This window comes from Passer montanus, unplaced genomic scaffold (genome assembly GCF_014805655.1).
Source record: "Passer montanus isolate IOZ18808 unplaced genomic scaffold, ASM1480565v1 scaffold34, whole genome shotgun sequence".
NCBI lineage: Eukaryota > Metazoa > Chordata > Aves > Passeriformes > Passeridae > Passer > Passer montanus.
In genome coordinates, this window is record NW_024368152.1 from 9,362,300 (window position 1) to 9,434,388 (window position 72,089).

General features: G+C 40.4%; 1 protein-coding gene across 1 annotated transcript; it reads left to right on the forward strand.

Moving 5' to 3' along the window:
- The first annotated feature begins 18,167 nt into the window (after positions 1–18,167).
- TRIB2 (tribbles pseudokinase 2) lies at positions 18,168–38,935 on the forward strand. The gene is made up of 4 exons (XM_039715577.1): positions 18,168–18,278; positions 19,195–19,613; positions 23,604–23,896; positions 36,585–38,935. The coding sequence occupies exons 2-4, from the start codon at positions 19,344–19,346 to the stop codon at positions 37,051–37,053; spliced, it is 1,032 nt and encodes a 343-aa protein (XP_039571511.1). The 5' UTR covers positions 18,168–18,278; positions 19,195–19,343; the 3' UTR covers positions 37,054–38,935.
- The last annotated feature ends 33,154 nt before the right edge of the window (positions 38,936–72,089 follow it).

Below are 72,089 nucleotides of genomic sequence, written 5' to 3' on the forward strand. Positions count from 1 at the left end.
TAGGGGGAAATGGTTTTGTCTGAATAAAACAGGAGAACAGTAGCTGAGAGGCTATGGAATCTTAGAGTTATACACTAAAGCAGTACTGATCTGAAAAATAGAAAAGCTAAAACTTAAGGCATCAGTCTTACAGCTAAATCTGCACCTGTCTAAAGGATGGAACTGGAACTAGAGGTATCATAACACCACTTGTGTCAACATGGAATATTCCTTGCTAGAGTAAGATTCTTCCATTAACAAGATGCACAAAGCAGTTACAGATTTTGCCTCAACACACAGGGCAAACATCTCCTTGTAGGGGCAAAAATGGCACTCAGATGTCTTGTTTATGCTGTTTATATGTGTGAGAAAGTAGCCTATATGGAATACACTCCTTTTGGTACAATTATATCTGGGTCCACAAAACCAGGGGTTGCACCATAGTTTCTTTCTAGAATATTATGAATCAAGCCAATGGACCCTGAACTGGCACTCATGCACTCAGTGTGAGGCCAGATGAACTCTGACACTTAAACAAACAAGGGCTCTTAGGAGATATGTGAGCAAATTCTAGGGCAGTGTCCCAGCTGCACATCCTCTAGCACACAGCAAAGGGGTACAGCTATTTGCAGGGGCTGTTATCTCTTATAAGATGCTGATCCTTTTGTTCGTTCTTTTTCTGAAGATTTTCAAACAAGGATATTACGTCTACTCCAGTGTAAGAGGTTTGATTAGCAGTGCACTGATGACAGCAGTGATTATGGTGGTACAACTAATGCTGACTCTGAAATTGCTTAGATTTGCTGCAAAACCCTGTGCTGCAAAGCTCTACAATCTTCATATCTGGCAGTCTCAATGTTTTGATGAAAGTCAGAGGTGCTTAGAGCTTCTGAGGATCAGGTTTCTCAATGACTTGGGTAATTTGCATTTGAAAACCTTGCTTTGAAAAGTCTGGCCACAACACTCTCTGTTGTACTCTAATGAGACTAGGAAAGGCTTTTTGACTGTCATGCACCACTCTAATGAGTGTATGTGTAAGCTTGTAATTTATTTTTTTCTGGTCTCAAGCGACAAACTAATTGGAACATAGGAAGGTAATTTTTATGGTCCCAACTTTTTGGATGCAGTTACAATTTCCTTCTCTGTACATCACCAACTTTTCGCAATCCCCTTGATAGGACAAGTGTAGAAGATCCATCTTCCACAAGCTGAATTAAAGGTACTTCCATGAGAGTTATGGCCTTGTGGAATATAAACACATAAGCATTCAAATCCCCAAAGCATTCAAATCACAAAGACATTTTGGATCTCTTGAAAAAATTCAGAGAAATAGAAATTTCATAGTTACCATATTGCTAGAAGTGTTTTGAAAACATGAAACTGCAAAGGACAGAGCTACGACGTTAGCTGTCCCCAGTGGGAGTAAGGATGAAATATGAACTCCCTCCTGATTACACAACAGAGCATCCACAAAACAAAACCGAAGTGTCACAATTATTGCAAAAATTTCAGTAGGAGATTGTGTCTTAGTTGATGCTAGAGAATCTATTTGTCAGTTCATTGGCATGGTTTCACTGAGCGGTAGCAAGGGCTGAAATTTTAGTGGAACTCATTTGAAAAGTCTTCCTCTATTTCCTGGTTATTGTTAGAAAATATTTCCATAATTTTGTAAATATGCTAATTTTAAGTCCATTTCTGTGTACAACTTTTTTTGTTACAGATTTCTGTCTCATGAATGTGACAGACCTTGTTTAAGGAATTTAGAGTCTCCTGCATCAGTGTGTGTTCAGAAAATCTCAACTTTTTTCAGTACTCAGGTAGGTTGTCACCCAGTCCCAGGGAAACAGGCACCACACCAGATTTGAGCTCCATCCACGCTGAAGGTATGGCTGAGCTGGCACTCTGGGACTTCTGTTGATGATCCTATCATTACAGGTCTTGTAACATCATTCAGCGGAAACTGTAAAAAAGGCACTTAAAAACCCCTTTAAAAACCTCTTTAAACCCTTCTGAAATACAAGACAATATCTGTGGAGACATTTTCATAATGTTGAGCTTCTGCTCCTATTGGGAGAGACAACCTTTCAGTTTGGAGAAAAGAGAGGACTAGATGGTAGTTCTGGTTTTTTTCAGATCTTCAAAATTCACCTTAAAACCCCAAGTGTACAATTAGGTACTTCTGACTCTTAAGATAAAGTGTCACCTCAATTACTGGTCAAATCTTGCCAGGAAACTATAAAAATTATTTCAAGCCAATTTTAGAAATACTAATTAGAGAAAATAAAAGATAGACCTAGAAGAAGTGGCAATTTAGTGTTTTTGTATATTAGAGTGTTTTCAGATATTTTGCCACTCTGTGTGACTACTGTTCCACAAAAACGAGACATGCTTTACTGTTGAACTGGCCTTAAAGCAGAGAAATTTCCCAGCAGCTGCAAGTTTAACACAGAGGTTGAATTCAAGGTGGCCATTTCTCTGACTTAAATGAAATGGGATGGTGGGTCCCATGACAAGAAGAAAGGCAGTGATCCTACTTCCCTGGGACTCTGAGTGACCACCTAATCCTGAATAAATATAGTCTTGGGATGACAGTGCTTTAAAATCACTGACTTTCATTTGCATACACTTACAGTAAAATAACAAAGGCAGGTTTTTCTAAAGATTAAACTATTATGCTTTGAATACATATTTTCAATTTAAACTGTAATTTTACATATACAATATTTAGGATACTTTATCAAGGAGATTGCAGGGGTTATTGCAATTTCCTCTTCACTTTGCAACTCTTTGGGACAATATTCAACTTAATTAGTTTGATTCAACAGTTAAGATTTTCTGTTAAAGGCTACCTATGCTGCATTACTCAAGAAAGCCTCTCTTCCTTCTATGGCTCTGATTCCCACAAGAGAACCCAAGACACAAACAGCCTCAGACCCTGAAGACACGTAACCATGTCTGTCCTTATCAACATCAATGTGAAGTTACATATGTTAGAAAAATATGTGGATATAGGCCAGGGTAACATTGAGGGACGTTTGCCAGGTCCTAATTGAGCAATAAGGCAGGGTGTAGACTCTGATCCCATGCTTTGGTATGTTGCTAGGCAAAGGGCAAACGCTCTGTACTATCACTCAACAAGGTGCGCTGTCATTGCACAATAACTCCATCCTGTGCACTGGGATGATTATAGAGTGCTATTTTCAGTGTGTAGAAGATACTTTATTTATGTATATTTTATTCTGCTGACAGGCAGAGGAAATAGCTGCTTGGTAAATGCCGTGTTATAGTAAGTGTATGGCCTATTTTTAGCTAGACAATAATGTGAAATGTGCTGTTCTTTACAGGCCACTGTGAGAGTGCGTGGTCTTGCATACAAAAGCTGGATGGGAGACTTGAAAAAGCCAATGCCTTGCTCCTGCTGTGAGCCGTGGGCACACAGAATCCTACTTGTGCTTGAGAGTGAGGAAAGAAGAGTGCCTTGCTACCTCTGAGACTGAAAAGTATACCTATAGCAGAAAATTCACAGCACATTTTGTGAGGAAATACAGATTATGTAAAAAGATAACACTACTCCTTGGAAACAATTTCTCATAAGAAGCAGCATGAAATTGTTTTCAGCTTCACAGTTATCTCGTTTGTTTTGTTAATCCTCACAAAGATTAATAAAAGAATGATGAGACAACAGCAAACTGTAAGCACAGGAAGCGACAACTGCCTAAAGCATCTGGATATGATTATGTAAACACGATGTAATAAGAAAGCTGAGAGATTTAACTTTCAAAATCTCCTTTATTCCCTTCTAAAAAAAATGCCCTTTCAGAATATATACCTTATTCCCCAAGTAGCCTTTCAGTTGTTAAAGCACTGCAATTTTCATTCAAGCACCTTACTACTCATGAGCAATCTATGCTAGATTTGATCTTTTATCCAAACTTTTCCTGGCATATAGTCTGCTATAAAACCCTTTAATTTGAGAGATGTGTGTCATTAAATTTGAAGGGGACATTTTGTGTCTAACTGCTATATGTACTATTTTCCTCCAACTCACTGGTAAATACAATAAATATTTTGAACTTTTAGTACATGGTATAGTTTCTTTATCACTGACACAGTGACCTCTTCTTTAAGGGCATGAAGCTGAACACACTCCACAGTGAGCCAGGCTAGTCACACCCACAGATAACTTTGCTACATGTTAAAATTCCCAAGAGATAAATCTTTTAAGGATACTGTTATATAATAGTTAGCAATTTTAATATTAATTCTACTAGTTTTTAGCTTTTTTCTTCCTTAGTAATTCCTTTTTGTAACAGATGCTAGCTCTGCAGGTTTATTTTTTTAGTCCTTTTGTTCAAAGTAAGGACTTCAAGTTTTATTAACAAATTACCTTAAATCTGTTCTTTGTATAGAATTTATACTAAACTCATTTTGACCTCTTTGTCATTATCTCTTCATAGATAATCATGCAAGAGACATCGAGAAAAATGCAGAGGAAGATAAATACTTCAGTAACTTGAACACTTTATTAAAGCAAGAGAAATATGCGCCTTTACTGTCATTTTATACCTATCTGATAATATAGAATGACAGGAGAGTCCATAAGGGAGAAGTGAAAATGGTTCCTGTTTGACATTTCTAAAACATCCCCTGTAATGTGCAGAAAATCCTGCTTAGCCTCAGTAGCTCTTGGCAGAACGTGGTCACTGCAGAGGCCTCTTAAGCGAGCTTAGGTCTCATATTTTAGCAGTACTAGGGTAGGCCAGGTTGGTTTGTTTCAAAATGAGGCCGAGACAGATGTCTGGCAGGGGTATTTTCAATTCAGTTTGTTGGAGTCTGATAAGGTTATAAACAACAAAAACAGCATTTCCCTTGACCAACAGTTAGTCAAACTTAACATCAGAAAGTCAACTAACTTTTCTCATAATTGTAATAAGGAGCTACTGACTGCCAGACTATTACATTTTTGCCCATAATATAAAGTTATAATAGATAATTACAGATATCAAGATGGGCAGCTCTTTCTTTGAATGAATATTGCCCTTTCATTTTTTTAAAAATTTAGTTAAGATACCAAAAATGTTAAAAATGAGTAGTCATTCATTATATAAAGCAGCAGCTGTGCGGTAGGTGGAGGAACGGTTGCTTTTTCCTACTCCTAAGTAAACACATATACAGCTTCATTTTTTAAATTAATTTTATTTTGATGGCAAAAAAGGGGATCTCTAATGACACAGAATTTCAACTGGTAAATCTTCTTTGCAGTTTTTCTCTTTAATCTTGAAAGCTGATGTAGTTCATTCCAATTGCCCACAGCATCAGCTTTATTCTCTTGAAAGAACTCGCTCTCTTTTTAGTTTTCCTTTAATGTTTTGAGCCCTTACCAGAAATGGTAATCTTCTTAAGGTGTTGGCAGGAGCCACAGAATGCACCAAAACTAAAGCTCATATCTAATGAAGTATCCCATTATCAGGATCACCCAAATTACTCAGGTTTGTCATAAACACAGTATACTCCTTTATATGATTTTGTAGAATTAGAAAGGAAAGAAAACTTGGGGTGTTGATTAGTCAGGTTAGAAAAAGATTATGAAGATCACTCTACCTAAAAAACAACAGTCTTTTTGTTGTTTTGAAATACATTCAAGTTTATTTATTACCACATCTAGCCAGTATATCTGAATTATTTGATTACATGCAGACGTTCTGGTTTTGGATCCCACACCTTATGTTGAGGAACCCATAATTTATAACTAATCTTTTCCCAAACTCCCGTCTTTCTGCAAGCTGGCACTGGATCCTGTGGAGATAGAAACCCTAGGGAAGCTGTGAGATGCTACTGCACATCTTGGTTATAAACTTGCCCTCTGACCATGGCTTTGCAAGCTGAAGCCTTCACATACTGCAAACACACTGTCCAGGCTGAGCCATGGAAACCTGTAGCTGTTACCCTACAATGGGATGGATGGAGCAGAGCATCCCCCAAGAACTGGTCTGGGGATGGCTGGTCTGTCCTGCTGGTCTATCCTGCAGTAAGAGCCCAAAAATCAGGTGTGACTGTCAGCCTCACTGCTGATTTCCCCCTGTGAAAGCCCAGAAAGGGAATGGCTCTGGAAACTCTGAAGCATTTTGATTGTTTTAACACAGATTGGGAGTTGTCGTTGTAGCACCTATTGAAAAAACAGTGGTTTGCATCACAAGAGTGCGATGAGACATAGTGATACTTGAGCTAAGTCACCACCACTTCTCAGCACAGTTCAAGGTGTTGACTGGTCCTGGATAGCTGGCACCCCGTTTAGGGAAAGATCACTTCTTTCACCATCTCCTACAGTAGTGATTATAATCTGCCAGATGAATCTTTCCTTTCCTGGAGTTGAAATCTCTGTCACTGACAGAAGATCGTATTTGGAGGCTCCACTCTTCTGAAATTGGCTTATTCTGGAAGTCTGCCAGTGTCACAGCCTGGCAAAGCAGAGGGATCAGAATTACACTTGGCTATTCACTCGGTCTTGTGAACTGTTGCATCACTACTGCAGGATGTTACAAGCTTTTCAGTTTAAGGGACAGCTCTTTGCTTTAGTCTTAGTATTGTTTTCAATATTTCCACATACCTAAGATTGAGAAAAAATATTCACTTCTCAGGTGTACTGCACTTTGAAAATGTAAAACTTCTCTGTTCAATAACCATTTGACCATCTTAGCTGAAGAAACCAGGGGAAAAATAAAACCAAAACAACATGAAATCCCAGGAAGTAACAGACTGAAGACATACATAGAAAGATTAGATGGCAACAATTATTCATTCATGCCTTGTGAGACAAAACAACTCTACATTCATTTCCTCCCCACACCTCCACTCTTTTCTAAGGGTTCTAAGGTTAACAGAAAGGATTCCTTTCGTACATAAGTTATTTTAAGATCTTGAACAACTTAGAGATCTAACATATTTTTCCATGTGTATAAATAACCCCACCTGTTGCAGTATCATATATATGTGATCATTAAAATAGACACAAGTAAAAAACAGTAGTATACATTTCAATCTAAAAGTGATTCTAGGAACAAAGCAGACATAACTAGCAGGCTTTTCTTCTTTCAAAAAGATAAAGGGGATTCTCCAGTCTGAGGTGGATTTTCCAAAGTCAAAAACCTATCATACGCTCATCAACATTGCAAAAATTACTGGAAATTGAAAAAAAAAAAAGAAATTTTCCTTGACCAAGCTGTTGAAGTTCACAGACGATGTTGTGTCACTGCACATAGTAAGGGTTGCCAAAGTGGTGCCAGGGTTGCATCAAATTTGTTTCAGCTTCACAAATTCATGTGTCCCTTTTTTACTGTTGCATCTGAAACAACCACAGTTCTCCAGGAGTTAACGAAGTGCTTTTCCTTCCTTTTCCAATAGAGATCTGAGACACAAACTGAGAAAGCTCCAAGTTATTTTGTGATAAAGTCAGCACAAAATATGAGAAGACACAGCATCTGTGTCAAACTTTGCAGGCTGTTTCAACTACAGATGAACAGCCATACTGCAGATAAGAAAGAGATCTGAGACTAAGCTTCGTGCAAATTGTTTTCAGTGAGCTACAAATCCATGGTGCAAAGGTGGTTATTTTTAAAGTTATATTTTGGCTTCTTTGTTTGGTGATCATATGACGTTTTCAGCACCTAGAAATCCTTCGCTTATTACAGTGTCTGAATGAAATGTTGTTACTGACGTAACAATTATCTCCTCACCCCATAGCTTTCAAGTTATGACTTAATGTTGAGAAAACTGTGGGCTAAGTGAGTGAAATAACTTCAGTACCTTCAAAGGATGTGGTTAGAATAGTCTGCAGGGGTGGGAAGAGAGTTTTCCTTTGCAGTTGGTAGAGCAGCAACAACAGAATGTCTTTCAATTGCTTCTGTATTGCAGCTCAGGGCTTTTAGCCCCTGTCTGCTGCACCCACACACGATCTGGTACAGACACTTAAAAAGCATATAGCAACCTCTCAGCTCAAGGAGTCCTTTCAAAGCAAGCTTCAGTCACCCAGGGGGCCAGCAATCTGTAGAGGCTGCTTTTTCTATCCCTGAGATGGAGTATCACATTGGCTCTGCTGCACTGGGACCACCCTATGCCCATGGTGGAGAAATAGGATTTGCTTTTCATTAATTCTGTTACTATAAAAAATTCCTGTAGGATATTCTGTAGTTAGAGCACTGAATCATTTCTGAAACTTCCTATTCAAATATTTGTTTTATATGGCAATGGTATTAGTAATGTGCAAGTTTTATGCACTGCTATTTCCTCCCACACCCATTGAAAACTAACAAGAGCCAGCCTGTCAAAATAAGCATGTGAATTATAGATCAGCTATAACATGCTTCAAATAGCCAGTGTTCCAGCCTAGGTGATACTACACAACTCTGCTTTTCCTCTGCAAAACTGCACAGTCTACAATTCACATACACACAAAAAAAAGGCTACAAACTGAATTCTGGAATTATCTCATCTCATTGGAGATACTCAAAACAGGTGCTTAATAAGAGAGAATTTTCACCTACTGTTAATGCAGAGACAGAAAACATTCTTTTAGCTCATCTAGTATTTAAGTTATCCTTAAGGAGAGCCATTGCTGGCTACTGACAGAGCCCAAGGTGACTGATTTCCTCTTAGGTTCTTCAGGTACATACCTCATTTTCAAGAAGAAAAGGTGACAAGGCTACTTCTGAGACCCCAAAAAGTTTGCTGGAAGGCTGAGTTCACTCATTCTAGTCTGGCCTTTTTTCCATAGACTGCATCCCTTTGGAGGTGGGCTCTGGCATTACTCTGTGGCACCAGCTGCTTCCAATACTGAACACCTAATACGTACATTGTCCTGTAGGTAATATTCAAAGTGATCAGGAAGTGGGTGAAAATAATGTGCCTGCAATGTTTGCTCATGTGGGGTAATAAAAAGGAAAACTGAGAAGCTACACAGGGGCCTTATGCTACAGAACATCTGTAATAAAATGGCAGTAGAAATCCAACACTGATAAATGCAAAACAGTTCACAACAGAGAAAATAACCTGAACTGCATGACCCAACAGTGCACTCTGATCATGGAGGGGATACAGAAACACTGGAGTCATTAATACAGCCATAGGCACAGACTGTCACATTCAGCATAGCAATTAGAAGTGATCAGAAATGCAAGTCAGTATCAACAACTATTATAAAGAAATATAGAACAGTGTGCCACTATAAATCCATACAGTTGCTATATCCTGAATATTGAGTAGGTTTCCAGTTCCCCATCCCAAAGGGTATAGCAGAAGCAGAAAAGGAACAGTGAAATGAGATCTTTTACAAAAGGAATTATTAAATAGATGGACATTTTTCAGCTAGGAAAAGAGATGGGATATAATACAGAGCCTAAAAATCATGAATGACAGGGAGAAAGTAAGTGCAGAATTACTGTTTGCTGCTTCTTCTAACACAGTAACAAAGGGGTATCAAATGAAATTAGGAGGTTTAAATGACACAAGTTCAAACAAAGAGTTACTTCTTCATATATACAATTAAGTTATGGAATCCTGGCCACAGGATGCTGCAGTTGCTAAGAGCACATCAGGGCTCAAAAGCAAATCAGAAGGATTTGCTGTAGAGAAATCCACTGATGGCCATCAAATAGAAATGAACTGCTACTGGTTCAGCAAGCAAAGGGGCTGCAAATCACTGGGAGAGGAGTCAGAGAGACCACTCTGAGGCTGTGCCATTATGTGCTTGCACTGTTCTTGTCCTCTACCATGGACATTTACTGTTGCCCTGTGTGTGAGAGGAGACACAGTGAGATGGACGACTGTTCTGACTTTGTAAAGTCATTTTATGGTTTTAGTGTCCCTACAAAACTCCTATGCTTGATGAGAAGAAAAGCTCATTTTAAGTAAGATTATATATCTTTTTTGTCTGGTCAATGTCATCACTTAAGTAAATGGAGGGTAAAAAAATGCTCATGGAAATCCAAACAGGAAGCACTTTGCAAACAAAGAGGTACAGGCTGGTGCCTGCAGAGCTGCTACTCTTCATGCTCCATGGGACCTGGAAAAGGGACTTCTGCTACATTCAGCCAGAAGGACAATTACATTATTTTTTTTTTTTCCTCTCCAGATAGGAGCAGACCTGATGCTTATCATTTGAAGACTGTGACACACCTGGGCAGCAGCAGCACAGAACTGCCAGAATCATGACAGTAACTCTTTCTGGCTAATGTTCTGATGATAGCCAGGCAAGCACTCCAGGAAAACTCTCAGATTTTCGTGCTCTCACGGACTTCAGTCTTCAGTGCCAGCAGGATGGTTACACTGAAAGTGTAGCATGAAGCAAGGCTTTGTTCCAAACAACACAGAACTGGCTCATCCAACCAGCCCTACCTCTGGGTGTAGGGTGACCTTCACGATTAGCCTTTTAAAAGCCTTTCACTATATATGGCACTTTCAGTCTTGGCAAGATAAATCTGAAGGGGGAGCAAAGGGATGTCTCATGATGCAAGTACTAAGGCATTCTTGGATTTTCAAGAAAAAATACACAAAACAACTTCCTGACTCAAAGAGAGCTGTATCTGGCATGGGAAACTTCTGCATTAGACCTCATCCCGACAGGGAAGTATTAATCACAAAATTTAGAGTTTGTTTAGGTGGAAGTCATAATGACTTTGTTGCAACGACTTTGCTTTCTGTGTTTTTAAAATGCATTTTATGTTTTACATGCAAGCAGGATGAAGTCCTAACCAGCAAAATTTATATCACTGTCCTGATAGATCCTGTTCTACAAAACTCAAAAAAAAAAAAGAGATGTATCAGCCAGCCTGGAGGATAAAATTTAAACCAACAAAAATGTGAATAATAATTTACAGCAACTCAGAAAAAATTAATTAGATCTTCAGAAAGCCACAACTGAGAAAGATGCACACACTGGCTAAAACCAGTCATCTGAGGAAGGACTGGAAGAAAGTTAATATTTTGCCAATACTTCTGTAGACAAAACAGGGCAACCAGGTAATTATAGGCCTGTCAGTTTGATGTCTATTCCAGGCAGAGTGATGCAGTTGCTGATAGGAAAGTCAATTAATAAAGTATTAAAACAGTGCAATTTAATTAATGGCAATCAACACAGATTAATGGAAGAAAGATCTTATCAAATTAATGTGCTATTTTTATAAGACTACAAATTTGGTGGATAAAAGGAATTGTGGTAATATTTTATACTTTGACTTCAGATGCATTTGCCATAACTGCATCACTATGAGTGATTCTGATGGAAATCAGAACTAACATGATGAACTCACCAAAACAACTAACCTGTTTTAAAGCTGGCTAGCATGGGATCCAACACCTGAACCTAAAGTGGGGCTCAGAGAGTGGGTTCTGCAGGCACTGCTTATCAGCCCTGTGTTAATGATGATTCCAGCAATACAGAAGGAAGCAGTGCCTTTGCTTTATTACTACTTTTCAAGGAACCAAAATTTGGAAGTGGGCAGGAGCGGACAATGAGTTTTTGTCATTGTTCGAGGAGCAGGTGCAAAAGAAATACCAGGTGTTTCTATGTCACCCAACATAAAGAACCTATTTAAGAACAAGTACCTCAGGCCTTACTTCACATAAGAATTTTTCTTTGGGAAGCTGAGACTGAAGAACGAATTGTGGGTCCTGATAGACCCCCAGCTGAGCCCCAGAGCCCTCTAAAATCATGTTGCCAGGAAGGCCTGTGCAATCTTTTTCGGTGTGCAGAGATCATATCCATCAAAGGGCAGTACAGGGCTTCTGTTACTTCTCCATTTGACATTGTAGCAGGTTGACCCTTGTATCAATAAAAGCGTTGGAATAATGTTGGTCCTGATATCAGTAGCTCAGGAGGGATGCTGGCAAATTGGAGGTAGTTCAGAGAAGAACCACAAGAATATGAATAAAAAAATTGGCAGTAAAATGGAATGACTCCACAGGGTAAGTCTATTTAGGCTTAGTATATCAAAGCAAAGGCTAAGGAGTAACTTGATTATGGTTTGTAAGTTTTGTAAGTTCTTTCATGTGCAACAGACACTGCCTAATAGGGGAGTTTTTGCTCTGTTACAAGTCCAATGGAAACCTGAAGACACATAATTTTTGTTACATTAAGGATAGGCAACTACTGCAAACATTTACTATTTTCTGTGCTAAAGCTGGATGTCTTTTCTATCTAGTCCTTCTCAAGTCCTCCTCTTGTTCAATTGGAATCAATTCCAGGTAAGTTAATTAGTCATGCTGAAGAGTCAGAAATTGTCTTGAGGTGGTTTACACCTTTTATATCTGTGAATACAGCTATAACATACATTTTTAAGTAAATAAAAAATATGTTTCTCAGTGAAGAATAGGATACAAATTTAGCTGATGGGAGTGCACATCAAGAGGGGCTTTGTGAATGATGGGGGTGATGTTTCTCTCTAGCTCTGCTTTGGGAGCCTGCTTATTTTTCAGTGCTACCCAAAAATCTGGCAAGACAAAGGATTACAATGAGGTTTTGGAGAACAGCTCCTTGAAGCACATCCAGTTGTCATGTTTCCATCTCACATTCGCCTCCACCAGCATCATGCTGATGGGTGCAATTGAGGAAGCAAAACCTGCTTTAGAGGGATTTGGTTCAGGTCATGCAATTGTCTGTAAAACAACTCCCAAAGAAAACCTCAAGTGAAAAATGAGTGTTATACATTCCTAAAAGAAAAGAGACCTCAATGGAAACTGGTGGGATTGTGTTCAATCTTAAAAGGTTAGGAATAAAAAAAAGGAAAAGTCACAGCATTTCATATTTTCTCTCGTCTATAAGGGTTTCCCTGGGATGTGCAAACACAGCACTTTTCTTCCTGATCTTACACCCATGCTTATACTCTACTCTCCTGGCCCATTACAAAAGAAATAAAAAGAAATAAGCCCCACCCCCCTTTTTCTTCTCAGCAATACCAGTGTAACTTCAAATGTGGAAAATATAAAAGAAATTGTACTTACATCTGAGCAATGAGGGAGTGTTTTTCCTCAGGTTATTTCATAAAGCTAAAGGAGAGGGATGTTCAGAAGAGAATTCCACTATGTAAGATTGATTTAAATTAGCAAGGGATAGGATTGATATGGATATACATAACACAACCACTTTTTAATTTCTGGGAATGCTGCCATCTGTGAATAATGAGAGTTAGTGGTAACAGAGAAATGTAAGGTCTAGCTGTGGGAGCCAACAGCCCACAGCCTTGACAGTCAGATTTGGAGGGCAGTGTTGTGATTTAGAAGGTCAATTTCGTTTTGCTAATGCTGAAACCCATCAGCAACGCATTCAACATACATATGGAGACTTGTAAATTACTGGGAATGATTATGCTGGGAACATACTGTGGTCATAGCCATAGCTAGGACCTGGGGATGTAACACTATGGCTTGGAAATACATAATATTTAAGTGAGATCCACAACCAGAGAGAAAGATCACTGACTCTTGAGCTGAGGACTTTGCTTCCTGGGCAGAATATTCTTTCATACACGGAAATTTTTTTCTGAGGACAACAAAGACACTTTTTGGGTCCCATATTAACAAACATATAACGATAAACCTGAAAGAACTTTCGTTAATTGCTTTTTTCTTTGCAATTAATGTACAATATAGCAAGAAGGCAGCTCGCAGAAATGCTGGACTTGCTTCTCTCTACCTCATTAATTATACTTTAGAGGGTTTTTAAAATTTTTTTATTGCATTGTAGTTAGTTGTAAATCTTGCACTGAGTTATTCAGCAACACCTTTTCTTTTTGTTGTCTGCATGAAGAATGAAGCCTAAGGCTTGATTCTGATTGCAGATATGGCACACAGGTATTTATCTTTACATACTTTATTGTATCCTTATTTCACACACACATATGCCCCACACATGCAGTTCATGCAAATGGGTATATTTCCTGTCAAGTTACCTCTTGACAGCAGTTCATTAAAAAAAAAAAAAATTGGATGCACATACCAAAAGTCAAAATCACAAGATTTTTTAAAGAAGAGATGCTTGTCTCATGTCTTTGAATTGCCTTTTTAATGTATGGTGAAAAGACTTGTCCCTTTGCTGTCCCATGATTTATCACTTTCCTTAGCCTTCCTTACTAACATACTAGAGTTATAGCATAAATGATAAGTAAAAACAATTACAAAAAATAGAAAAAACATGTTCAAATTGGCATAGGGATCTAGCCTTGACAACTGATGGGGAGGTATTTTCAAGCATATTTTGAGCTAGCTACTTGGATTAATTTTGCTGAAATAAGACTGTCTTCTCACTATGACAGTTCTCAGCACTTAATAGCTGTTTAATGTTCCCAGTAGGCTCAGCTCTGCACATTGTAAATCAGCAAAAAAATAAAATTAGGGTCTTTCTTTTACCACTTCAAAAATTATTATCCTTTTTGCTCTAGCTTGTGTTTGTACACTGATAATATATTTTCTGTAAAGGGACAAGGAGCAGACTGACCTGGAAAAGGAAGTCTTTTAAATGTAGGACTGTCTTTGATCACTCACAAGACTTGTACTCTGATCTAAGCTCATTGACATCAATGGAAGAAAGACTGCTATTGGCTTGGAGGGAGGGTTGGCTCCTGTCCACACAGAGTCCATATTTGCAAAAGCAGATGTTAAAAGATAAAACAGACTGAAAATCAGAGTTACAGAAAAATATGCTTTTATTTTCACAAGGTCAGATTTATGACACATTTTTCATTTAACATTTTTTTTCAGTCTCTGAAACAGGAAACTCCAATTTCTACACCTGTTTTTGCTGTTTACCTGCTGATAAACCTTGGATACAGAATAGGGGAGAGTCTGATGGATGATTTCCATAGCATGAAAATAAGGCCTTCTCCATAGACTCTTCTGGGACACTTAAGAATAGGAAAAATGCTCCAGGGAGAACATCACACACACACCCTCACCTCCCCCTTTCCCCCCTTCCACTCCTGCAGCTGCACTTCCTGCAGAAAGAGCAATTCCAGAGCAAGAACTCAGCACTACTGGACAATATCATCAAAGAAGTAGATAATTGTATGATCTGTTTTAAAGATAAAGAAACTTCTAATTGGATTGTCTCTTTTGGTGACAGTTTCCAGGCAAGGTAGATCAGCACAATGAAGTCCACAAGAGCAACAGTTGGTCAGTAAGCAGTCCTAAAAGGAATCCTTCCTAACTAACTTCATTCTGAAGTGTCTTCAGAAAGATCATGGGGAGATATGTTAATTTTCTCATATGCCAATCTGCTGGCTACTTCTTTGGTAGGTACCATTGATTCACCAACTGTTTTATCATACATACTCAGAAAATTTCTCTCATTCAATTGAATGAGAAAATACAATCAAACAATATAGGCCACTACCAACACAGTTTACTTCAAACAGGAGTTTCTAAGAGTTATGACATTTAAACTTGGACCAGCCAATGGCATCCCCTTAGCCCTGACATTCTGGCTGATGTGCTTCAAGTTAGATCTCTCCCATTTGGCTAAGCACGACGGCTATGGGAGGCTGGATGCAGTTAGGCAAAGCTTCAATGCTGACTTGGTTTTCAGACTTTGATCTGACTTTTATGATCTCATTCATTTTCTAATCTCACATGTTATATGTTGATCTTCCTCTACAACTTCAGTTGACTGACACAGACTGAAACAATGGGCACAGAATTATGTACACCTAATGTCTCTATGAGGCAGATAAAGGGGTTTTCTAAGCACATTCAGAGCTTATTACTTTAATACTGGACTGAAATTGCAGTATCTTCACTAGCATAACTGAGAGCAAAAGCAAAGTTTATAAAGTATTAGGTCTGGGGAGGGATTCCACAGCAAAGGGAGTAAAATAATTAAAATATTCTGAAAGAGTAAAACTCATTTGATAGATAGGTAACTGTGTCATTACACACTGTATGTATCCTTCTATGCCTTACAGTGTAGATTTAATTCAGAGCTCAAAATTTATAATCTCTTCATTCCAAACTTGAATATGGAATCCCTTCTTCAGATTTAGATCCCAATTATGATACAATCAGGAGTTTCCAACCAGGGGCTTAGGATGAATTAGACTTTTCATCCCTTCCTCCTTTCACTCCTTTCTCCTTAGAGGCTCTGGGTAGCCTTTCCAGAGTTGCTAGGGACTGTGGCTCCTGCTGATGCTGGGTAACTAAGAAAGTTAAACAGAAAACATTTATTTACAGAACAAAGGTTGATGCAAGAGCCTAGGTCTTTGTCATAGTCAGAAGGAGTATGCAGGGGGAGAGGAAGGGAGAAATTGTGTAAAAAGCCATCTACTAAGAAAAGAATGTTTGATTTGGATCACAGGATGTGATACTGGAGAATGTATTGCATAACTTTATGGCTTGTCCTTATTTGCAATGATTCAGTATCCGGCACTGCTCATCTCATTTCTAAAAATGGTATTGAAAAGTTACAAACTATTCAGAGGTGATGGGAATAAGTGAGGAAAGGCAGGAAAACCACCTTTTCTTTTTACAGCAAATAGCAAACACCAAGTCTGCAGGTCGTCCTACGGGTTGTTGCACATCACTGCATCTGTGCCCTTCCTCACTACCCAAGTGGCATTTACGAGGTTAAATCTCTGTTGCCAGAAGCTCATCTTCTCTATGCCAAATTTAAAATCATGACAACCGTTTTCTCATGGTATTTATCTTATAAGTGTAAAACAGGGCACTTACAGCTCCTAGTGACAAGATAAGAGGCAGGTGCAATGCTGTAGAGAGCCATTTCCAAATGGCTCCGCTGTCAAGACTGGACTCTGGCTGCAGCACCCCTACCCTCTTTGGAGCCCTGTTCTCCACCTCAAAGCAGACACCTCTGGGACTCACTCCTCCGTTGGTTATTTCATTACTGTCATACTCACTCCTTTCTACCCCTTGAAAACAGGCATCACCCAAACTTGCAGGTGTTCACCCCAAAACAACCCTTCTCCCATTTCTGATCCTCCCCTGTGCTGATGTGGGGAAAGGACACTCAAGACACAGACAGCCCCTTGGCACTACCCTGGAAAGGCTGAGCTCTGGGACAGAGCTGTGCTCTTCTCACAGACCTGTTCTTATTGTTAGCTTGTATACTTCCCCCCCCTCCCCCCCCTTTTTGGGGGGCAGGAGGGGACTGGGGGAAGAGGTTTGAGTATTTGGTTTGGTTTGGGCTTATTTTTTGGTCGTTGTTTCAAAGAAAATCACCACCAACAACCAGGTAGGAGTACATATCAGGCTCATTAGGAGTTCAGGGAACTGCTCATCAAATTTCAATATATAGCTAAACTCCTGTTATTTAAACAAAAGAGACGGATTAAAAAAAAAAAAAAAGGACAAAAAACTAAAAAAAAACCAAAACCCAAATAAAACAAAGCAACAACAAAAAACCCCAAACAAAAAGACAAAACAAAACAAAACAAAAAAAAAAACGAGACAGATTTTTAAAAAAGGGACAAAAAAACCCCCTAAAAAACCAAAATAAAACAAAGCAACAACAACAAAAAACCCCAAACAAAAAGACAAAACAAAACAAAAAAAAAACCCACACCAAACCGACAGCCCGCAGTGGTGCTGGGCGGAGACAGACCGACCTCATTCATGGCTTTCTCTGTGAAAAGGTTTACGTTTTCCCCCTGTCTTCCCTTCCCCCGCACTCCCTCCTCCCCTCCGTTTTAATTTTGGGACGGATTAAGACAAGTCTGGAGTCGGTAGAACTCCTCCCACCCGGCAGCACCAGGGTACGAGCGCCTGTGCTCCCCTAAGCATGCGGAGCCCCGCGGTGCCCGGAAAAAGCCGATTGCTTCATTGAGAAAAAAACCGGCCAGCACACGAGATACCGCATCAGCCCCCGCGCCCGGCAGCGGAGCGGACTCTGCTTTTAGGGCAGCTTAAGCCACTACCATTATTACTGTTATTATTTCATTTGATATTAAAATTAATACCAACATCTCGACCCCAGCCGCAAGGGCAATCCCCGGAAAGGCTGGACCTGCCGGAGCTCTGTCAGCAGGGGAGCCGCGGTCAGCATCGCACTGCTGCACAGCGCCGTGGACACACCGGGATACACCGGCATACCCCGGCATACTCCCGGGGCCCCGAGCCGGCGGACCGCCCCCGAGCCCCCGGCGCGGCTCGGCAGGGCTGCGGAAGGACGTCTCACCTTGTTTACCCCGAGCGCGGCCGAGCGGGGCGGGCGGCGGCGGCGGGGCAGTCGGGCTGCGCGCTGGGCACCGTGCGGGCGTGCGGCGGCCGGCAGCGAGCACGGAGGCAGCCAGCGTCCCCGCCACGTAAGTAGTTACTGATACGCCGGGTGCCTCGGTGGAGGGGAGCGGCGCGGCTACCCTCTCCTCCCCATGTTCCATCCCCAAGAGAAAAAAAAAGATCGCACTGCTGCACAGCGCCGTGGACACACCGGGATACACCGGCATACACCGGCATACTCCCGGGGCCCCGAGCCGGCGGACCGCCCCCGAGCCCCCGGCGCGGCTCGGCAGGGCTGCGGAAGGACGTCTCACCTTGTTTCCCCCGAGCGCGGCCGGAAAGCCGTCAAACAAAATTTGCTCTCTGCATTTATTTTTTAAGCGAGTCTGTTTAATTACCCCTCATGGCCTTTCGCTTATCGCCCTCCCAGCCCCTGCGCTAAGAACTCGGCCCCTTCTCGCCGCGCCGGTTTTTCTTTTCTTTGTGCGTGAACTCCATTAAACGCGGCGAAGGCAGCGAGCCCCGCTCACAAATCCGCTGTGCAGGGGGAGCGTGGGAGCGCTCTCTATTCTCTGGTTGCACTTTTTGTTCTGTCGCGACAACGACAGCCCGTTCCTTTCCGCCAGCGCGGAGCGGTGCGCGCTGCCCCGCGCTCCGCCGCGCTCCCGTGGTGCCGGTGCGGCTCTCCCCAGCCGCCCGCCGCGGTCCCGCTCCTTTGTCGGCCCAAGTTAAATGCTCCCTCGCTGTTTCGCGGGGCATTCTCGGAGCGCCCCGGGCGCTAGCGGCGAGGCTCCCGCGCCATCTACAGCCGAGCCGCGGCAGCGCGGCGCTGCCGGGCCGTAGGGGAGCGGAAGGACGGTCCCGCTGCGCACACCGCGTTACCGACCTTTTGTTGCCGCCCGCGCTGCGCGCCCCGCGGGAGCGGCGGCCGCCCACCGCTGCGCGCCCGGCCGGCGGCGGGAACAAAGGGCCGCGGGCTGAGCGCTCTCTCCCTGTGCCCAGGACGCGGCGCTGAGGCTGGTCGCCCGCCGCCGCCGCGCTCCCGCTCCCGCCCCCCCCGCCACACAAAGGCAGCCGCAGCTGGACGGGCGAGGGACCGCGCTCCACGCCAGGGCTCCGGTGCAGCGTCTCGGCTGGTCTTCTCCATACTCATGAACATACAAAGGTCAACCCCTATCACGATAGCACGATATGGGAGACCGCGGAATAAAACCCAGGATTTTGAAGAGCTCTCGTCCATACGGTCCATCGAGCCAAGCCAGAGTTTTAGCCCGAATCTAGGCTCGCCGAGCCCGCCGGAGACCCCGAACTTGTCGCATTGCGTTTCTTGCATCGGGAAATACTTATTGTTGGAGCCTCTCGAGGGAGACCACGTTTTCCGAGCCGTACATCTGCACAGCGGCGAGGAGCTGGTTTGCAAGGTAATGCCTCTCCTTGTTCTCCCCCTCCCCCGGTTCTCCCCTGTCGCGCCTGGGTTTCCCGTGTCTTGCAGGAGGGCGAGCATGGCCGTGTACCTCACTTACTGAATGTTGGAGAAACAAAAGGCAGGGAGACAGGATTATGGGCGAATCCTGTAACTTTTCCCTCTCTCCACACAATGGCCACGTTATAGCGGTGGCCCGGAGCCAGGTCTGCCTTCTATTGGCAGGGGGATATTGTTCTGGAAAGAGCCGTTTTTGAAGTAGGTTTTAACATGAGTTCAGACCAGGAGAAAACCTCATCTTCCCCACACTCACTTTTCAAAATGGAGTAGGGAATCCCCTGCTAATTTTAAGGTGTTGGGACCTGCTGCCTTCCTCGATTTTTACTGCCCCCAATTCTGTGCTTTGGCTACGGAAGAGGATGGAGAAGCGGGGGACCTGGGGGCAGATTGCCATCAGCTTTATCTTAAAAGCGATTTAAAAAAAAAGAAGAACCACATCTAATTAATCAGCCTGAGCTCCCTCACGGTGGAGGTTGTTTGCAAACAGCATCCTCCCCCACTGCCCAACTGAGCAAGAATAAAACCTGCACACCTACGGTTTTTAGAAGTGCAGACAGAATAGCTATCCCACTCTTTGTAGCCTGCCGGCTTTTCTCTGCCTCCTCCCAATTTGCTCCTACTATTAAAAGGTGAGCTGTGGGAAAAAGAAATCCGCATGCGTGCACCTCTGTGGAGGGGTGTTTTTCTCTTTTTGAGCTGAGGGAATATTATCCTTTGTTCCCAAATTGTGATTCTTATTGTCTGTAATGAAACAGACTTATGTCCAGCAAACTGAAGCAGTACCCAGTAGTAGTTTTTATAACTACATAGCAAATTGCAACCTTCCAGCACATGCTGCAGTGTTTGTATTATTCCCAAAACACAGAATTAATGCCATTTGGCAAATTTCTAGATGGAAAAGTAAATGTATTATAGCTTACTAGTGTTCCAGGGATTAATAATAGTGTTGCTGACTGTTTCATACTTTCTCATACTCGATTCATAAAAAGTTATGGACTAGGCTGTAGCAGAGAAGTGAGAATAATTGCTCCTCCTTGCTATTTGTGAAGATTGGAGTTCAGAGGGCAATTTAAATATGCTTACTGATTGAGTTATAAAACCTGATGTTAAGGCAGCCTAGGACTTCATGTGATTATTTAGAGAAAAAAAGGCCCATGGCTTTGCTAAGAACTAATATTGCATGCTGAACTGGATGCTTTGTTACTAAACTGAAACAGAACATGAGAATTTCGAGAATGAAAGCCCAGCTCGATGCAGTAGTACAGTGCTGCACTCTAGGACATTGGCATCTTTTCATGAAATAAACAGATCTCACAAAGCTGCTGCTCTGCATGAAATTCTAGGTGAACTTGCATAGCAAGTAGTAAAGCGGGGGCTATGCGCTTCTTTGTTTCCTGTTTGGTTTGCAGGACTAAGGCACTGTTGATAACAGTATGAACAGTATAACTGCAGCTCACAAAGACTGGGCCGTTTTTTTTTTCCCCCTTCCATTTAAGCTGTATGTTTTTAAGCTGATCCTGACATTTGAATAGTATCAGTTTTTCCATATGTGCGAGGCACTACTAGCTGTGCTCCAAGAACACGATCTTAGCCTGGCTTGCTAGTTTCTGAGTATGCAGTTGTCAGTCCTGAACTCGGCTTAATTTAATGTGTGCTTTAAAATGCCTGCAGTATCATGACAACTATTTGTCAAGTAGCCTTCCGGCAAAGAGAGGTGCTCTCTGGTATCTTACTGAAGATGCTCTTGGAGATTGCTTGCAGAAACGCTGGGCTGGATAACAGACACATACTGATGATTCTCAAGATTCATTTGGCTGCACCCACCGACTGTACAGATGCCGTTATTTGCTTCAGGGCTCTGTGGCATCCAAACAATGGTAACTTCTCACTTCTAATTCCCAGCGAGACCTAAATCAAACTGCAGCTTATTGGACATTTGCTGAATTGAGGCCAGGGATCTTAAAAGCTGGGATACAAAGAAGCCCTTGATAGAAGGTGTTTGACACTGTAGCAGTATGATAGTGCTTCCTATCTACCCCCGTTCAAACACAGTACCGGCACATATCCAGGGCTACTTATTTAAACATAATCTGAGAACCACAAAATGTAACTAATTTACATTATGATAATCTGGTTTAGGAGAGAATTCTGGAAATATGTCTTTTCACATGAAGGGTTTGAGCTACATGAATATTCCTGCTTAAATTTTATTTTATAGCAGCTGCTTTGTAGAAGAGCCATTCACTTATAATGTAGTAGTTATGAGTTTTGAGATCCAAATGTCAATGAATTCTCCTCTGGAATGAATTGCACACCAGGGATTTTAGCAACACCCCCTCCCCGCCCTGGTTCTGCTTCCCTGGTGCACCATGTCACCAGAATGCCTCCGTGCTAATCCTCCCCCCGTAAAATGTGCTGGCTCTGTTTGGCAGTCTGCCTTTAAGGTTGTTTTTCCCTGTGCTGGGGTAAGGCAGTGCAGGTATGAAGTGACAGGAAAAGGAGGTCTGTGAGGATGGGGTGTCCCATTTTCTTGGGATTTGGGTCCTCTTCTGTGGAAGGAGTTTATTAGGATTGTGCTCTGAAGCATTAAACAATGCAGGTTTTGAAGCCTCAGGTAAATTTTGACTGAACTGTATCTTTCTCACTCTAATTTTTAAAGGTTTATAAAGCTTTAGAGAAAACAGGAAGATATTTGCTTCTCAGAGAGGGTACAAATGCCTACTATCAGAATCCAAATGCTAGAATACAGAAAAGAAGAAAACAATTGCAGTTTAAAGCAGTGGTTAGAGAACTAGACCAGTTCTTCATTTTTATATTTCATTTGAAGGATACATGACTACCTTAAATTCTTTTTGCTAAAGTAACAAAACACCAGTAAGTTACATATTAATCAAATTTTTATGCTGGTGGAAATGCTAATACTTGCTTTGCAGTCCTCTGCAGCAAGTATAATTAAAAAATAAAAATCACTCCTATCAATACTTTGCTCAGTCTCTTTTAGCACACTGACTTTTGTTGTTCTCAATGAAGTCTTTCATTTTCTTGTAATGTGGTCTTTTCTCAATTGACTCAAATACTGATTCATTCGTCATCACTAGATTATAGTAACTTTTTATATTTGGGTTTCCCAGCAGCTTTTTTAGTTCTTACAGCTCATTCATAAGATCAGTGATAACATACTTAGTAGTAAAGGGACACTTTGCTTTTAATGGAGCACTTGATTGAAATGCAGAGAGTTCAGGGTGGTTTTGTCTTTGCCTTTTGAAGGGTGTTTGTCTGTGCTCCAACAGGCAGAGCTATTTCCCGGGTTGTCCTTCTGATCTTATAAACAGCCATTGTGGAACTGAGACTTGGAAAGTGAAAGTGACTTTGCTGTTTTTCAGAGATGAAAGAAAGGCAGGAAGTAAATAGGAATAGCAATAGATGATACTTTAAGCCTGAAAATCCTTAAGGCTTTAATGGGTTAATAAAATCAAAAGAGCCAGGCATGTGTATCAGGGTGGATTTAATGTGACAGCTTCTCTCAATAGAAAGCTACTGGCTGTATTTTTTATGAGTTTATTTAGATGGAAAATAGAAAAGAAAAAGCTTCCTTCTGAGTACTGCCCTTATACATCACTGGTCTTCACAGCTTAATTTAGATTGCATTCTGGATTTGATCAGGTGCTAGCTAATGTAGCTACGCTTGCTACTAGTTTTGAAGACTAGCCTTTCCTGTCAAGGTTACATGTCTTCTTTGTGGGGTTGTACAGTCTGCTTTGTCTTGTCCTCAGTGCTATGAGTTTGTGACATCCTGTTTACATTGGTGCAGCTTTCAGCAGTGACATAAATTGTACTTGGAGATGGTTTTTTTAGCAGAATCAGATGCACCATGACTTCACTGTCCTTCATGTCACTAACCCTGGCTTTACTGTCATTGTTCCTGCAGGTGTTTGATATTGGCTGCTACCAGGAGTTATTAGCACCATGTTTTTGTCTGCCTGCGCATAAAAATATCAACCAAATTACTGAAATAATTCTTGGGGAGACAAAAGCGTATGTGTTCTTTGAAAGGAGCTATGGGGACATGCATTCGTTTGTTCGTACCTGCAAGAAGCTTAAAGAAGAGGAGGCAGCCAAACTCTTCTATCAAATAGCTTCTGCTGTTGCACACTGCCATGATGGTGGACTGGTACTGCGAGATCTCAAGCTGCGGAAGTTTATTTTTAAGGATGAAGAAAGGTAAGTCTCCCTCGTTATGGCTGGGGGTGCCTGAGGTCAGATAGTTGAAGTTGGAGGATATTGTAGCCTTTGTTTGTAGTACACTTTATTTTCCTCTGCAACCTCATCGTAGGTTTTTATTTTATCTTCTGGCTTGGGTTTTGGAATAAAGTAAGTATAGAGAGCTGTTTGCATCAGTGCTTGGCCTCTGCATCTCCACCTAGAGGAGTTTTCTCATTCCTAGTGGGGAGACATCTGCAGGAAAGCTCTGAAAGGGTGTCTGGGGTAACAGTTGCATTATCATAAAGGCTGCTGGTGTTAAAAGAGGACGTTAAAGAGGATTGGGAACTGAAATGGCTCGTTCCAGTGAGGAGGTGTAAAGAGGAAGAGCAGTGAAGTATTTTCTGTAGGACTGTTCTGAGGACATCTTGTTTTCCATGCTGGGAGGGTCTGGAGGCTGCCTGTATGAGTATTATGCGGTCACTAATCGTACTAAGACTGAAACTGCCTTGCCCTGGGGCTGCTTGTTTGTAGTATCAGCTGTTATAGTACTTGGGGAACTACTGGGGTTTTTTTTTGTTTGTTTTTTTTTAATGATATCTCCTCCCTAGACACTCTCCTGTGTAAATGATATGGGGAAGGAGTATGGGAAGACAGGGAAAGAAATAGCACTGGATGCTCTGGATATGATGTTGAAGTGCTCTTTCTGATGTGGAGCAATACTATTGTACCTGTGGAAATTTCCTCTTTCCTTGTCTTTACCAGTCTTCTTTGTCTTGAATAATGAATTTATTTGCAACTTCCACGTAAGGTATCAGAGCAATAAATACTGTCAGAATAATGTCAGGCTTTCACAGAGTGATTAAATTGGAAGATGACCATTAAAAAAATCCAAACATATAAATGGGAGCAGAACCTGCCTTTGTGGTTCTTCTGGTCTTAGTAGAGAATGGGGAGATGTTTTGCCTTTTTAATTGAATGCTAAAAATTGTCTGAAAACTTGCTCAAACTGCTGCAGAGTGAAATGGTTGTTCTGGAGAGCTTTGCAGTGCATATCAATTCTGTTTGGGGGAATTACAAGCAATAGCCAAATTCTCTATGTTCTCCACAGGCTCAGGAAGTTGGTGATCTAAAAATCTGAAAAAACTAATACACAATTCATTCAGGAAAGAAAAGTTCCTGGTCTTAAAATAAAAATGACATCATAAAGATGACAATCTATCCCGTTTAAATATTCTCTACTTTTATTTTATTGCAAGCTAAGTTTTCCAAATAAGCTTCTCCTTTTAATCTATTTACAGACTGAAAAATAAGATATATTTTCACTTCTTAATTCAGTTCAGATGATTGTCTGCAAAGTATTTTTCTACTGCAGCCCCAAGGTCTGATTCCTTGATAAAAAAGCATAAAATTAAACGAGCTTAATGTCCATTTATAGAGAAATGCAGAGCAGGTAGATATAAACTGCACTTCCACAACTTTCACTCCCAGCTTAATAACTAAGTACCATTCTAGAACCTCTGATGCAGATAAGAAGGAAACTTGTGCAAAATAGTTGAGAGAGGGATGTAGCTGATAACATCCTAATGTTTAAGTGGATTTTTTTTCCTGGGGGTATATCTAAACATGTGTGGTTTTGCATGATGAGCAGAGCTTGGAAGAGCTCCTCCAAGGGAAGGCAGCATGAGCTCAGAGCAGTGCAGTGGGAGCAGACGTAGGCCTGTGCTGAATGCTCTTGAACTCCTACCCTGCTGCTTACTAGGAACTGAGTGCAACATAGGAGGCACAGGGCCAAATCCTTCAGCCACCCAAGAAAAGTGGTGTGTACTGTAATAGCAGCGTTGGCTTTTATGAATGTTTTTAACTTAGCTGTTGTCTGCAAAATGACACTGTTACTCAGTTTTGAGCATTGTCTTCTAATTATACAATAATTCACTTTAAAGGTCAAATAGGACTTGCTGGTTATTTTTAAGATAATCATAATGCGGTTTTCTTCTGGATGTAATGTTGGTTTGTAAGTAGGAAGGTATTGTAATCCTCTCTCTCCTAAATAAACAGAGATGAAATAATGTGAGATAGAAATAGAACCAAACAGCAGTGACTGCCTTTTTTCACATCCTCTGATCATCATACTGTAATCAGTCATCACTTTCAATCTCCTGCTATATTTAGAAATGAAAAATCTTCCTGGTCCTCCTGAGTTCACAGAGGTGTTGGTGTGTTGCTTGCACCCCTCTGAGCTCCCATGTGTCTGAGGCTGCTGCTGAGGGTGCCTGTGTGCTGAGCAGTGCTTGAGGAGCTGCCATAAGCAGCCATGCCCGGCAGATGGGTGCTGCACCATCCCTTGCTCTCTGGTGCTCATAATGAACCAAAGAGGGAGAGAAGAGATAAGAATGATGTTTTGAGAAATGTGTGTGAACTCTGCTGCTGTGTGTCACCTGCTCTTCAGTGCAGCTCTTTCTTAGCAGTTCTTTTCCTATTTCTTCAAGGCTGTTTTTTCTGCAGTTCATTTTAAGTACCTACCCCTTTGGAACTTCCTCTTCCTGGAGACTCTCATGGCCTTAATTTTGGTAGAAGAAAAGATGTGAAATCCAGCATGCAGGCAATACATGAATGGAAAACTTGGTGCTTTTATTTTTTTTAAAGTAAGATACTTGTCTGCTGTTAGCTGAGAGCTGCCAGACTGGAGGAGCCAGAAGGAATGTGAAGGTTATATGGAAGTAGTTGTTTAAAAAAGAAAATCAATTTTAAAGCATTTCTTACTACATCATCTTTCATTGATCCTAATGAGATCCTGGTAGTTCAGTAGAAAAACAGAGCTCCTGAAGTTTTGCAGGTGGTGCATACAGTGTTGAAACTCTTCTACTCCATTTCCATTATCTAAATTACAGCTGGAATTTGCAAAGATTTGGGCTCCTGATCTAGCAGCACCACAACTGCTCTTAGCTTCAACTTGATGTCCCCACCAAAAATGTGTGTTATTTGGATGTTGCAAATCACAGTGCCTTGGGATGTTTCTAATGAACTGGGAGGTAAGAAGGTGGAATAAAGTGTTGTTGTAGGCTGGTAGCACTGAGCATTTTGTAGGGGTCCTAATGGTACTAGAGGTGTTCTCCTTAATGTGGTAAATCTATGAGACTCTGATCATGTCTTACACTATTACATGTGTGTAAATATATTAGCACTTAAAATGAAACTCAGAATTCCACTGTGGAAACAAAAAAAATTGTCTGTTTCAAGGTAATTTATAGTTTATTTAAATCCTGAACTGTAGGAAGTTTGAAGATAGGGTAAATTGCATTCCATAAAAATGATGTGTGCTGTTGCTACATGAGTGTTTTGTTTTGTATAAAAGGTAGTGCAGTTGTGTTTTTAGGGGGAGGTGTCTGTAGATCATTGGTAAACTATAAATGAAATAGCCAGTCTTGTAGTATTGAAATTTCAGAGTTAAACTCCATAAACCTGCAGCTGATTTTGATGAAGCAGAAGTTCTAAGACATTACAGCATGGCTGGAAATGTTTTGTAAGACTGGGTTAGCAAGCAGCAGCACATCTATTAAATGATTGTAGTGGCTTCCAGGATACTGAAAATATGGAAAACAACACTGACTTGCCAGGCTGAGTCTCAACAGACTTTCTAAAGTACCTCTAAGATACTTGAACACTTCAAAAACTGTGTCTTGACACTTCAGAATGAAACTTGAATCCAAAACAGTGAATGACCTATGATAAAACCTGTGTTCTTGTATGTTTTCTCCTTCCATCAGTGTTGTTAAATCTTTTTTGTCCTGGGTATGAAGCCAGGTTGGTATTGATGTGGTGAGCCTCTTGCTTTTGAGTATTTTATCTTGTCATGGTACTTACTGTTTTCCATGTACAGCTTGTCCTCATAGTAGGCCCTTGGGCAGAACAACCGTGCCCTTCTCCTAGCTGGTGTCCCATAATGATGCTGCAGAACAGGCAGGTTTTTTTTGGGTTGTGCTAAAAATAGTGCCATACACAGTATATAGCTAATAAAGCAGTTCATCAGTCTGATACATAGCAGATGCTTTGAGAAAGAGCCATCTGAAAGATCTCAGAATTAAATGAAGCATTTCTGTGTTGGTTGTTTCAATGGTTTGCTTAATACAAGAACATTTCTGCTGTCAGGGAATTATTAATTTCTTTAGTGCATTTTTAAGCCTTTAATTATATTAAAATATTAGCTGTCGTAATATTTGAAGCTTAAAGACCTTGTACATTCATCATACTTGTTGAAGGGAAAATTAAAATAATTTTGGTATTTAGATATTGTAATTTTCCTCTATTCTTTGAGTAAATATGAGGCAGGTGGGATTCAATAAAAATAAACAGGATTTGACACTTTTTGCTCTATGCCAGGGGAATGCAGCCAGTGCAATACACTAATTTAGAAAGCCTGAGTTAACATAACGTATTTACTTGGTGCTCTTAGAATATTTTTTCCTCTTTAATTTCTCAGCTTTGAGAGGATGATGCTTTAACATGACCTAGTTATGTTGTTTCGAATCCTCATGATAGAAACCTGATTCCACAAAAAAATACAAATGCATATACCAACCTTTCTGCGTGTAGACCTTTAATTTTCTTATAGTTAGTAATAAGCTTTTCTCCCCAGCATTTGTCAGATTATAATGTGGTGCAGCTTTTTCATCAATGTGTTAGAATTTGCTGTTACCCTTACAATTCCATAGAGAACATGTAAGTTAATGCTTTCCCTTATCCTAAAAAGAGAGTCCTAAAGTGGGAGAAAATCAAACAAAATGGGAGTGCTCTTAAAATACTCGAAGATTTAGAAATAAAAACAGTCTTCATCTGTTTTGTCATTTAAGCATTTTGCACTACCCTGAATGGGGCCACAGGACCAAAGAGCACAAGTTCTTCAATAGGGGAGATTCACAGGTCAGATTTCAAACCAGAAATTATTATTCTTAGAATACGGGAGGAAGGTGAATTTCTTTCCTGGGAGTAACACTGAATTTGTTTTGTGTTTGGTGCCCTTCCCAGCAGGAGGGAAGAGGGAGGCTGGCTGCAGGTGGTGAATGTCACAGCCACCCTGTGAGGTTCATAAATCTCCCCCTGAGGGCATAGATAGTCATACAGGTTAATTGTTGTGCCAAAGGTTATAAATTAATGCAAAAGCCAAGGAAGATTTGGCTGCTGTTTGGCCCTGGGATGATGATGGGAACTCAAATGGACCTTGAGTCAGCTCAAGGCCTTCCAGTGAGACCAGGAGTGTCAAGAGCCTTTGCTCTTGTACCCAGCGCTGGAGTTTGTGGGAGGTTTTACCCCTGGACTATCTGTGCTGCATAGCAGGGCCTTGTCTTCTTCACTCTCCCTGTTCAGGCAGGGTGCTGTGGTATGTGTTGGCTGTCATGTCAGTCATGGGTGGTGCCTCTCCTGAGATGCTCATCATGGGATTGATCTCTGACAAAATGTGCCTTGTAGTCCCTGGGAGTAGGCGTGTCTTAGGACATCTCAAATTCACTTCAACAGCTGGTCCTTTTGAAGACTTGAAAACCTCCATCCATGGACTTACTGCAGAATGGTCCATGTTGAATTTTGAGTGGAGGCTGAGGGTATCTGGATGTCTCTGCTGGGGGTGAGTGAGAGAGGGAGGCAGGAGCCCAACGAGCCACAGCTGCAGTGGATTATCAGAGTGAAATTCTTCTGCTGCCTTCTCTTTTAATTGTCCTTATTATCACACTGGGAGATTACTTCGGGCTTGGGAGGGAGAGGAAAGGTGGGGATTGTAAAGAGGAGCCAACCTGGGCATATTTAGTCTTGAGCACCTGCTTTTTTGCTAGATGTGTATTGCTTGGAGAGAGGATTGCAGACATCTAAGCAATAGGTTTTCAGTAAGGTTGTGAAATAATGGCATGGCCTTAGAGATGTTGAGCACCCATTGTAGGCTCAGAAAGTGCAGGGCTACTTTCACAACATGCAGTTATGTTAAAAAAAGAATTGTGGTCTTCTTTCCCTGTGGAGCTTCATCATGCATTGTATCAAAAGATCTAGAAAAGATGGGAAATAGAGCATATGGTTGGCAGCACAGCCTTTTAAAACTGATCTTCAATGTGATCTAACAAGATAAAAGTGAGGTGGTGAAGTAGCTGCCCTAAGTCAGATTCTTATAAAAAATGTATTGGTCAGGGTATTGTAACCGAGCTCCTCTGTGGAGGGGTCTGCAATGGGTTTCGCAGCCTGCACCCCAGCACATGCATCACTGCCTACCAGCTCTCTGGGGAGCATGTTTTGTCTTCAGGCAATGAGGGCTTGGAAGAAACAAAGTATACAGGACAGGCTGTTCCCAGCAATCATATTTGAGTGTTGTAAAACTGAGGTCTTTGGGACACCAGTCATTCCTGGAGGTGAGTCAGAGCATTTGGAAATGGAATTCTGTAGGGAAAAAACCCAGACCAGCTTAAAACAAGTTAAAAGCTCTAAGTTGCTGGATACTGCATGCCAGAGGGGTGCAGGCAAGGCTGACTGTGCTGTTAGCATCCCTGCAGAGGAAGGGTGGGGGAGATGTAATTTTTAGAGGCTTCCTTATTGTGCGGAAGTACGAGTGAAGGAATCTTCCCTTAGGAACAGGGTTCATCCTGTAAACCTGTACTGCCTGAAAGTCCCGGTTGTCTTTTGAAACATATCCTTGAGCCTGTTTCATTATGCAAGAGACTGTCTAACAGCCTTTGTGCAGAGTTTGTTTTTTTTCTTCTCTGAAATTGTGTAGGATGTTGTGTGGTGAATACCCATGCTCTGTGCTGTTAACGATTGGAAAGGGATCTATTGATGAAAGGAGCAGGATTTAAACTGATGGCATAACATTTCCCCCTGCTCCTGTGTGCCTCTCTGCCCCCAAGGAGATTGGGTAGTTGTGAGTTCAGAACGAGTCTTTTCACCAAAGCTGCAAATCATCTGCCGGGGCTTTCATTACCGCCTTCCCTGTCTCACTGGCTCCCTGATGAAGAATGCCTACTTCTGCATTATTTAGGAGAGATTCCCTTGGTTAAAAAAAAAAAAAAATCGATTAGCAAAAGATAACTGCTCCCAATGTTGAGCTTCCCTTTTATTATTTTTTTTTGCCTCCTTGTGCCTCTAATTGCATGCATGCTTTTCTCATCATTATGACGAGGTGTGGGCAACTGACCTCGATTAAATGACCTGTAAATTATTGGCCACCTAGGAGCAATCCCTGGTCCACTGGGCAGTCAATGGCTTGAATGCCTTTACTTAGGGAAAGACTTTCCTGGTCTCAGTCAGAATAATATTGAAATGTGAGATAACATTGCTTGGTTGCTTTTAGCCTTTTGCTGTTGGAGGAATATTGTGAAGCACCTTTTGAAATTGCCAATTTTTATTTATCTGCATTTGTATTTAAAAAAATGGTAATTAAGATGGCAAAGATGTTTGTTTCCTGATCTCCAGTCTGCTGCATAGAATGTGTAAATCTGGATTTTTTAATTTTACCCAGACTAAGTAACAATTGGATGGTGTATCTGGAGTGTCCATGGCAGGATGTCTCCTTCAGTCTCTTCCAAAAGCAGCTGATTTGGCTGTCATACGGGGAGTGTTGCTGTGCAAAAATTGTGGTCTGCAGTTAGTGTTCCCAAGATAGGAAGGTTGGCTCAGCTGTTGCTCAGGTATTATTTCTCATACAGATGGCTTTGGGGACAGACTAGAGGCAACTGCTTTCATTGATTCAGGTGCAGGCTCCTTTACTACTGACTGCTTATTCACTGCAGTCTTACTGACTGCTTATTCACACTCAGACTATCACTTGTTATCTCTGCTTTAAATGTTAAAGATTTTTTTGCTCCTGTCTTATGAGTTTAGAGCCCTCTGAATAATTCAGCTGATTTTGATATGGAAATTGTTTGCTTTTGGAAAGCAAGTGTGAATGTTGGATTCTTATGTCCTGGTTTCGGTGTCAAAAAGCAGGGTAGATTTGCTGGTAGTCCCAAAGTGCTGCAGGGAAGAATAATGTGAATCTGTTGGAAAAAAAAGTGTGGGATGTGCAACAAAGGCAGAGGTGAGTGCTCCGAAGGTTGCATCGGAGAACCTTCTGGAAGACGTTTAATTGATTATGTTTTGTTACATTACTGAAGAGCAAAGTCTGAATGCAGTCAAGTAATGAATGGCATATTGATAAGAAACTCAGAGTGGTATTGTTTTTCATGGGTTTCCCTGACGGTTTCTATGGGGACAAAGACGCATTTCCCGTCCGAGTGCTGCTGCTGCCCTCTGATTGCACTTCTGTGGTTTCATTCACCAGTAATGGGAAAGCATTCATAGGCAGAATAGCTTCCCCTTTTTAAATAGCCATGATTCAGAGTTGTATTTTTTTTCATGCATTAAACTAATGCAGTGTTTTATCAATGATCTGATAGATGCATAATGCTCTTTTTCCAAGTGCTTATTTGGGGTCTGCATTAAAACTTGAAATTATGTATTGTAATTACGTAAGCGTTGGCAAAAGTCTTTGTTTCCCTGCAGAGTATGTGTACAAAGTGATTCTCATCCGGCTGTGGCAGTAGCTTACATTTGAACTTCGGGGATTAATTTTGTTGCAACTGTTTGTCAAGCTCAAATGCTGGTGCTTTTGGAAAACTTTTTTCTCTTGTGGGGATCCCTTGTGAGGATCCTTTTTCTCTTGTGGGGACTGATGTGAGTTAATTATTTAGAGAATGAGAGGCTTTTAGAGAACTATTTTTATTTCTCCTTTTTCTTCTCTGTGATGGGAAGCACTTCAAAGTTAATTGTGATTTCACACCTTCATGTTTGGTTTTTTCTGTTCTTTTTTTTTTTTGTCCTTAACAAATGTCAAATTTTGGGTTACCCAATTAATCTGCAGTTGGATGCACTCCCCACCCTTTTCTGTGGAGGTTCTGTGTTCTCAGAATCGACTTGTAGTTTTCAGGGTCTGTTTGTTGTTGTTGGCTTTTATTCCTGTTCATGGCTATTTGATTTCAGTGCTTTCTGAGAAGAGGCATGTGAGGGATAGAGATTGCTTCTCATTCAGCATGTCTCTGCATTTCTCTGTATTTAGACTTTGACTCCCCTTTTTCCCATTCCCCTCCATACTCCCTGCCTGCTTTCCCAACCCAAAAACCAAACCCTAAAACCTCACTGGATTGCAGAAAACAGAGCTCTTTTAGCCAATGCCTGAAATGCAGAGTAAGGGAAGACCAGCAGAGCTGGAAGTTGGTTTCTCACAGAGATGGGGTGCTGTGCACTGGGAAATAGCAGCTTCTGAGCCAGGCTGCTGCTTTTTGATTGCCTGAAAAGACGTGAAATGACTGTTAAAAGGGGTCTGAGAGCTGCTGTGTACACACACCTGTGCAGTACCCAGTGGAAGCCCTGCACAGACTGTGTTCCATTTGTGAGGCTGAGGCAGGTGAAATCATCTGTCACTGAAAATGGGCTGCAGTGGGTCTGCCCAGCCCCAGTTCTGGCTGGTGGTGAGGGGTGCTGGCAGAGCCACCTTCTGAGCTCTTCCTATTTCCAGCTGTGTCAAGTCAGACAGCCCTTCCCATCCTCCAGTGCTCTCATTGCTGCACAGATGGAAACTCTGTGTTGTCATCTACTGCAAAGACACCAGACTTTACAGATGAAACTGGGACACCCAGGTTTTGCCGGGGTGTACCTGGGAGAGGAGAAAGCCGTGCTGAGGCCATGCAGCTGGCAGCGTGTGCTCGGGGGATGCAGGGCCTGCAGGCTGCCAGGGAAATGCATGCCCGGTGCTGCGGGAGCACTGCCTGCTTGCGGAGGAGCCATTTCACCACTTGCACCTTGCACACAAGGGACTCTCTGGCTGAGGGTTTGGGGCTGACCAGGAGGAAGAGGACTGAAGGTTGTGTTTTTGTTTAATTTGGGACCTTTTGTTTCCTCAAAGCCTGTCAGCTCAGCAGGATGAAAAACCTGGCTTGAGTGTTTTCATTTGCCCACAGCTTACAGAGGCACAGGCAGATAAGGGCCAGCTGTTGTTCCATTTGCTTGCTTAAACAAAACCCGCTGTTTCGTGTGGAGGCTGCAGCACCTTGCAAGGAAAGCAAGATGGGGGGATATGGCCTTTGTGTGCTGCTTCTGTTTTATTATCAAGAAATGATTTCTTCTCTTGGAAAATAATAAGAGTTTTTGACACACCTTGCAGTCTGTTCTCTGTGGTTTTGTACTGTGTCTGTTGTAGGAAATGAGAGATTAGGGAATGCCAATAATTTTATGTAATGTAAAAGCTTCTTATTGAACTGTTTTTCTAAAAGTCTTCGGCAACTCCCAGAAATGTAAAATAGGATAGGAAAGTAAACAACATTTCCCTGTGTTGTTGACACTGGGATGGCAGACAAGTTTGTGTGGGGGTGAATTCCCTCCTGGAAGCTGTTTATAAATAGCCTGCTCTGCCCCACTCCCTGTGTGTGTGTTCTGCTTCTGTTAGTTAGCAGGAGTGAGTCGATGCTTTCCTGTCTGGCAGTTCAGTGACTTAATGCATGTTTGAGTATCTGGCCCCACTGTTTTATTGCTACACATGCTTTTCTATGGAAAAACTGAGGTGGGCAATGCAAATGGAACCACAACTCATGTCCCTGCCTTCCCTTTCATTTCCTCTTCTCTGTTCTCTCCCCTCTTTGGCATGTTTTTTTCCTCTGGGCGTTTCTCCTTGCTTCTCTTCCTATGCTGTGCAGGTGCAGGAATGTCTCAAAGCTGTGCACTGTGAAAGGACTCTCCTCAAGTTGTGGACCCTCTGCTTTGTGTACAAAGGGAAATTTCTGTGGTCTTGGTAATTGTAGTTAAGGTTTTCCTTGCAGCCCCTTTCCTGTGTGGTGCATTGCTGCTGTAAAGTATTGTTTGAGTGCTAATGAGGGGGTTGTCCATGGCCAGAAGTACTGTTAGGATGGCAGTGGTAATTAATGAGGAAGCAGGTGTATTGAGCAATGCCCATCAGCACCAAACTGGAGGAGCAAACACTAGCCTGTTTCAGGAGAGAAGGAGCTGCCCTTACACACTGTGCTTGGGAGCCAGGTATTTGGAATTCTGTATTTATGACTTCCTCATTTGGGGCATGTTGCCAGAGGGGCTTTCACCTCTGCTAGTAAACGTATTTAGCTGTTGAAAAGGTCCAAGTGTCATGAAAGTTTATGGCACAGTTGCCTCTGGAGTACTCCATGGAGTAAAATGCTCTTCTGTTGGTTCAAAAAAGATAGGGCTGAGCTGCCCTGGAACTAAGTCTAAGCCAAAGCTGGCCCAGATGTCTTTCGCAGCTCAAGCTCAATCAGTGTTGTCTTCAGTAAACATTTAAGAAACAAGGCTCTCCTTGTCTATTTTAATGCCTGTTAAATTACGTGGTTTAGTCAAGAGACGCAAGTTCTGCCTTCTGGGATGAAGTCCAGTCCCTGCCTGTGAATGTCTGTGGTATGAGAGCAGGTCCATGACACAGGACTAAGAGTGATGGTAACAGACCTGTGGGGTTGAGGGATGAGGGCACTAAAACTCAAAGTTAATTTATGACTTGAAAAATTGTTGAAAAGAAAATCTGCACTACTGCTAGGTCTCTCTGCCATCCCAAGGCACTGGACAAGTGTTGCACTGTGGAGACTGTTCTCAAAACCACCCTTTGCTGGGAAATAGTGTAAAGGGTACGTGGTAGTAATCCTTTGGATGCCTCCAACAGGGACAGATTTTTAAATATAGATACAAAGCCTAGCAGTGAGAAAGGAAAGAAAGGTTATGTTCATCTAGTGCTATGACAAGCAGCTTTGCATCAGTTTTTTCCTGCTCCTGTGTGATATCCATAAGGGAAGAAAATTCTCTTGCAGAGATAATTACTGCAGCACAATGACAAGTTCACAGTGCTTTGCAGGCAGCAGGAGTTTGCAATCTAGATAAGGCATTCCTGTCATCTCTGCAAGTCCTTTACCAGCTTTTCTGTTCATTCCGGTGCGAGGAGCTCCTCCGGCTCAGCTGGGTAGATAAGCTTGCTGTTAATCTTGGCCTTCAGCTCACCTGATCTCCCTTTGCCCAAAATTATTCTTCTGTTTGGGAAGACTGAAATCTGTTAAAAGTGCTCTTTCTTAATTTGCTTTAAAATTGCTGGGGTAAAGGAAAATGTTCGTTGGTCGGAGGGATCATTAAGGGTCAGAGTGACCATTCTAGTACTGTTAAACCTTGTGAAATTACAGGTGTACAGAGTGGCTTTGCCAGCATGAAGGTCTCAAAACAACCTTTTGTAGTTAGGACTGGGTTTGCACTTGAGCATGAATCCTACATGGGTAGGTTAGAGTGCATCCAGCTCAGAAGAGGTCTTGAAGTTTATGTCCCCCTTTGGGAATCATGTCTATGTAAAATTAACCAAAAGCATGAATATGGCAGTTCCTTTTTTCTCTTTAAGAGAACTTATGAGCGAGTTATTATTTAAACTTATTAATGAGTTTACTGGACATGACTGTTTGAAATTTGGTAGCTATATGTGTGGCAGTATTCCCTATATGTATTTCATATCTCTAACCAGTATGGAAGAGACAATATCAATTTATCTGTAATGACTGCTGTGAGTGGGATTTTAAACTGATGCACTTCTGCAGTTGTCAAATTTTGTAGAGTATGGCTATTATAACCATACAATTGCAACAACCAGAATTTATGTTTGATGTTTGCTTACCTTGATGGTGTGTTTTGTTTCTTTTCTCCCCCCCAGGACTCGAGTGAAATTGGAAAGCCTAGAAGATGCTTATATTTTAAGAGGAAATGATGACTCTCTTTCTGATAAGCATGGATGCCCAGCCTATGTGAGTCCAGAGATCTTGAACACAAATGGCAGCTACTCTGGCAAAGCAGCGGACGTATGGAGTCTAGGTGTCATGCTTTACACCATGCTCGTTGGACGCTATCCTTTCCATGACATTGAGCCTAGTTCCCTCTTCAGCAAGATCCGTCGTGGGCAGTTTAACATTCCAGAAACTCTATCCCCTAAGGCAAAATGCCTCATACGTAGCATACTGCGTCGAGAGCCATCAGAAAGGCTGACTTCACAGGAAATTCTGGACCATCCATGGTTTTCTACAGATTTTAATGTATCGAATTCAGGATATGGTGCTAAGGAAGTATCAGATCAGCTGGTGCCTGATGTCAACATGGAAGAAGACTTGGACCCATTCTTTAACTGAGCACAAAGACTGGTGTTCAGAAGGTACACAACCTGGAGATGGACACATGAAGGAGCCCTTCCTGACCGCGTTCAATCACATCCTGCATCAGCCTAGCTTGGTAGCAAAAGACACTCAGAGGTCCTCAGATTGAGAAGGAACCTCCACAAGGAGCTAATATAACAAATGTAGCATGGGGACAGATTGGGGGGGCGGGGGGAGCTTGCTATCAGGTTAGATTGATTTGGAGGAGAAAAGGCAGCATGGAGCAATTGTAGCTTCACCTTTTTGGAGCCAAGGAGACTGCACATGCCAATTCTGGTGCAGCTGTATCACTCCTGTTTCTGTTCCATTAAAAACAGTGGTAACTCACAACAAATAGAAACTTTTTTGCCTCAGCTCACATCTTGGCATCGCACTGTTAGATATTTAACTTCAGCCATTATTCAGGGAAAATACAATTGGCTAACTTTTTTTAATCAGATGTCTAATAATTAATGGGATTAATACAAGAAAAAATTAGGTGCACAAAGACGGACATGAAAAGTGGGTGCTAAAAAAAAGCAAAATTTCAGTTCATGTCTCTTGATAGCTATTTTCAAGTCGTTTCTTCTAAATAAACTACTTAATATTCTTGTCAGGAAATGACATTTTAATGCGTTGTTCCCTTAAGGGGAAGTAACTGTCATTTAACAGGCTGTTCTGTTTTGTGTCAAATGGTTTGTTGCAGGAAGCTATTATAACTCGAACTTTCAACTGCGTTACTGCTATAATAGGAGAAAAAAAGAAAAGAATAAAACTGTATAATTTTTTTTAAAGATATGAGATACTGGCTTCCATATCTGCCATGCTGCACGTATATGATTAGCAAGGGCAGAAAGCCCTTAATGGTGTCTTCATCTGAGAACCAATCTCTTCTTTACTGACTAGCCCATATGTAAATAGAGGGCTCTTTATTATTGAGGAAGAGTATTGTGGGTTTTTTCTTTTAATTCCTTTAAACTTGGGAAAAGAATTGTTTGATTTTCATTTTTGTTTATGTCCAGACTAAGAAATAAGAGGGTATTAATAAGCTGAACATTTATATTACAGATATTCCTCTTGAAACATACACAGTAATATGCACCTTTTGTATTGTCAAGACTTATTCTATTTATTGAAGAAAATGTCACAGTAGTGATGTATTAAGCCAGTACTTCAATTACGGGTTGACTTGGGATGACATGTTACATGCTGTAGTTAACACACTTCTTTTCTGTTCAGGTATTTCTGTCCCTAAATAACTTTTTATTTAGCTTCTTTTTTTTTTTTTCTAGATAGCTTTATTTGATTTAGACTGGCAAATGTTTTTATTACGGCTTTTATATTGCTGTATGATATTGAAATCTCTTGGCATAAATATTTGTGTTTCCAGTACCTCAGTTGTTCTGATATTACTGCCTGTATACGTTTTGTGAAGTGGTCATGTTTTTTGGGTAGGTACATGTGGACTCTGTAGTATGTAAATGTTACTTGAATTTGTGCTTAATTATAGTATGTGGCATGTGCGTACAGCTACTTGGCATTTGACGTATGGATGCTATTTGCCTGCCTTGCAGGAAAGTTATGGTCCCACTCTCAAGAGGATGTTTCACAGTTCTTTATCAAGAGACAAAGCTAGCTGCAGCTGACCTGCCTTGGTTCTATTTTGGTAACTAAGAATATAAAGGAGTAATGTTTTTACACTCTGAAGATGGTGCTGTGTCAAGAAGGACTTTTTTTTTATTTTATAAGTACCTTATAGGAGGAAAGATTGGTGATGTGCATGGTGGGGTTTTACTGCCTCTGGTGCTTTGTCATGTATTTGGTTTAATGTTTTTGTCCTAATCTCTTCAATAAATAAAATTGTGCATATTTAACTAAACTTCAGTGGTGAACAGTGTTCTTACTGAATGTCTGAGGTGCTGCAAGAGTTTGCTCTGTTAGGATTATTCAGCTGGTATTTTTTGTGTTGCTGACAAGCTCTTGCCTAGTCCCATAAGCTGAGAAAACTTAGCACTTATATTTATTTACAAGGTAACACTGTAAGCCTTTTCATCAAAAATTTTACCATTTGCTATGAATAAAACTGGCTTTTATTTTCTTTTCTTTTGGCTTGTCCCTGCGTCTTACCAAGCCCATTTACCTTTTTCAAGAAGGATATTGAAATGTGGTGAGAACTTTAGTGCTGGGAGACCCTTTGATGAAGAGAGGTACCAAAGTGGAGTGAGCTGGTATTTGCACTTCCCGAAACCCTGGAGCAATGTGCATCTTGCATTTGTACGTCTGTTCCAGAAAGGATGGTTCTGAATTAGCATCTCCTAATTTAATGTATTCTCTTTAAGGCCAGATTCTGTTTGTTTTTCAGTTTATTAATTAACAGATGCAGGTAGTGACATATATAAGAGCATGTAGGGTAATAAGATGCTTTGAGAATGTGAGGCAGGATAGATGAATCCTGGTCTATTAAGAAAAGACAGTTTGAACTGGGCTTTTGATTTAACAGCCACACTGCAGGCTGTTTTCAGCACCTCTGTAGTTTCAAAAAGCTATAGGTGGTTGACAGTCACCCCTAAAGAAACCCCCCAGTCTCAAAAGTCCCCATTGCAAAATAAAGATTATTGCACTAAAACTGCTAGCACAGGGTTTACTGTCAGCCTGGCTGACTTGGAACTACATGATTTCTTCCTAGGTAATTCTTGGCATGTGTTTCAGTTGGTAGATTGAGAATTAAAACTCGATTATAGCACTCACCAGAAATGTTATTAACATGTAGAAACATTTGAAGATCAGTTTTTAAATGATCTGTATGCCTGCAGCCAAAGTTTAAATTACTTGAAATTCTTTCAAATCAAACTCCCACAATAAATGTGCTTTATAGAAAAAAAACAGATTGTAATCAGTCATAGAGAGAAGGGGAGCACTGAGGATTTCCCTCTCCCCCACTAAAACTTATGTGAACAGCTTCTGTTCTGTTTGGGTGGAAGTAGTTAGACCTTATTTTCCAGCAACCTGCACGTTTGCTTTTTCACTGCCAGTAATTATACAAAAAATGCAGCTGACTAATGATTGCTCGTTTGCAGTGAATTTTTTATTTGAGGATAAAGCTGCAGAGGAATCCTTTGGCAGCTGAAGTCAGTTTTATAAAATGCTGATGGGGTGTCTTTTTTTTGGAGCTTCCTTGTTCCTAAAGCTAAACCCAAGAGGGGGATTTGTGATTCTGATTTCCTTTTTTTTTTTTTATTACTGCTTCATGGGCACTGCTAGTTGAGTACACAGGTATAGCGCTGCTTGCTGCAGAAATGCTTGACACAGCTTTCTTAAGAAGTGCTGCTCCACCCTCAGTTTGGGTAGCAACTGCAGTGGGATTTGGGATATTGCTGAGCAGACTGTCACGCAGTCTTAGCTGTCTCTCAGTCCTGGGGAAAAGGATGACCAAATGTGCAGGGTGAAAAGCCATGTCTGCAAACAAAACTATAAAACCATTACACAGAATATGACCCATGGCAGACTTCGGAAGCTCTCCAGCCCTTCCTTCACTACCTCTCCCTAATGTAAAAAAAAAAAAAGAAAAAAGTTGTACTTCTTTTTTATTACAATATATGTATTCTGTTGGTGCAGCACTCTGTGTGATTCAGGCTACGGGCTTTTCTTCAGGACTGCACAAACAAGAGACAATTATTCCTTTGGCACCATGATATCATATAACCTGATTCCTTAGTCTTGCTGAGGTGTGCATGTGTTATGGAGATAAACAAGTCAATTAAAAATGCATTCTCTTGTAGATGAAACAACCTTGGTAAACTTGTGTTTCTAGAAAGAAAAAAATAAACTAAAAAAGCCTAGCCCAAGACTGTTGAATCCCAAACTCTGCTTTCCTGGCAATTGGAGAGGAAGGGCATGAAACTTGATGCCAAAGAAAAATTCTTAAGAAGGGAAAAAAATTAATACTCTTCATCCTGAAATGATTGTGTAGAAATTTGGAAATGTATGAGTGAGCTCTGTGACTAATAGCATAATGAATACCAAAAGAATTAGTAATAATCAGTTCTTTATTCTTTAAGTTTTGGCTAAGATTTCTATGAAAAACTTGCTAATTTAATAAGTGACAGTCCAGCTAACAACTAACTTGTAACTTTCCTATTCTTTCAGTAGAAGCAAATGTTCAAAATTGGTAACATGATGAGACAAATTGAAATCAAAGTGTAAGTAAAATGGGGTATAAATGACCTGTAGTAATATGGTGTAATTCCCCTGGAACAGGAGAAACTGCTGAGGAAAATTTCTAAAGAAAACCAAAACAAGAAATCAAAAGACCCCTTAAATCAGGCAGGTTCTGCCACTGTCTCTTGTATTTCCCAAGGTTCTTGACACATGTGTTCTTGGTACCACTTTCTGTGCCTCCATTTTGCCTTTTTTGACATCTGAATTAAATTGCTATTAGCGTGAAATTTTGATCCTCTAGAAATGCCTCGCCAGAGGCCTCTAAACAAGTTTGAAACTCTAGGCTGTATTTAACTTGTAAATTGTTATGTATATTGGTGAGTGTGTGCAAATATGTGGAAAAATACATTTACAGTGATGGTAGTGTAAATTCTGAGAAATGAATTTGATATTATTTGCACTGATGTAAATGAGTGGAATCCATCTCTTAAGGGCCTCACTACTGTGCTGAGAGGTGTCATTTATTTTTTATATAACTCAAATTTGTTTAGACTCCTCTTAAAAACTGGCTGAGTACAGGAGTGGATCCCATTGTTCTGATTCTCTTGCTTCCTTCACCCAGCAGGGCAAAAAGGAAATAATCTTGGTGTGGCAGCTTTTGCAAAGTAGTAAGGTTAGCTGCTGCTCTGCTTATTTCTGCTCAGGAGGTTAAAGCATTGCAAAGCTGGTGCTGACATCATTCCAAGCACACAAAAAGCTGACGTCAGTTGCACAGTCTATTGCAAGGTGTTTATCTCCATCTGATTAGGCTGGCAAAACGTGTACTGGGAAAGCAGCACACAAAGAAGGAAACTATTTGTCCCTGCTTCCCACTTGCCCTGACATCAGAATCAGTCTTGGAAAGACTGAAACATGTTGATAAGGTTTCTGAGAAAATCTGTGGTGCTGCCATTGGGCTGGACTGTTTCCCATCTAAATCACTAAGAATGAGCGTTACGCACACAATTTATTGCAGGTGCATTTTGGGCAGCCCCTCCTTGCAGGGGAGTCCAGGTCTGAACTTCTGGCCTTCCCAAAGTGACAAAATAAGAAAGGATGCTATGACATTCCTGCCTGGTCATCTAAGTGTGGGTCATTGGTCATCAGAGAATTGCTGCTGGCTGGCTGGTGGGAGGCTGCTGGCTCTGCCCACTGCCCTGCCTGCAGCCCCTACCTCACCAGCGGCCTCATCTGCTGACCCTGCAGAACGTGTCAGTACCAGCTGCTGCCATGGCAGGCCAAGCCACATTGCCTCTGTTTCCCCCACCTGCAGGAGAATGTGCTGGAGATGTGGAGTAAAGCAGCAGAACACAACTATCTTCCTTCATCTGTGACCAAATGTGCCCTTACAAACAGAGACTTCCACCTGTAACTGCAAATCACTGAATAAATTGAGTTGGAAGGGACCCACAAGGATCGCCGAGTCCAATGCCTGGCCCTCCACAGCACTGTCCCCAAGAGGCACACCATGTGCTTGAGAGCACTGTCCTAACACTTCTTGAGCTCTGCCAGGCTGGTGCTGTGACCACTTCCCTGGTGAGCCTGTTCCAGTGCCCAACCACTCTCGGGGTGAAGAACCTTTTCCAAATATCCAACCCAAACTTACCCTGGCACAACTTCAGGCCATTCCCTCAGGTCCTGTCACTGTCACCACAGAGCAGAGATCAGTGCCTGCCCCTCCTCTTCCCCTCACAAGGAAGCAATGAGGCCTCCCCTCAGCCTCCTCCAGAAGAGACCAAGAGGAGCACCTAGCAAAACACGGTCTGTGGATCAAGCCAAATTCTTCAAGGTATGGGGCAGAGCAGGCTAAGTATCTGATTTCTACTCATGCTGAGACCTGACTCTTTATAAATTCCACATGGGTTCATTGTTTCTCTCGTAACAGGGTGTGGCTAAAATTTGATCTAATTCAGTCCCTGCAAATAAGGAAAAAAAATAGACTGAATTAGAATTAGTCAAAATTAGAATATGATAGGTTGGAAAAGATGTCAAATTTCATGCACTTGAGGTTTAATTTTAAAAGCTCTATATCAGCCTGCAAGAAGAGGAGAGTTCTGGCTTACGGGTCATTAATGGGCATTTTATTCCTTCATATTGTGTTGATTTCTACTTCCTTCTATGTGTGATCACCACAACAGCAGTTTATTGGTAATTTCTACGTGTTTTTAATTGCTAATTTTAGTTTTCACATTAGCAAGAAACATGTCTGATCCACACAAACAGCCTTTAGAGCTACTCTAAGATGGAATGTAGCTGTGGGTAAAAATTGAAGTTCTTCTGGGTACTGAGTTTCTGACAGGACTCCAGCTGCATTAGGGTAAAAGGATTTTACTACACACAAACTTTTTATTAGAATAAACGTTGCTTAAAAAATTACATAACGTGCCTACTCTCCTTGGTAGCTCAAATCAAGGCCAATCAAATCAAGATGCTCAAGATGAGTAAGTACATGCATATTTTACTGTTGTTACTTTTTAGAAACTCTCTAATTCAGTCAAAGGAACGTATTTTGGAAGAGCAATAGCTTGATTACAACAGAGAATTCATGGCAGAGAACAAAAAAATTTTTTTTTTTCCTATTCAATTTGATGAGAAATGTTGACAAATCCATTTTCTTGGTACTGTGTAGATTATCGAGTCTCTGCCTTGTCTGAGGAGCTGCTAACATGAATAACCAGTGATCTCATGTAACCTCAGGACAGCAGTCAGATTTGTCAGAAAGTTCGCAATGTGCTGTCTGTAATTTAAAAAAGGAACATCAGCAACATGAAATGTATGATTCAGAGAAATCCAGTGACATTTTGCTATTGTCTGCGGCTGATAAAGCTGGAGTAGTCAACGTTGCCTGATTTCATGCCTGCTGATTGATCAGGCCATGAGGATAACCCACATTTTACTGCAGGATGACATTTTTCCTAGATAAATTTAGCTTTGTGTAGAAAACAAGGACAAGGTCAAGGTTGCATTTATATCCTCAGAGCACAGGAGATGCAGGGTGATTGTGCCCTTCCTCCTTTATTTTCTCCACCTTACGAGTGGTCTTTGTGCATAGGTAAGTGTAGGGAAGATAATGCCCTTTGCCCCTTTTGTAGTAGCAACATTACTGATCTGTTCCAGAATAATACTCACACCAACCTGTCAAAGGGCCAGGTGGTATTTTGAGCTCTACTTATTTGCCATTTGAACAAGGTGGAGGGGTGTACCTTAGTTTTTCCATCAAGCATGCTGGGACTGTACAACTGATTTTGAAAAATGACATGATTTAACAAGTTCTGTTCCTTCTTGCACAGTACATTTTCAACATCATCACAATTTTCTGTAGTTAGTAATTTTTGGGGAAATTAAGTTTTTAGGTTTCAGATAGTCGTGCATATAAGTAAGTCTGAAAGATAAAAACTGTAGCAAATACAGGGTATTTTATGCAAGCAATCATAGACTTCTGGTAATCTGTTTTCTAAAATTGCAGAACAAAAATGAAAATCCTGTGGTGATTCTCTTTAAACAGTTTTATCTTCTGGCTCTTTTCACCCTGCCAATACACTTTGCTTTTATCTAGGACAACTGCAATTGTAAGTGACACTTGCTACCATGGGGTTTATGCTGCCAGGTCACTCAGAGTGCATTTGGAGGCCACCATGGTGAGCATACCATAGAAGTAAGGGAGAAATGTATGTGTTGTGTGTTATATCCAAAGGTTACCACAGAAACACCAGACTTTTCTAAAGGGTAGAAGGCTTCTCATCTTACTTCTAATAGTAGATGGGGTTAAGAGATTCTGAATGTTGCTGCTCCCATCCATAAGTAATATTTCTAACATTGTAGCTGTTGGATGCCAATTGTTCAGAGAAGTGGAAAGAAGTGACTAAACTGCATTTTTCTATACTTTGCAACTTTTTGACATCATCAATTTACTGTGTGCTCCAGTCAGCTGAATCAATAACAGATACAATCCCCAGAGACCTGGGAAAGACCTGCTTTCACGAGGTTAGTAGATAGGCTTCGTTGTCTGGGGTGGAATCATCCTGCTCTTGCTGCAGAACTAGACCAAAGACTCTGATATTTAGGGCAGTTTTAAAGCTTGTTCCAAGATTATTTTCACAAGAAAAGGTTACCCTGTCAGAGCACAGCAGGGGAGATTGACCGCACTTCTGAAGTCAGTATCGTCAAGCCCAAGCTTTGTTCTGCCTCAGCTCTTAAATCAAGTTCCTCGCAGAGGGGCAGAGAAAAGAAACCCACTGCCAGCTTTACATGTAACAGGGAGGACAAAGACAAGATTCAGACTATCTAATACTATTGAAGCTGGAAGTAATGGGCTTACACAAGTGGAATTTGGGGGTAGGATTTGTCCAGCTAAATGTTGACAACTATATTTCTCTCTGCTGACTATAAAAGGAGCTCAGCATGACCAGCTCAGGCATAGATGTCTCGATTTATATGGGAGTAATCCTTCCTTGCTTGCCAGAGCCCCATTTGTTTGCATACACAGAAAAGTCTTGTTCCCTTTGAGATACACCAGGTATCCAAGACATCTGCACAAGACTTACAGATGAGAGACAGAAGCTATGGAAGAAGAACCTCTTGTGAATAGAAAGATGGAGATGTGATGGGGTACCCTCAGGCATCTCAAATGGCAGTCAGTAGACACAGCTGTATGGACATTTATGTAGAGTGGTCCAGAAGACTTTAAAAACCTAACATTTTTATAAACTCAATCCTCAGAACAGGAATCTCTTGTTAGCTTGAGAGTTTCCTAGGTGTTAGCCCTTGGGTATTTAAAAAAATGTAAATACATGTATAATTTATATGGGAAAATGCTTTCCTTCCTTCTTTGGAAATGGTCACATGTGAAAACAAGTTTGCAAATGTTATTGGCCCAGAAGGGTTTCAGGCCAAAGGAGCCTGACCCTTCTATAACATGTGAGAAAATGCTCAGCCATGGATACACATGGCTGCTTTAATCTTTCTATGTCTAGCAGTCGTTGGACAAAATGCAGAAATAAACCCAAATGCAGAGAGAGCATAAATCAGCATCATAAAAAATAGTAATGATGAATGTTGATACATCAAGATGTACTGGGAGACTGAATAAAAGATCAAGAGCAAATGCATTTATTTACTTTTTATAGCATGTCACTATTTTATTTTCCTCTTGTTACCTCTCCATGTAGGATGTGCTACATAGAGCAGACTTAACCACCTGTTCAGTAGGGAAATTAAATGCTTTAGAAAAGCATTTTCCATTTCTTTCCTTTAGTGTCCACCAGTGGATGTTCTCTCCAGCCCCAGAAGCAGCTGGTGTAACTCAAATAGCTCATTAAAAGTGCCTTGTGATCCTTTCTGTTGTGTACATGGCACTGTAACCTGTTTGCTCTTGGACTTTGTCCTCTAACAACTTCCCTCAAAAACAAGTTGCTTTTTATTTGGGAGGGAGATTTGAGTGTTGTCAGAGAGGAAGATTTAAATTGGGCACAGCATCATAAACACAACACTTGCAAATCTCTCTGGTTTTTAAAAAGGCAGTAGGAAAATGAGTTCCTAACATTTGCTAGAACTTCTTCAGACAAGGGTGTTCATTAAACAATGTTAATGTTTTTCTTCTCTTAAAAGCCAAGCTATGGTATGAGGCAGCCTTGTGTTTAGCAGTTGCTCACTGACTAAAAATCCTATGGCAACCAATAAATGGAAGCCAAAAAATGTTGCAATATTATTTTAGAGGACTCGTCTGCTTATTTTTACAGTTAGCCTTGCATAACCTTCTACATTTTTGGACTCTGCCTTATGTAGAATATTTCTTAAAGTTTCCATTTATTTCAATTGTGCACTGCACATTAGGAAAACTCCTAAAAGAATTAGAAAAAATGAGTCACAAACACTTTTCCTTTATGATGTTATCCTGCCCTTCTAGAACCCATTTATGTACTGCCCTTGCTTACATAATATTTATTTGGTGTTACAGTTTTACTAAGCATCTTACACTAATTTCATTAATATGCAAAGCAAAAATAAAAACAGTGTCATGATGGTAGCTAGAAATGTGTTTGTTTCCTGGGATTTAAAGGACACCACAAATGATATCTGGCTTCCAGCTGAAGACCAGAACTGGATTTCCAGCTTGAGTAATCACATACCTATCTCAAGAACGTGTAGGGTTTGAGATGGTCATTTTGGGGTTTTTTTTCAGGGTGGTTGTGGAGATGCATCTTTATAAGCAATGAAAAGCAGTGTAATGTTAGGTTTAAAATTATGCCTGAAAAAATCCATTCAGTATCAGTGCAACTCAAGTGTTTGGTGCACACACATCTCTGTGTTGCCCTGGCACAGCTAACCATACCAGCAGAATATCAAAGACTACATCTGTAAGATTTGGCCTTGATACATACAGTGCCCTAGAAATTGTATATTTCACTCTCTCCTCCCACAAAAATAGCCTCAAAATCCCTGCAGCCTTTTCCTCTGTGGCCAGCAGTGTCGCAGTACATGAATTCCTTCAAGCTGGCTCTCTATAGGTTGACTGGTTCATGCCTGATGTTGCAACCCCATCACCCATGACAAATTACACATGCAACTCTTGCAAAATTGTCTTCTGAATAAATAAAGGCTTGGAACTTTATCCCTGTCTTTCTTCAGCAAACAGGATCTTAGGCAGGATGGAAATGAACAGGTTTGTGTGCTGGCATGTGAGCATGAGGCTGTGTGTGCACCTGCATAAATGAGCAGTCCTGAATGGGAGAGGGGGTGGGCATACACCATTCTGCTTCTGTGCACCAAACTGAGTGAGAAGCTGAAACAGGAAATTATGACATCTTCCTCAGCTGCTTCAGAGCAACATAGCTTATCTCTCCAGCAAGAGGAGCTGGGAAAGGTTTGGTGCTTTTGTAAGCTGGAGATTTCCAACAAGCAGTGCTGGCAGCTGGAAAGGGAGGGAGCTGATGGGAGGTGACAGCATCCTGGCCTTCACCTTTTCAGGAAATCCTTGTCCATACAGATACACAGGTTTTGTAATTGAAAATTTGTGTCACCTTGTGCATATATAGAAGAATTACAGGGAAAGCAACCAGTTCAGTTTTTAGAGTCTTTAAATACCCACAGGTAGGTTTCGGCACACAGAGCTTTAGGTTTCTGCAGAAACAATGTCTCAGTTCCTGGCATTTCATGGAAACTGAGTCTGCCCAGCCTGTGGAGCCCAGAGAGTGATTTATGTCATCCCAATGCAGACACTGATATTTTATCAAATTAGTGGTGCCCTACACCCATTGCCTGAGACCTATTTAGTTTTTAAAACAGTAACCAAAACATGTAGCTCAGATATAGAAGGCGAAGTTGTCGTCACCAGAAATCAGGAGAGCTGCATCCTACTTTTAGCCTGACACAAAGGCTAAGAAAACAAATGTAATAATTTACATTCCCATTGGTTTCCATGGGCCTTGAACAAGGACATTAAAAGTAAGAAAGAAGCATGTGTGCAAACAGATATTTTGTACATTCAAAAGTATGCATTTAAAGATAATAAGGTAAAATATATCTATTCATATGCTAATCCTATTAAAATGTAAACTTAGATTGCAAGTTCTCTGGAAACAGGAGGTTTTTTTCTCTATGTTTGTATATAGCAGCATAATAAAGTCTGGATATGTCTAGGTCCTTCTGACTACTGAAGTAAAACTGATATATTAGAATGGTTGAATAGTTTTAGGATCAAGTACAATATGTCCTATCTTATGAGATCAGCAGCCTCCTGGTATTCTTCAGACAAGGCCTCTGCTCTTTTCTAATTGAATTCTCTGTGGATTTTTTTGCACAAATTTTATCTATGAACTTTAGCTGCAACTGACCTAATATTGCAAAACCCATTTCTCACAGAACCTAAGCAGGTTTTAACCCAGCTTTTGAAAGGAAAGCAAAATATAATAATCTACTTCAGCAACTGGACTCGGAAAACAATCTATTAAGGGCAATTTTCCTTCCATTGTATTTCTCTGATGAAAGGTCACATAAAAATCTCTTAAACTGAGATTTAGATGCTCCCTGTTTGTCATTTTAGATGCTCCCTGTATACCTTGGAAGATCAGTTCAAGAAAAAAATATACAATATGTTTTCTGAAGGCTTTCTTTAAAGCAATTAGATTTTTAGTTATATCAAGCAGTGCATTACATGCTGTATAACTACTTCAGAGTAAGCAATCATATCATATTTATGAGATAGAAAAGAGATAGAAGTTTGAAGTTTAAAAGTTTAAATTTACAGGTTTGATAAGCATGCTGTACTGGTTTATAAAACCAAACTCAGTGAGTCAGTGTCAACAGTGATCCTTTCTGTTCTGCACTGAAATTTTGTACAGTCCTGTTTGGTTTATCACTATTGTTCATTTTATGAATATATTTATTCATGTATGCTCATTCCTGACAAGTAGTTTGCCAGGACAATACTGCTGGGAACAAGGCTTTTGTGTTGATAGTCATAGCCTTGAACTTCTCTTAGGACAGTGCCACTCTAGTGAGCTGCCCACATTGATCCATCTACAATGTCTGGACCTGATTTCAAGTGCTCCAGAGCAAGATTTCTCTCTTCAAGGCTCCTCAGGCTGCAGTCAGTCTGCAAAGCCTCTGTTTGGTGTTCCAAAGCATCTTCTTACCTGAAGCCAGCACTGGCAGACCCAGGTGGGTACCACTGTGTGAAGGGATGTGGAGTTTAGGAGAGTCCTAAGAGGAGATGCTGCAGCTTGGTTTTGCTACACACCGCCAACCCAGCCTTCAGATGGTTTCACACAAAAGGAGTGCTGCAAGGGTAAACTCAGTACCTTCTTGAGGTGGAGGTATGATGCCCCCTTGTTTATAACCTAGTATGGTGTTTCTTACAAAAGGAAATGCTGTTGTAAAGGAATATTGTTGCAAATTATGTGTACTTAGTGCTTGCTGGAGGTTATTGCAACACAGATTTACTGATCTATTAATTATGGTAGGTTAATTATAACAAATCCCTCTTCCTTACTCAGAATGAACAGCCTTCATGAAGGGCAGGTTGTGAAATGGGAAGAGAAAGATTAATTTATTTTTTAAAAAGAGTGAAATTAGACAAAGAGTGGAATGCAGAACACTCGCTCATCCCTTCTCACATCTGGATACATTCCACGGTTCCTTTTTTTGTTGCTACTGTCACTAGTCCCACCTCCCATTGCAATGCATAATCCCCAGTCAATGCATTCAAGTATTTCCTACATTCACACAGCCATCTTTCCAGCTTGTTCTGTAGTGCTTTCTCCTCTCATATTTTAACAAATGTTTTGTAGTTTTAGGGGTTTTTTTAAGACCTCATCTTCTGGAGTGTTTTCTTCTGTCCCTGATTTAAATTCTGTATTTACATCTCTTATGATTGTACAGTAAAACTAAAATGACAGAAGTGCAATAAAGTATTTTCAGATGTGTTTTTTTTTTAAAGTTCAGAGTTTTTAAAAACCTGTGTGTGTTTTGGAGGCCTGACTTGTTTGTTATTTTTGGTGCTGAAGTTGAACCAAACTACAAAAGCCAAGACATGTTGTAAGCACAGCTCTAACTACTGTGTTGTAATTTTATTTCATTCAGCTGCTGAGGGCTTATATGGCCACTGAAAGGAATGCAGTCCTGGCTGAGTACTTTTCCAGTGAAAAAATGTTAATTTGTTCCATGCCATCACCATTTTCTTGTGTACCTATGTTCAAAGTCAACTTTCACTGATCACCCCAGGTAAGATACAAAAGGAGAGAGGAAGAAACTGAATTTATGTGTAATTTCTAGACTTCTCAGAAATTATATTCTTTAAGAGCAGTGAATTTTAAAAGTTTTGTCATTTTTTGGTTTTTATAATATACATAATTGTTTTGCAACTCAGTATTCCTCTGCAAAATATCTCAAATGTCAGAAATAAAATATAATAAAAATAATGCACATTATCAGAGAAACTGATAAAATAGTAAAACACTTAGATGGCCATTTCACACCAGCAACTATCAGGAGTAATGCTGTTTTGATTCCATTTTTGACCTATGACATGTTGTAGGCAGTTTACAAGTTCCAGACTTGTGTTCAGAAATAACTGTCTGAAGCTGAGTTTCAATATACAAAAAGTATTTTGTATCATTATTTATTTTTATTAAGTAGGTATTTTAAAAATATATAACATCTATCTAAATATTGCCTATAATTAATACCATATGATATATATATAATATTAAAATTATGTAGTGTAATAAAATAGATATCTGTATGAGTGTAATTTGAACATATTTACATCTTTACATCTATGCATTTATATATAGACAAAACCAAAGGCCACTCTGTGATGTCTTCTGTTTAGCTAGGTAAGGAACAAGCTCTCATGCTGCATGACAAAGACCTATTTTATCAGTCTGCTCTGTCATTCCTTTCATATAAACAGGGCTAAGCAGAACCACTAGTGACAAAGGAGCAGGTTGCAGATGCCTCATTGCACAGATTTTGCTTTCATTCTGAGGAGCTTCTAGGGCAGAATGACTCAGGTGGCTGAGGGTACCAATGCCTACAGGAAATAGGAAAAATTTAGGTGGAAGGAATGCAGCAAACTGATTGAAAGAACTCAAATCTCCATAGTCATCCAGTGTCTTCCTGATCTGAATCTAATTTTGCCCTTCCCTTCCCTTCCCTTCCCTTCCCTTCCCTTCCCTTCCCTTCCCTTCCCCACATTTGCTCCCTTTGGACTTCCCCCTGTCCTGTGAATGGTGTTGAGGCTCCTGAATCATGAATTGAGGAGTGCAGTGATCTGATGAAATAAATTATTGTTAGAGAAAAAACTCTATTGTACAGTTTCTCCCCTTCAAAATCCACAGTCTGAAAGGGAAATATCCCCTCTTCCATTCCCCACGTTTGGAGAGTCACAGAAACTGAAAAGAGTGGTCAATTTTAGATTTTCGTAATTGCCCCAAGGCAGCTGAGACTTTAAGCTGTAGCACAACCACTATCCCCAACTCTTATTACATTCAATCACACTTGAATACACTGTAGCAGAATTTAATTTAGATTTTGTAAGATTTGGCCTTTTGAAATCAGCATAAATTATAATGTTCCAGTCAATAGTTTGTCCAACAGACAGCAAGTCACTTGATTTTGCTTTAGTATGTCTCAATCTGTTAAACAATAGGGCTTTTTTTGCTGAAGTGGGACTGGTGTGCATTCAGTAAGAATAAGCTCATTCTAACAGCTTTTCTTTGCTTTTCTGTTTTAGAGAGAGAGAATTTGTAAATACACTGTATTAAATAATGTTTGGTAGCAACATCCTGTTAACCATGCTGATAAAAGAAGAATTGACCCAAGCTACTCAACCTCAGTCTAATGAGATCAAAAGACATCAGGTAATTTTAGCTTGTTTGTCTGGGGTGGGTTTTTCTGTAGCTTTTTTTTTTTTCCCCCACCCCTATTTAATTGTTTTGGGCTTTTTCCCCCCAAGAACATCTGAAAACAGGACTGTGAAATGCTGTAGGACAGGGAATTCTTTCATCATTTTTCTAGCTAAGAATGAACCAGAAATCCCACAAGAAGGATTCTTTTGATCTTTTCTGGACAATATAATTATGTGCTAACTTCTCTATGTGGTTAACTGAATAGGATATTGCTAATTACTAATCACCATCAGGAAAGGGATTAAATAGGAAACCATACATATCCAAGATACTTTCCAGGTGGAGGAAGAGGTTTGCTGACTTTAACCTTTTGTGTATTGATTTTCTCAGTCTTGTTTCTCTTCACTATCTTGCAGACCAGACACTGTAAGGAGCTGAAGGAGAGACTGTCTTTGGCACAAAGCTCCTTCTTAAACCAGCATCAAAATATCCCAACCATTTCAGATTAAAATGAGACTGATTCCTCTATTTTTGGGATTATTGCTCATTGTTTACCATTTTGGGGTTCACATACTGTGCTATTACAATCAGAAAAATTAATTTGCTACCATAAGCTTGAGGTGTATGTTCTGATTTTTACTCCTTGTTATTTCTAACCAGCTAGTTATTTTCTGAGAACAGTTTTCATTGAATATCACAAGCATATTATTCAAACATTCATCAGTACTGAGAAAAACTAAGCCTAGGTTCTACATAGATTTCTTAAAAACTCTGTGGTAGGAATTTTGGACCAGCTAAAGAGAATCAAAGCCCAGGCACTCTCCTCATTGGGACCAGATTTCCATTTTGCATGTTCTATAGGGACACTGAATTATTTTTCTTTCTGATTTCTAAATTAAAATCTAAAGAATTTAAAAAACTTTAAAAATGTTTACACAGTGATGTACATCAGTAATGTACACAGTAAGTTCAAAAGTAATGACCATCTGCTCTCTCAGGATTTGGCTCCTTGTTGAGCAAGATGATAGGAATTAACCTTTTAGGTACTTTTTCAGGGAAAAAGAAAAAAAAAGGCTGATTTTTTTTCCCCTTGCTGTCTTTCTGCCTGGATGCTGTATCTAATTCCCTTTGAATCCTGGGTTATGGATGTAGGGGGGCGGGGGGGGTTTGGTGTTTGTGTCTTTCTGTCTTCGGGATACCATTCTCTTTAGTGGATACTGGGATATTTCATATTCAGTTTCAGTTTTGCTTTCATTTTGGAGTCATCTTGCACTGTTAATTATTCCCATTTGGCAAAAGCTGAATCTCTGCAAACCAGAACCTTGGGTCTGGAATTTCTGTGGTCTCTGACAGTGGGGTTTTTTTGGTTTGTCCTGGTGGGCTTTTCTTTTGGTGTTTTTTTTGTTTGTTTGTTTGTTTGTTTGTTTGGGTTTTTTTCTTTGCTTAAACAGTGGGGGGTTTTTTTGTTTGTTTTGGTGGGCTTTTCTTTTGGTGTTTTTTTGTTTGTTTGTTTGTTTGGGGTTTTTTCTTTGCTTAGCTTTGTTACTTGTTTGGGTTGTTGTTGTTGTTTTGGTTTTCTTTCTTTTTAGAGAAGAAGAATGGGTAAAAGAATAGTCCTGTTTTTTCCTCTCATTTCTGAAGGGAAATTAAATAACAGCCATGGCTCTACATTATAGCCTTCCTTTCTGCTTAGCTTTAATTTTAGTCATCTTTTGCTGGTTCCTGTTATACCCAGTTCCTGAACTCTCAATACAATAAATGTTATTGTTCATGGGGAGAATGAGTTGCATAAATGTCAAGTCATCAACAATCAGCTGGCCAGTTGCCTGAAGCCTTTTTTGTTTTCTTCATGGGACATAACTACAAGCACTTATTCATACAAATGAGTGTTACACACCTAAGTAGGCCTATTGACAGTAGTGGTGAATTGAAGGTAGGAAAAAACCCAAGGTTGTGCAACGTCTTTTAGATCTACACCAAAGTCCTACTTGTCACAAATCATTAGCTGATGGCATAAATTCACTTGCTTTTGGCAACGTATGCACCCCTACACAATTTTTATTGTTTTAAAAGGCAGATAGAAGAAATCAAATTCAGAAGTAGCAAATTGTTTTGCAAGTAATTTCAAAAGCAAGGGATGATGTGTTTAGGACAAAGATAGAGGCTTTTGATGTGTTTAATAAAAATATAAAATTGCTTCTGTCTCATGCTATTAAAATCTCATTGAGTATTGATTTCACTGAAAGAACATACTAGTACAGAGAGATTTTTGTCTTACTTGATATACCAAACTCTTAAGTTCAAGACTGGGGAAGACAGACATGACAAATTTGACAATGACACCATCTAAAGAGGAGGAAAGAAGCTGAAAAGTAAAAACTAGTTATTAGAGAGCAATATAATGAAAAAGAACATTATACTTGCAGTAGCAGGAACAGGAATTAATATTAAAAGAAGAAACCCATAGAAATATACAATATGTTTCAAGCAAACATTCAGATAGTCTCAAAATCAAGCTAAAAAGGGAGAAACCGACTTTGAACTTGCTTAATGTAGAAGTTTCAGCCAATAATTATTTATTGTAATTCAACAAGATCATATCAGGGCACCATCAGCTTGAAATGACTGGTATCTGAGAAAGGGTCATGTGCAGACTTCTGAATTTACTGTCATGAAGGTCTTCTGCCACTCCCACAGCAGTCACTACATGGCATGCTCCCTCACCTTGTTTAATAAGCAGTATGTTTCCTTTCTCCTCACCTAATATGAGTTCTTCTGGGCTGCAGGGTCCCTTTCTGGGGCCACCAAGCAAAACCTGTGCTCCTCACTTAAGGTGGGTTTCAGTTACTTAAGCACAGGTGTCTAGCACTGCTTGAGCCACCTTGGGCTGGCCTGCCCAACCTCCAGCTGCTGGTTGAGAGAACGAAGGTGTTCTCTATGACCTCTCACAGCAGCATCTTTTGCCTCTTGGGTGTTATTAAGATACTTGCTTAGGTCTCTGTCAGTGTTTTACATGTGAGCTTGGTATCTGGGTTACCAGTGAAGTTCAAAGAGCTGCTCATCCTGTTCTAGTCACCTCCATATGGTCCCGGAGCTGCCTCACAAATCCTGTTGACATCTTCAGCTTTACTTCTCAGCAGTTTATAGCCCCCCACCTCAGCCCCACAGCCGTGCCCCCAGGCTCCTCAGCTCAGCAGCAAGCACCCACCCATCACCCCCGGTACCCTGCAGGGTCTCTCTGTTCCAGCCCAGTGCAGCTAGAGTGCTGGTGTTGACTAACAGCTTGGCTAGTGTCAGTGGCAGTCCTCTAGCTCACTGGGGAAGGAGGAGGATCTGCTGCTGAAAGGAAGCTAATTGTTCTTTCTGTTAGAGTCCACCCAAATTTGTACAGAGGACACCACAGATGGACAGGAAAGTAGCTCATGCAGGAATTTTCTCTTCTCTAATACCCATTCAATAATTCTGCCTTTCTGTTGTAGGTTTGGAATCCCTCATCTGCAATTTGTGAGTTAATTATATTGGTGGCAACATGAAGGGTCTGTTCAGTAACTGCAACTATGTAAACTTTGAACAGACTATTTGTTTCCCAAAAGTTAATTTAACATTTCATCTTCTTGTCTGGTTGTGTTGCTTTGGTGTCTTAAAAAAAAAATAAATTCTTCTTTTTTCTTCTCCTTGCTGCTGGAGCTGGTAGTAACATCTCATAGAGGGGATTCTTTTCTCCTTTACATCCTCTTTCAAGGTGAATTTTAATAATATCTCATGTGCTACAACAATCGTAGTATTTTTAGTATTTTGTAAAGTGTCCATTTTTTTAATTAAGAAACCTCCACAACAACCGATCAGGAAATCCATATTCATTTTTTTTCCACAGTGGAAACTGTGAATTATTTATAACAGTAGTTTGATTATATTAAAAAGCACAATCCCAAGTCTGCAGTACATTACTGGCTCCATTCCTTGCCTAAAACAGGCGTGTTTATATTTTTCCTCAGTAAATATGTGATAATTAAATGCAAATAGACCATATTTTTCAAATGAATTCCCAACCCTGGAAACTTGGATGATGATAATCTTGCCTAATAAATGCACAACTGCAAGTGAAATCAAAGTTTACTGAAGCAGAACATTCTTAGCAGTCAGTAGCAGCCATCATTTAGTGAAAAAAATATACAGGATTAATATAGACACATCATTGAAAAATGGATAGCCCAAAGGTACTTTATAATTATGGAATATACCTAAGTATTAATTGAAAACACTGTGCACTCTTTATGGGATGTTCTCAGCTAATCCATTCCTTTAAATTATTAGGCTATATTGAAGTCATGCCTAAGGCTGTCATCAGCTCTCTTGCAAGTTCCCCATTGTGTGTGTTATCCCCTGTTTCTAGGTCAGCTTTCCAGCCTTTTCCTTTCCCCTTGTGAAAGAAAGCAATTTCTCTCCCATACATCTCATTTGTGAAGAGACATATGCATGTCCTGGCTGCCAACACCTGGTCTTCTCCCTCTCCCTTTCAGCCTGGGTCTCCCTCGGAGTTAATGGAAGGACTTTTGTATTACTCTGATAGTTCTGTCATCCCATAAGCAGCTCTGTCTCCCCCTCGTTTCCATGAACTGTGTCTCTCTGATGTCTTTCCAAATCTGGGCTAAAGACTGAGGAACGTAGAATCTCAGGGAAGAGATCATCAAAGAAAGGACTATTGCCTATCCAGCCTGCAATGAGAAACTGACACATCATCTGCAGCCATCCTTGTTCCCTCCTCCTTTTCCTATTCTTCCCAGAATGCTCCACTTTTACACAGCTGTTTTTTTAACATCTGGAAATATATCATATGCTCTTAAGAAGAGCCTCTAAGTGTGGGATTTTTTCTCAGTGGCAGGATGCTGGCAAGAAGCCAAGCATTGTCTTTGTACTACCTGCCTGGTTGTTCTCCTTGTCCCAAAAAACTGAGTTTTCCTTTCTGGGATTCCTGTAGCTGCACCCCCAAGACCATATTCATAGGGTATTTGGAGAGATTCCTATGAATATATACACTTCTTTCCTTATGACTTCCTCACATTAAAACTACTTTTCCCCTTTAACTAATTCTCCTCAATAGCCAAAGACAAAGGCTGCATTTTGTTCACTCTTTATGACCTACGAATGGGGAAGAACATTATCTAGCCCATAGGAAGCATGAATTTAAAGTCTGATGGCTATTCCTTCTGTAGCTCTCACTTTCACGCAGTACTGGTTTCTTGCCTGAACCTGGAGCAAGAGAGCAGTGTCAAGGGAGGGATAGGCAGGTTCCTGGAAGAAGGAGTAGCTGACAGGATATTGCTTTTGTTGGAAAAGATCCGTCCTGTTGACAACAGGGAGGACCCAGTAAGGCTGAGTGTTAGCTACCAACCAGGCAGCATGCTGCCAATCAGAGTGTGGAGGCCAAACTTTCCTTCTTCCTGCCAAGAAAAGGCATTTAAATAAGGACTGAAGAATGATTTCAATTTCACTCCAGTTTAATGCAGACAGCAGAAAAACACAGTGACTCACTCAATACGTTCTTGCTTGCTCAATAAATAAAATTTGTTCTCAGAAGTCTGCAATTTTGCATCAATAAAGAGGCATAGTGAACACTTGGTCCTAGGTACACAGCACAGCAGCTGAGATTTCATGCTCAGAAAGGCCAAGAAATAAACATGTTGGAAAGTTCTCAAGAAAGGCCACAACTTACATTAATTTTCGGTTTCCATCACAGATATAGAAATAACTGCTTAAAAAAATATGAAAGGATAATAGCTGATCATATTTCCACAGCTTTAAACCAACCTGCCTCAAAGCATCCACCATGTGTCCTGTAGCTCTCTTCATGATGTATGGTGAGGGGAGTGAGGCAAAGGGGAGGGCTAAAGGATGTATTGCCAGAGACAAGGCTGGGAAGTTACTGTGTTAACTACAAATTTACTCCATAGCATTGCTACACTAAACAGCGATGGGTAGGGGAGATTTTTTTCCTAAATCCTCCCTTGCTTGTGGTCCTAATGCCTGAGCAGTTTCTCAGTCACATAGCCAAGGCCAGATGACCCCCAAAAATTGGCCAGTGGCATTGTTTGTTCTTTATCTGAAGGTGACCAGGAGATATGAATAACAGCTTAATTTTGGATTTTAGATGCAAGCCTGAGGTTTTCACTTTATGTAATGCTTTCTGAAATGTCCTGAAAAGAACTGAAGAGTTAGGCTGAAGTCCAGGAAAGGAAATGAATGGTAGAAATGATACATAATCTCCCCTGACATCCTGTTAACATAGCCTCGTGCTTAGCCCAAGAACTCTGCCTTGCAGAGCTGGCAGGGTGAACAAGACCCTGCCTACAAACGTGTTTTTGCAGCCCTGTCACGGTTTGCTGTGTACCACAGCCTGTACTGCGTGCCAGGATCTCTGTTTGCTGCTGGAACACTGTGCTGAGAAAGCCACACTTCGTGTGCCACATGCCACCCTCGGTGCTCCCCCTGCACTGCAGTGTGGTGGCCCAGACTGGCATTGCACAGGTCATGCAGGCTCATGTCTCTTCTCAGGCATACAGAGCCTGGCTCAAAGTCTGCTAAATGCAAAAGAAAGATTTTAACTGACTTCAGGAAGTTGTGTTCAAGTCCTTTGGGAAGAGCTGGGATGAAGGACAAGACGTACAATGTAATGTGAGGTGGGTTTTTTCCCCAAGTAATTTTTTATTTATAAATGTATTTATTGACTTCTTTGATGTTTTAATCACTGTGGAAGCACAGCAACCTGATGGATCTTTATTAACATACATTTAAATACAAAAGGGGCAGTTTACTTTTCAGCAGTTTGAGCACCTGCAATTCACATTAGCTTCAGCTGGAATTCTGTGTGTTCAGCAAATTAAACATTCAGTAAACAATGTTATAACAGCGTTGACTTTAAGATGAAATCATAAAGGCATGAAAACAGGACAAAGCCTATAGCTATTTGTAGCTATATTCAAGCTGTTATGCCTCTTGGTCCTGGAATAGAAGGCTGGAAAAGATCTCAGTGGCTGTGGATTAGCTCAGCTCCATAATTATAGCACCTGAGATGAGAGCTGTTACTTTGCTTATGTTAGATAACCAACACAAAATTGTCATATAAAAGGAGGATTAATTTTTTATTACAATACTAAAACCAAATTCATCTTTGAGCTGCATTAGTCTGATTTGCTAAGTCCTGCAGGCCACTACCTTTCTTGTTTAATATGCTGAGACTACTAATTCTCCATTTCAGGTGGGAAGAATTGAGAGGGTGTAATTTTCTGCAACCTTATTTTGCTTCTGCAATACACCCTTTCTCACAGAATCCCATTTGTGCTGTTTGCCATCTAATATCCATGCATTTCTGGCAAAATCATGGTGAAAAAATTCAGTATCTTAATAAACATACTAAACCCAAGTATTTGTGCATAGTGAGTAACTTGACCTACTAAATTTGGTCCATTAAGAGACACTTAAAGGACCACTCAGGCTCTGTTTTCAGGTCAGTCCCAAAGTGTATTAACCTGTTTTGAAATGCCTGGAAGCTGTGGGAAATGCCCACTGAATATGCTAACAAAGTAAAACTAGGGAGCTTACAGGCAGCCAGAAAAGAAACACAACCAATTTTCTATCTGCTTTGCTAAGATATTAGTGACTCAAGAGATTATATACACCAGAAATGAGATTTCGAGTCCTGCTGTTGGAAATTACCCCAACAGGAAAAGGCTACATCCTTCCTTGGATTTAAAAAATATTGTGAGAAAATCCCGTCATTGTGCTTGCCTTCCCCTTCCCCACCTCGTGCAGAGAGTACGAGGGAGTCATCAGAAATTCTTCAGTGTACTGACACAGTCTCTGACCTTTTGGAGGATTATTTAAGTGTATAATAAGAGATGTGAGCAGTTTGGAGCACTCTTTCTTGGTTTTCTACACAGATACACCAGCATTTTTCTCTATTTTGATGTCACTTCACACAGCAGTGGACTTTGAGAAAAAGAGGAGTTGAAGATGTTAAAAAATGACCCATTATCTACTTCAGACGAGTAAGAAAGCTAGAGGATGGAGAGCATATGAAGCCCCTGTGTGGAAAAAAAAAATGCACACAGTAAATAGGAATAAGGTCCCAAACTGACACCCTGTAACTGCAGAAATTAAGAACATTCATGTTACTTAGACATGGGGGCCAGAGCAGGTAAAATATTCACTATGTTGTCACAGAATATCCTGTCTGAAGTGGTCAGGTCCAGATGAATCCCTTCCCTCTTAGCTGGGACCAAGGATTTGTCATGTCTCTCACTGAACAAAGGGCAGCCCCTTCTACCTTTGGAGCAATCAGATTATTTATCCAGCACCAGGAGCACCTGTTATCACATTTCTTTCAAAGGGATTTTTTTCTGATCCATAAAAATTAGGGAAGTGCCCTGATGAAATGCTACTATTTATTATGAAAGCCTCTCTCAGACCCCTGTACTTCAGGGCCTGTGTTATGAGCCTGTTTTTCTTTTGCAATCCCATTTCTCATACTTCTTTCAGTAAACAACAGCTGACCCTTATAAGTATGTGGAACTGACTGGTCACAGGCTCTCTCATCTCTAAAAGAGTGAGCTGTACTCTTGCATGTTCTTTAGCATGGGTGGAGGGTGAGAGGGGAAGGTTGGGTATTTTTGGTAGGCTGAGGGCTGTGGATGTACACTTAGTTTGGGATGGAGGGGACCATCATAAAACTCAGGCAGGTCTTTGGCTTCTGCAGAGGGTAGTTCTGCTGTTTCCCACAAAGAAGCAGTCTTGATGGGATTATGGAGGAACTAGGAGAGACAGGGAGGTTGTAGTTTTATGACAGAAAACAGGAGAGAGGAAATCTCTAAAGTGATATCTGCTTGTGGTTTCACCTTTACTGTATGAGAGTTAGTATTCCTGAGACCAGAGGCTCTTTAGCCTGGTTTTCTGCTCTAGACAACTTGATGTGATTTTTTACTTGAGACAGGGAAAAAGAAACATGGCAGAGTCTGATTGATCTTCCTCCAAAAAGAGGGAGACGATGACCACACATGCTGCTAAATAAAGTCCCAAGATGCCATTAGATATTTAACTGGCTCTGGGACCATAAAGATGTGTTTATTGTTTGCAAACTTTGCTATTTGCACAGTGCTTGCCCAAGGCCTTTGTAGCCAGGTTCAAATCCTTTTCTGTTCCTCTGAGTAGTAGTTTATTTTGTTATAAATAATTTCCACACCTGATGTGAGACAGATGCCATTGTTTCCTTCTTTTCCATTTGAAATTTGGATGGTGATCATAAGGGATTCTTGTAAAAAATCCTACAGAACAGATCCAACACAAATTGGGGACATTCTGTCAGCGCCTTGGCAGCTCCTAACTGATTTCTATGTGCTTTCAAGGAAATTTCCTGGTGTGTTGGTCAGCACTGGTGGGCCTCCCACTCGATGGAGGTCTCAGCCAAAAGTAAAATTTTCTTCAGTATGGTGTTTAAATCTGTAGCAATTCTACCTTAGATGTTAGAAATTTGAATGTCATCAGTTTCATGCATTGTAAATGAGAAGATATAAATAAGGTACAAGATTAACATAGTTTATATATATATATATCTGTTTCTAATATATAGCTCTAGTGTTGTAAAAGTATTTTAAATGCACTCTTAATTAAACCCTTTTCATTATTTTATAGGCAAGAACTAAGGCCCCCTTTCCCTGCTTTTAGCTTCTGATTGTTTTCTATTAACTGAACTCTGCTATATTATTTGGTGATGAGGAACTATGGAGAAATGAATGTTATCAAAATAAATCAAATATGCAAAGATGCAAGTGATGCCAAGTCTTCTAAGTTTGTATGGAAAAAGCATGTGAGGGTATGGAGAGCAATTTTATTTTTAATGTGCCTGAATATGGGAATACATTTTTAAATAAATGTTTTATCTCTCAACTTGAATAATAAAGAAATTTGCACCAGAATGGTGAGAGTTTGCTCTCGGAGGGATAGAGCTGTAGCTAGAGAAATATGTACATGACAGAGGTTAGGTATTTTTGCCTTGACTTTCCATAGCTACTAAATCAGTCTAAAAAGATTCCTTCATTCTAGAGGCCAGCAAGTGTCCTACCAGTGGCCAAGGACTGCCTCTGTCTGAATGAAATTGTAGATCTCTAACACTTGTGCAGAACTTTGTTCTGATTACTGGCAACTGAAACTGCTATAAGACAAAAACATGTCATCTAGGAGTGATGCTGGATCAGCATGACTCAAGAGAATAAACTGGACCACTTCACAGATAGTTCAGCCATGACATTTATCTCAAATTGAAATCAAGATCAGAAACACAGTTAGCTTTTTTTTTTTGTATAATCCAAATAGAGACCACTAATATACTCTTCTGTAAATCAGAAATGTCTTCATCTGTAATTTACGTGAAATAAAATTATTGTCTTCTGAAGAAAGAAAAATTCTGAGGAGCTATTCAAAACAAATTGAAAGTGCTCAAGAGACTTGGAAACAGACCACTCATAGCAGGAGATTGATGTGAAAAAAATGTGCAAAGCAGCTACTGAGATAGAGATAGGAGGAAATGCTTTTTCAGCCAACCTGTAATTAGCTTGTGGAAGTCACAGCTACAGAGAGTCAAGGGTAAGAATATAATTAGATTCCAAAAGGGACTGGAAATATATATTGATGTAATTAATTATAGCTCTGAATATATTTCCTAAAGTGTTTTTTTTTTTTTCCCCAGCAATATTAAACCTCACTCTTCTCCCTGGAGGGATTGTGTTTTTGCAGAAGGCCAAAGAACACATGGTCAGGAAACAGCTCTTAGGTAGTCTGCAGTGCACAAATGACACTCCTGAGGGAGAAACAAAGGTGCTGTTATGGCATGAGCAGGAGGGCCAGTAAGGTGCTGGGTGGTCTGTGTGTGTAAGACTGACACAATAATGACTTAGACTAATACTCAAACATACAGTCATGGATGCCAGATGGTCACCAGCTGGGAGACAAGTCTCATTTTTGAAATTGTACATCCCTTGTAAAATATCTCTGCCGCTATCAGCCTCTGTAAACTTTAACAGTCTGCTCAGTTGGCTGAATTTAACAGTACACTAAGTATGGTAATTATAGATACTGAGGTAAATATAAGTTACAACTGGAAAGTTTTTCAAAGGCAACTATTATCTTTAGTTTACATAAATTAAGAGGCTACTGTCACGTGCAAAGACCACATGGAGCTTTCCAATATTGCACATTCATTTTTTCAGTGATATGATGCAATGCTAGGCAGTGCCCTGGAGATGACAATGTTTTTACTGGGGGCTTATTTTGCCCTTCCTTATCACAGAGGATAGGAACTAATATTTTCCTCAGGACTTAAACACATAGCTTAGCAGCTAACACGTTAGGAAAAACAAAGTAATCAGAAATGGGGTGGTGCAATCCCAAAAGTGAAATAAAACCTACACTGGAATACTAATAAACCATGTGATAAAAATACTGGAGGTTAGAAGTTCTTTTGCAAATGAGGAATAACAACTTTCTGCAACTTCTGTTCTTGGCAGAAGAGACTTGTGATTGCATTTGCCATGGGAGGTCAGGAATAGTCAGGTGATACCATCTGACCAGGTTACTCGATGCTCATAACCAAACAGGCTCAGCTCCCTTGGGATCTGCTCTGCTTGGTTCCAAGGGTAGTTTTGACCTAGAGGACCACATGCAGAGTTATAAAAAGTATTTATGAATAGGAGATTGTGTAACTGAGGTAATAGACTTGGGCACATGATCCCTTGACGTGCTCACTGAAATTTAGGGGTGCTTTAGGGCATTTGCATAGTTATTTTCTTCTTTGCCCAGGTAACAATTTCCTTTGGGTGTTGGTTTTTTTTCTTTTTTTTTTTTTTTTTTTGTGGTTGGAATACATTGGAAAGATATTTATAGGTGATCTCTGACTATTTCTGTTTCCTTCTTTGGATTTTCCATGTATGATGAAGCAATTCAAACAAAAAGAAAAAAAGAATCAAAATAAAAATCTTTTGCACTGACTTGATATGGTCAGGTCTAGATTAAATTGTGAATGAAACAAATCTGTAGTTGTTTGTCCAAGTTCCAGAACAGTCCCATTTAATAAAAAGACTGCTAGAAGCACAGAAAGGGTATTGTAATGCACTGCAGAAATACACTGATAAAATTCTGTCAGGAATCTAGTGTCTGCTTTCAGTAGTAACATAACCTTGAATCTTAATAGGTAACAGAAAGCTGGAAAGCTTTGTCTGAGTCTCAAAAGTAAAGTGTTCCTGCTAACAAAGCACAGACAGATAACTGATTCTGTCACATATCTCTTTGGAATAACTGCATTCCATCCATGACCAATCAGTGAATGCTAGACCTAGGCTACAGCCTCCGCCTTCCTTTGAGGAGCAACTGAAGCCACACCTTAAGATGGACTTTCACAGATGTGATTCTAGGTGTGGAAAAGTGCAGTATTCTTCTAGAAAAGAAGACAACTTAGATTATCTGGGGGAGGCGGTGGGGGTGGGGGAAGTACACATTTTCAAAGGGGCTGTTTCCTGAATGTCCTTTTCCAGGTCCTTCCTCTATCCGAAGAGAATTTTGTATGTATTTGCATACAACTTGCATTTGCATATGCAACTTGCCGGTTTTAGGGAAATCAAACTGGTATGTTTTCTTTGCCAATGGTCTGAGCCTTTGTGGTACTAACACCTGATTAATGTCAGTTTCAACTGTTGGTGATGAGTGACCCAATGGCTTGAACCTTCATTTATTCTAAACTCAGTTGGAGAGGGATCTCCTTCTTCCTCTCATTCTTTTCAGGCTCCAATTGGAAATTTAGTCAGTTTGACCTAAGAGAAAACAAATTTCGAAATGCTGAATCTACCTTTTGTCCACTTCCTTTCCCCCTTCTTAGTCTTGTACCTCTTCAGGGACATGTGGACTTGGAGGAAATATAAAAGGTTGGAGCAGACAAAAGTATGAATTTGCATTAGCAGGAAAAGCATAACTTTGGGCAAATGCAGTTCTAGCAAAGTACAGCCAGTGCTTAAATACTCACTGAGCAATCAGGTGCCTTCCTCTCTACATGCTGCTTTCAGAAACATATTCATATTTCATGTATTTTACCTAGTGTTTATGCAAGGGATGTCAGTGAAATTCATTGCTTTCCTAGCTGCCCACTCTCAAGAATACCATGCATTAAATGAAATCTATTAATTCTGTTGTGAAGTTGCGGGCCAGAGCACTTGGGATACAGGAATTATCTCAGAATAGCAACTCAGTAAAATGACATCACGGTGAGAACATCACACCCTCAGAGAGCCACAAGCTGCTCACAAAACCAGTAAAATCAGACAGCATTTCTTAAACTTTCTGTCACAGCCTTGACTCAGAATGAAGAAGCATAGCTAGAATAGTTTGCAGCTTGTGATTGTAAGTTGATTCTTTACAGACCCAAAAGCATGTGCTAGACAGATGTTGTCCTCAGTCTGATAAGTATGCATATGGCACTGATGATTTGTAGATATCAAAAAATTTTTGGTTTTATGTAAGTAGATATGTCCAAGTAAAATCTGTGAATATTAAGCGGTTGTTATTCGGACCTGTCATGGTTTGATGATGTAGTTTGTGACTGGAATATTAGTATTCTGCTTTAGGCTTCAAATATGTAGGATATCAACATGAAATTATTATTTTATCTTCAGTTTTTTTAGATGCCTCATTAAAATGCAGCATTTAAGCCCTACTTTCAGCAATATTTTTTACAACAAAGTCAGACGCTTTAAGAATCTATAATTTATTCAGGTTTTTTAATTAATTACAGTGCTGTAGACATTTTCATTACTTTGGATTGTACTTTTTGGGATTTTGGGCAGGATGGATGGAATCTTCAATGGAAAACTATGTTTTTCTTTCTGAAATATATCAGCTCTAGTGCTAAAAGGGCACCTATTATAAATATTCTTATGATCTTCCAGAGGAAAATAACATTTCCATTTGTAAATATAATGAAGAAGAAATCTATGGGAAGTATTTTTCATCCTTATCAGAAACGTCTCATGTCACACTGTCTTGCAGCCTGAACAACATGTGACAATCCAATGTGGGAGTATAGGAATTAGTTCATGTAAGGATTTGATTAATGTCTAGCAGTTTCCCTAAGTTCCACTCTAATGCTTCCTCAATTTCTAGCTATCATAAAAAACATACTATAATTAACAAATTTTGGGGATTTTTTTTTTTTTGAAAAAGTGTCTTTTGGTTACTCTAGAGCTGAAAGTCTATCCTGTTCTTTCCAAATATGATGTGTTTCCTTCCAAGAGATCATAGCAGTGGTGAGCAAAATCTGAAGACAGGCTGTGTTTGGAGAATTCTTTTTTAAAAAGGACTTGGCATTTCAATGAGTTGCTTCTGAGATTGGAAACCTCAGCCCTTGTCAAACAAATTCTTGTGGGCACAGAAGCGTTACAGAGCTTTAAGGGAGCAGCATTGTTCTGATTCTTATGGTCTGCTTTGGGGAGCAATACCTACTTGGATTATGACCCTCATTTTACCAATGGGTACTGGATGCTTTTCAAGCACTGTCAGCCCATATGCTTTTGAGGAGCTTGACCCAAGCAATTCACTCAGGTGGGTCACAAGCTGCCAGTTTGTTTGCAGCAGAATATACTTAACCTGTAAATTAGCCAGTTAGTCCTCAGAGGAAGTCTTGAAGTTAACACAGGGTGCTTGAAGTTAATCCCAGCTGCTTCCAGAGAGTGAGGTGCTGTAGCTACACATCTCCTCTGGAGTTCATCACTCCTTAAGTATACGAAGCAGCTCTGTAATGTACATCAGCTGTTCATGGTTAGTGGAGGACTGCCCAGCAAGGACTGCAGAATGTGTTGTGTTCCAGGAGTAGCTGGAGCCCTGATACCTTTCCTAGCTCCTGTCTTACCTGTCCAGGCTTTTTGCAGTGTAACTGCTGCCAGTGCACATAGACCAGCCATGCATGTGTGGGTGAAGCACCCTTCTTCAGTTTATCAAAGACAAAATACTGGAAACATCTAGGTCAGTACTTCTTAAGGCATTTTCCTTCAGTTTGATTCATGTAGAGAAATTCCTCAGGCGACTTTCATTTTACTATTGTGGTTTCACACTTCTGCCCAACAATGAGATCAAAAATAATTAGAGAGGTTAGGAGAGGGGTGACTAATTGGCTGTGAAAGATGGACCTGCCAAAGCTGGTCTGTTTCTCTGTTCATGGAAAGTCTGCTGCAGGTTGGTTGTCATTTCCAGACATTTATTTATTTAGTTTGTTTCCAGACTTTTAGTTTGCCTGGTTCTCCTGATTTTTATTTTTTTTTTTTTTAATGCTTAGGAGGTATCACACAGAATTTGCTTCAAGAACTTGAACTGAAAATCTGGGCTGTATTAGTTAATTGTCATTGCTCATAGGTAGTTATATGGGATGGCAGGAGTACAACAGAAGTGAAAGCAGTTGAGAGCAGGAAAGATTGCCTTGGGAAGAACTCTGTCTGGGATGGGCTGATGAACTGCATTTATGGAATTATTTTAGTTTCTAAAAAATCTTTGGTGTGCAGGAATAATAAAACCAGAGAATGGTTTGGGGTAGAAGGGGGTCTTTACAGATCCTCTGGAAGATGTGTGCTTTAACTATTGTAAAAGGAAGACAGGACCAGACTGAGGGTACATGTATTTTTTCTGTAGCTCTGTTTCCATAAAATAATTATCTTTGTGTGGGAGGTGTAATTCTCCCTAACGAATACTTTTGTAGGACACTATCTTATTATCTAAGTGTACCTGCCCTTAACGGAGGGTCTTAGGATTTTAAGGACTCTTCCCTGTTTTCTAAGGTGTAGGTGCATCTAACACAAACTCATTTTTACATTCGTGTAAATCCCTGCCGAACATGTTTGGGAGTACTTGCTTAGTTTCCCCATTTTTCTTACAGAAGGAACGTTTGCCTCATATGTTACTGCCACTGATTCCTATTTGAGGCCAAATTATTTTTAGTGGGGATAAATCTTTTATAGAACTAAATTTTTTATTACTCTAAATACAAAATATTTATGTTCCATTACATATTTACAATCCTATTCATGAAAAAATAAAGTCATCTTAAAGAAGTATTTCCTTGGGAATTATTAAAAAGAAGAGGAAAAATAGAAGGAAAAGACAATTCCACTGCAAATTTTCCCCTACATTAAATGAAACACTTTCAGGTAAGATTTACAGGAGGGAGTAGGTAATCACTAGATCTCTGTTTGCCACTTTTAAGTCCTGCTTTGAAATTCCCATTATGTCAGACATTATTATAGTGATGGACTGTAATGCTTTGGGTAGAGACCTTTTCCTAGCCTTCTTCAACAAAAAAATTTGAAAATACATAATTACTGCTTGCTGTTCTATGTCTGCTGTTGCAGTGAAACTGGTGCTAAATTTTTTTCAAACATCTTCAAAGATCTGCAGTATTTAATTAAAAATTGAGCCAAATTAATATTTGGAGCAATACGATTGAAATTCTGGTCAATGACTGAAGCAAAGCACATAAGCAAGTGTGTAAGCAGTGGGGTAATCTTGGGAGTTCAGTGGAACTATAATCATGGAAAAGATTAAAGATGTGCTTACTTAACTGCATGGTGTATCTCAATGCACAGCATCTGTGCACCTGAAAGCCAGGTGAAGTTAATAGGAGGGCAGTCTCTGAGAGATGGGTCAGCCCATGAATGACTAGTGTTCATTCATGGTGTATAGTAGATCAATTGACTTAACTGGATGATGGGTCAATTATTTCTCCATATCTGCAGACTTCTTACTCTTCTGTAATTATTTTTTTCTTCTCTCTTTCTTTTTTTTTTTCATCAAAGGATGTTGCTCATTGCCTGTGACTACTCCAAGATCACCCCATTCAGCTGAAGAATTGACCTGGCTCAGAATATGAGATTAGAAAGCTCAGTTTTGTTTTTCCATGCAGTACATAACATGATTTTCTTCCTGGACTGCAGGAAGTTTCTAGCCAAGACATTTTTCTCTTCTGGGTAAGAAGCAAGAATGTGTGGGGTAAATATTTTCTTTCCCATTGCCCTCTTTTTCAATAAGACAGTTATTGAAAGGAGCATTTTCCTGACTAGAATTTGTAATAGTATTCTTCATAATGCATCAAGAAATCTTTTGTCAAACAATTGTTTCCTATTTTAAATTACAAATATAAAACAAACTAAAAAAGGGGGGCAAAAGAAAAGAGACATTTGCTTGGAGGGTTGGAGGGGAGAGTAAAGAGAGGTTGGGCTGAATGTGTTCTATGGCAAATTTCCCAAATAATTTTTGCATCAGATTTGCTAAACATTTATTTTAATGTTATGTCAGGTCAAAAATTCTCTTCTTTTCTTTGTGTGCCATTAAGACATGCTATCTAAGTCGAGTGCCTTTGTATTGTAAGAGGACAAAGTGAGTGCACACATCAGTGTATGTTCAGAGCTCCCTGGCATCATGAGCTCAGAGCATTTGCTGCCTCTTCACTGACACTTGGGGCTCTCAAATTCTTGAGAATACACATGATCACATCAGACCTGGTGCCATATATACTGCATTCACCTCAGAGACTTGCAGTGAACATATAATCATTTCTCTCTGAATTCAGAAACATGACTCCAAGATAGTTTTGTTCTGACTCTCCTTCAAGTACAGGAAGTTGAGTCATGGCTGTTTGGAACTGCAGGTCATGTCCTTGTGTTCTCAGTGGATCCATATGATTCTGATTTTTTTTGTCATGGTGTCAGAATGAGAGCAAGGAAGGGGTCAGTCCCTTTGCAACTGTGCTGTATTTTCCTACTGGGATACGTACAAATAACATAGCTAATTTCAGTCCTGAAATGTTCATCACCTTTTGGGTTTCCTAAAATACTCTGCTTCTCATCTCTCTGTGCTTTTTCTAGGGATACAACCAGGTGATTACATCCTCATGTGAAAGGTGAATTTGCTTTCATAAAGGGATATCATGGGCAAGAGCCCTCTTTGAAGGAATAATGAACAGAATTAAGGAGGAGGCACTGTCAGGTGATAAGGGCAGAGAGATAAAACAACTCCCAAAACCTAGTTTCAAGAATACATAGAAAGTCTGTTTTGACTTTTCTTTTTAGGTACACCTGCTAACTTACAAATCTGAATACATGCAGTTATAGCGAGCAGAAGGCAGTTAGAGAGTTTGGGATTTAGAAAGGTTTTCAACACAACATCTCATCTGGGATAGATAGAAATCTGGTGTGATGGGCTCATGTGATCTCCAGCACTCAGAGTGACCTAACCCTCTGGAGTGTTTCAGCTGTTGGAAGAGCCCTGCAGAAGACCAGCATGCAGGTATGCATTCAGAATCACTAAGAGCTGGGAAATCTGGCTGAGTTCAGCTTCTTTGGGCAATTGGGACGTTGTCTCTAACACCATTGTTGCAACAGCTCTGAAAAGCCTATAAAGACACTGTTCCCTGATTCCCACCAGCCAGACCTGTCAACTCTTTTCTGCTCTCACAGTTTTCTCTCTTCTCACGTTACCTTCCCACCCAGCAAGCCTTTAGTGGCCAAGACCTCTCTGCTGGTCTCTGATCCTCTGTGGTGGCCCAGCTGGTCTCCCTGATCTGTAATGTGATGCAACCACTTCAGCCTGTCTACAGTCACAGGGTGTGAAACTGTGGCTCAAAATATTCTCATGGAAAGACACCCATTGCCTTCCCCCACCAAAAGGCTCAAATCTGCCATTCTTCTACCATATTACTCACCATGCCCAATGCATCTTCCTCCTGTCTGATCTGAGTCAGCATCTTGCTGTTTACCAGGAAAGAGGCTTCCTGAGAGAGGTCTCTGTGGCAGGAGTGTGTGGAGGGTCATACTGCTCTGGGGAAAGCAGTTTTGGAAAGAACGTTCCCATGGAGATTCCCTGCTAAATTTTCCTTCAGGTTCTCTCAGTACTGAAATGAACCTCAATTTATTTCTTGCAGAGTTCAGTTTACTGAGATTTGAGCTTATTAAAATGTTGCCTGAGATACCAGTAGCTGTCTCAGTCTTTGCTGCAGGGGCTTTTCCCTCGCCCCTGCCAAGGCTTTCAAAGAGTATAATTTTCTTTCTTTAACTTGAGGCTCTCTATCCCTGAGCTATTCTCTTCACCCCCAGCCTCTTCTGCAGCAAATCCCAGGGCTTTCTACCTGAAGTCAGCTAATAGCTTGGTGTTCTCTTCAGGAAGGAGCAGTGTGATTAATTCTGCAGTGTCTCTTCTGTTCCTCTGAGCTGTTTCCTTATGGGGAATCTGTAATGCAGCAGGGCAGGAGCCAGCAGGGAACTCTATTCTGCTTAAAATAGGTGCATCACCTGCTCCACCTTCACATTATGGAATAAGCCACAATGAGAACAAAATAAGCAATGCTGTCTCATCATTGACTTGCAGTCTGTCTTTTGTCATCTTGCAAAAAATCAAAGATAGTCTGTAACAAAG

Coding starts and splice junctions, on each gene's coding strand:
- TRIB2 (XM_039715577.1), top strand. CDS start 19,344: ATGAACATACAAAGGTCAACCCCTATCACGATAGCACGATATGGGAGA. Junction 19,614..23,603: donor GCGAGGAGCTGGTTTGCAAG/GTAATGCCTCTC, acceptor TTGTTCCTGCAG/GTGTTTGATATTGGCTGCTA. Junction 23,897..36,584: donor ATTTTTAAGGATGAAGAAAG/GTAAGTCTCCCT, acceptor TCTCCCCCCCAG/GACTCGAGTGAAATTGGAAA.